This window comes from Uranotaenia lowii, chromosome 2, assembly GCF_029784155.1.
Source record: "Uranotaenia lowii strain MFRU-FL chromosome 2, ASM2978415v1, whole genome shotgun sequence".
In the NCBI taxonomy this organism is placed as follows: Eukaryota; Metazoa; Arthropoda; class Insecta; order Diptera; family Culicidae; genus Uranotaenia; species Uranotaenia lowii.
In genome coordinates, this window is record NC_073692.1 from 185,540,263 (window position 1) to 185,601,210 (window position 60,948).

General features: G+C 35.5%; 2 protein-coding genes across 2 annotated transcripts; both read left to right on the plus strand.

Moving 5' to 3' along the window:
• Positions 1–5,150: 5,150 nt before the first annotated feature.
• Positions 5,151–28,445, plus strand: LOC129742157 (E3 ubiquitin-protein ligase MIB2; the record flags this gene model as incomplete). The annotated part of the gene is made up of 5 exons (XM_055733998.1): positions 5,151–5,542; positions 15,885–16,186; positions 24,586–25,240; positions 25,311–26,500; positions 26,566–28,445. Coding segments are annotated over 5 exons (3,336 nt in total), but the record flags the coding sequence as incomplete, so codon positions are not given.
• Positions 28,446–32,600: 4,155 nt separating this feature from the next.
• LOC129748784 (D-3-phosphoglycerate dehydrogenase) lies at positions 32,601–56,420 on the plus strand. Its single transcript, XM_055743528.1, has 6 exons — positions 32,601–32,863; positions 32,925–32,975; positions 42,353–42,507; positions 43,061–43,413; positions 55,753–55,971; positions 56,144–56,420. Exons 1-6 carry the CDS (start codon positions 32,780–32,782, stop codon positions 56,278–56,280), a joined length of 999 nt encoding a protein of 332 aa, XP_055599503.1. The 5' UTR covers positions 32,601–32,779; the 3' UTR covers positions 56,281–56,420.
• The last annotated feature ends 4,528 nt before the right edge of the window (positions 56,421–60,948 follow it).

Below are 60,948 nucleotides of genomic sequence, written 5' to 3' on the forward strand. Positions count from 1 at the left end.
ACAAGGTTTCTTTTGATGTAAGTTTTGTTTGAATCGGTCTAACACGCCAAAAGTTATAACGATTTGAGCTTATGGTGTCAAATTGACACCACAAGTGCTGATTAGGGTAATGAAATCTAATGCGGATGAGGGTTAAGCCGACACAACGGAATTCAGAGCTTTTTTTTATAGTCCACGAACTCTGTAGGTTTATCTAAATAAAGGTCAATTTCTTCAAAACACGTTCTATGCTTTTTATAGAATAAAAATCTGCCTAGAAATAAAGGAATTACATCGGGATAAATGTAATGATGTGATACACCGAGAACTGTGTTGTGTTGCAATTTTTTGTTCATTTTACGTATTCGTAGTGGCTTTGCGTCTTTCAGGCGCACATTCTAGTAGTGTTAAACACATTGTATACTTTTCATGAGTAGGGTAACGGACTTATTTTGGACCAGCGGACGAATTTTAGACCACCTTGTCTAGCTCTCTTATAAAACAAATAATCATGAAATTTTTTAGCCAATTTTGTTGAAGCTCGGGGACTTAATGTAACGCACTATTTTTTTCTTTAGTAGTTGCTTTATAAGAGAGCTGGACAAGGTGGTCTAAAATTGGTCCACTGGTCCAAAATAAGTCCGTTACCCTAGATACTGGCAATTTCGGAAAGCTTGCATAACGCAAATCGCGGTGTAGTTTCAGGTGAAACGTTTGTCTTAATATTATTTTTAACAAATGGGGTTTTTATTATTATATGAAGGGTTTGCGCCGCCGGTCTTTGGATCTTCCCCAAAGTTGATAATTTGGTTCATTTTTACGACTTAAAAACATATGTTTTTCAGATTTCTGAAATTTTCATTTTTGGAAATAGATTTGGTTAGATTTAGAATTAGAACCATATTTAAAAGCTACATAACTCTGTTATACTTCAACCGGGAAAACCCGGGAATTGAAAATGGAACCGGGAAACCGGGAAAACCGGGAAAAAGCCGGGGATTTGGAATCAAAACAGGGAAAATTCTTATGGATTGCTTTCTCCGTACACAAAACTGTTAGAATTTAAAAGTTCATTCATTTCATCAAGACTTATTTTTTCTCTCAAAAGCGCGGAAATTTATGGATTTAAATTTCATGGGGAAAATGCAGAGAAACTTCGGGATTTCTTTCAAAACCCGGGAGGTTTGAGCTCAGCGCCTACTTTTCAGTCCTCTGAAATGTTCCAGTTCCAAAATGTTTTATATGTATAGATAATAACGTCGTTGAAAAATTTTCTCTAGCATAAACTATTGCACGGATATTGTGCAGTGAATAGTAAAGAGAATAATCAAAATGAATAAACTTTAAAGAAATGTAATTCATTTTTTTCTATTTATCTATCCTTACGAAATCTCAGAAAAATATACCTTAACATCTGGATGAAGAAATAAGTGATAAAATTAATAGTTTAGATGATATTTCGACTTTTAAGATGTGTTCTGAATTAATGCGTTGAAGTCGGATAGTTTTTTTTTTTTTTTACTGAATTCACACCTTGAAACCCAAGGTTGGTGCAAAACATCCTATTTATGACTGGAATCATTATACACTACTGATCCAGAATTAATGATATTCAAAACTTCATCAGATACTCTTTCTTTCAAGCAAAATATGCTGAATCGAAACTTGAAAATAAATAGATATGAAATGTTCTCGAAGTTTTTCTGATAAACAAATTGAACACTAAATTGAAAATTAGTTTTTTTTAAAGAGAATTCCTTCATTTTCGACTTTTTTTTAAATTAGTTTTAGCAAAGGTACCTTTTATAAAAAAAAACACAATATTTAGTACACGTTATTATCATCTCCAAGTTTTCATTTTATTTAGACAATATCCCACAAAACTTATCTTATATGGTTTCGAATATGGTTTTTACAGTTTAAAAGAATCTTGCAGGGAAAAATGTGGGAAAAAATAAGTTTAGTGGCCCCCATATTATGTGGTTTAGGCTCTCAGGCTCTTCAAAAATCATTCTGAAAAAATAATTTAAAATTTATCCAACAAAAATTCCGATTCAGTAGCTGATAAAGTTTAAGAATGCTTTAGATTCAGCGAATATCAGAATTGCAGAGGAAAAATTAAATTTAAAATATCAATCAGAAAATTCGAATTATGAATCCAAATCGAAAAAAAAGTTTTGATTTTTGATTAGTAATTCAACCCAAAATTTATCGTTTATGCTTACGTTTATGCATTATATTTCAGTATGAGAGCAGGAAAAATAAACTAACTTTTAATCGAAACTTCAACTTAAAATTTTTAAAGTATCACATGGCATAATATAAAACCCATCTTTTATCAAACCCAAATCATCATCACACTATTATATTCTTTTTTTAATAAAATTGTCTCCTTTTCTGAAAAAAAAAAATGTATATTCTAAAACCAGGGAAGTAATAAAATCTCAATCGGGAGAACCGGGAAAAAACAGGAAATTGGAAATGAAAAATCGCTGCCACCCTGGCGTATATAAAAGTACCGTTTGCATCACCGAGTATATCGAAAACAAACAATAGTCGAACAAGTGCACTCACATATGCAGGTAGCGTGCGTTTCGAAAAACGTGGGAACAAAAGTACTTATCAAAGCAGGTAAAAATATTATTTCACCTGCTTTGATAAGAATTTTTATATTTTTTGTTTACAAAAAAAATTATTCTAATCAAACTCGTAATGTAAAAATGTTAGATACCTGAAAAAATACATGTGTTTTAAGTCGTAAAAATGAACCAAATTTTCAATTTTGGGGAAGATCTAAAAACCTCTGCGCAAATTTTCCCCTGCGCCGACCGCGGCCTAGAGGATAGCGTTCAAATCTTCTAAGCTAGAAGTCATGAGATCGAGTCCCGGTCACGGCATACATAGTACTCTTTCTGCAAGCTGATGGTGTTAGCATTAGTAAAATGCTAGCCATTATATCCTTGCAAGATGTACGCTTTAGTCTTAAGTAGAATTTAGATCTCTTCAAAGAAACATGAACTTTCACTGAGATCCTATATGTGTGTGTTCGTTTAAAAAAAAAATCACCAAACTTCAGCTTGAGCTTGAGCTTGCTGTACCAACTAGGGTCCACCTGCGGCCCCTCCTGGCCAATGGCGTAATGGTTGCACTCCGTGATTGGCTCGAGATAATCAACGTTACAAAATGAACCAAACGAAAGATCGCTGTGAGTAAGCAATTTGAAGAATTTGAAGATTTCGGGTTGAGCGAATGTGTAATATGACTTACTACAGAGCATACTTACATAAATTTTCAAATATCAACTCACAAAAGATGTAGATAAATATGACGGGTTCATATCAGAAACATGGTTGGATAAAAAAAATCCCCAAACCTCAGTTAAAAAAATGATCTCTATTGTAAAAAAAGCTGTTATCAAAAAACCAGTAGATACCTGCTTTTGTGTTGCGTCACATCAGGAACAAACTCATGTTGCAGAAAAATGTCGTTTGACAATGAAAGTAAATCCCTCACAAAATTCAAAATCGTACATTGATATTGAAAACCAAAAACTAGCTACATACCAAGTTGGTTAAAACCCTCTGTAAAAAAAAAACAAAATAGAATAGAATAGAACTACCTACATCTTTTTTTTTTATTCACAATAAACCTTTTCAAATTTTTTCATTGAATTTCGTCATCAAACAGAGCAGAAATTTTCGATGATGTAAGAAATTCTGAAAATGATGAAAAATGGCATGATGTGACGTAACGAAGAAAATAGCCTTTATCTTGAAAACAACTGCTTAGAAACAAACTGATCGGTTCCGAATTGTGCAAGTTACTATGAATAAAGAACGGAGATATAAAGTTTTTCTAATTAATTTTTAATTATTACTGATATTAATAATTTTTAAAACTTCGAGGAATGCGCAAAGTAACTGGAAAAAAAATTCAAAAGATGTGACTCCACGCTTCTAATAAACAATATGAAAATACAATTACAAAATCTAAGAGTTAGAAAGTACATAAAAGTCTATCAGTGAACGTGTTGCACTTAACCATTTTGTTTCGTTACATTCAATTAACTAATTTAGGAACCATTTTACGTGCATCATCACGGATTTTAATCAGCTAGGACGGTGTGGGTATGTGTTTTTTGAAGCTACCTAAATAATTTACAAAATATTATATTGAGGTGGTCAGGCAATGTCAGGCTGAAAATACTCACAAAAAATGCTAGTAAACAGGTTATTACATTTTTGTGATACTGTGCTTCGGAACATTCATTCGGAAAACAGCTTACAGATAAATAATCTTCAAAACAGAGTGAAATCTTGTCGATTTTTTTGAAAAAATATTAAACTCTTGGAGGACTTTGTAAGCTTCAATGACTTCTAGTCTTCATCATGGAAAAAGTAAAAAAAAAACATTGAAAATGGACGATTAGCTAAACAGAAAGTTGGACGTTATCATGAATTTAAGGAGTTATGATTAATTTTTGGTGATATGTTTTATAACATTTAAAAAATCGATAAAATCCTTGGACTCATAAAGCTTTCAACAAGTCTGTGCAACAAACGCTGATTCTACGGCGAAAACTTTGGAAACTTGTGATGTCGTTTCTGCCGAAAGGTTCATCATTTCAGAACGTTCTTTTAATGTTTGTTCTGAAGGTAAATATTTTTTGCGTGTTGATCTAATGAGTCGCAGCATCACATCTAAAGAGCCGCGTGGTTTGCCGACCCCTGTCCTATGGGCTTAGTTTGAGCATCGTCTGTAGAATGTCGGGCTTGATGTGGTGCCGTATACTTATGTATTTACGTTTCCGTCGGCCATAGGTTGGTTGGGTTAGATGATCAGAACGCTACGAGACGGGTTCGTTCACTCGTAAACGCAACGACTGGCCCGAGATTGTTCTCTGTTTTGCTGCTGCGGCGGCGTTCTCGTGGCTTAAGAAGATATTAATCTAGTTTGTGCTTCGGAGCGCATCGGATGCGCATCGCGTTGTAGGCGTCGTCGGTCGGTCGCGTTTTTTAAACTCGGGGTGCCGTCGTTGTGCGGTTTTTCCGATTGAGGTTTTTTCCGAACAACTTTCCTGGGTGATTTATGCCGCCTGAAACCACAAAACACAATCGAGCTGTGAATCTGCCTTTGGAGAACAAACTATCCCAGTGAATGCGTGTGAATAACGATCTAAATTTCTTTCTTTCAATTTAACCCACCGAAAAACTTGTGCTACAGATGATGGTGAAGGTCACGTCGGAACGCTGTGCGAAATAGGACGTTCCGGATCGACGCACTCGCCGGAGAAAACTGTGGTGGTGAATTGGGATTCGGGTCACAGGACCAATTATCGGGTGGGCTACCAGAAGCAGTACGATCTGATCGTGGTCGATAACGCTCAGATCGGCGTTAAGCATCCGAACATCATCTGCGACGGGTGTAACAAGCCCGGGATTGCTGGGATCCGGTTCCGGTGTGCCGATTGTCCCAACTATGATCTTTGTGCGGCGTGTTATGGCAACGATGTGCACGATCTAGAGCACGCCTTCGTCCGGTACCAGACGGCGAACTCGGTTGGGTGAGTACGAACATAAAGTTTAATCTTAACGAGTGAATGTGACTCAAATTTAATTTTCAATCATCGTTTTCAAAGCCTAATAACTGGAAATAAGTATTTTTCGAAACAGCTACAGTACCGTTCATAATTGTATAGAATTGGGAAGCACGCTCGCTGTCACTTCGACTATGAACTTCCATAACTTCTATACCTCAAATATTGTGAAATAATAGTGTTGATGTATCTTTCGCAGAAAAATAAAAAAAAAAATAAATAAAATAGGTCATTAGTTATGGAAGCTCAAAGTCGAAGTGACAGTGCGCGGAAAATAACAACGTGTTTTTTTGTTGATCGATAGAACTTGCGTTTATCATTTTGTTTTCGTTTAAAATTATAAGCGCCCAAATATCAAACGGTTACAACAAACAATTACAAATTGAAAACATTAAATCTCAACGATCAAATAAAAGTTTCAAAAAGTTTTATTTTTATAGGTACACTAGCAGACCCGATGAGCTTTGCTACACCTTCCAAAATTTAATGAAATGTGTTAAAACAATTGAAATTCAGTTTTATTTGCTAGACAGCATTTCAAACCAAATTTCAACATAATTTAGAAGCAAATATAAAAAAGAGCAGCAATTGAAGTTTCTTACATCAGTACAAATATATTTTAATAGTATTTTCTTGGAATTGATCTCTTTCCAAGATCTAAAACTAACTTTGTTCATAAGCTTCATAGAGTTTCTAATTATTTCAATTTTTGTTTTCAATGATATGGACTTTCAGTCCTTTTTCTCTTGCAATGCAAGAAGTGCTCACAGACTAAATACTATAAAATTTTATTATCTAAATGGCGTAACATGTCGCTTTATTTGTCTGATATATTTTCGGATTAAGCCAAATATAATTTGAATAAAGACTTGCCTTTTATTTTCCGACTCCACTCAGAAATGAAGGAGGATCTCAAATTCTGCGTACCAAAATAACTTTGCTTACTTTTACTTGATAAAATCTCGATTATTGCCACAAACTTTTATGGAAGCTCTGATAAGTTGAAAAGTTTTCAAACTATACAACGCAATTTATATGGAACTCCGTTTGTCGCTCCCTTCTTCACACTGCAATGCAGAAAGGTTTTCTCGCCATGTACTAAACTTGTAGACATGACACATCACAACTTGAAGTGATACCAAACAGCACTTGTCAAGGCATGAAATCTGGCGACTTTTTATTCTGCAAATTATTATATTCTTATTAATTTGCAAAAAGTGTAAATTAAATTCATATGGATAAACCACGATAAACTGTAACTCAATCAATCATGGAAAAGAATGATATTTAAAGGAGAAAAAATATGTTTAAATTTTGTTTTTCGGCTGAATCGCAGCATTTTTTTTGTGTGCAGAGGCTCCTTTTAAGACTTTTCACGATTTAAACTTACTGACTTTATCTGTTCATTGACAATCGATTGAAATGTAGATTTTCAAAAATTGAATGGATCCAAAAAAAATTATGCATGCTTCGACGGTGGTATGAATATGTATGATGTATGAACATCATCAAAATCGGTTAACATTTACAGCCAGGAGAACGAAATCAAACTACAACCATGGACCATGAAGACGAAAAACAAACCGAGCAAAGGAAAGAAAATCTCTAAAAACTGGATGCCAGAACTTTGATTTGATTAAAAAACTAAAAATTTAGTTATTACGGACATGGGACAATTGATGCGACTTTTTGCTTTTTTTATTCAATATAAACCGATTCGCATGCCTACAGAATATTTTTAAAATAATTTCATTAGCATCAGTTTAGTCATTTCGGAGGAGTAGTACTACAAACACCGTTACAAGAGAATTTTATATAATAGATATCATCATGGGTGGCCAGCGAACCGGGAAATTGAAACGAACTAGGAAAACCGGGAAAAACCTGGAATTTCGAATCTAAACTGGAAAAATTCTTAAAGGTTCGTTTTTTCCATAAACAAACCTATTAAATTCTAAAGTTTATTCATTCCTTCATGATCAGATCATTGTATAGTTCAATGCAAAGTCAGCCTATCGACTTTGCTTCTTCTAGACAATAATACGGTGTGGGACAAATTGTCTTGTGCGGCAAGAAGAATATTAGAATGTATAGTTCACCGAAATGGCATTAATCATTCAATTAAATCATAAAAACCAGCGGTGATAATCTGTTAACACAACTCAAAGATAGGAAAATACTCCCGGCACATAAAAACTTTTTAAGTAAAATACCTTAATAAAACCATTTTTAAATAAAAAAAAATTAAATCTGGTATAAATGGGATTTAAATTTCATCGAATAATGTAAGAAAAAATAGAAAATTTCTTAAAATATTGGGTTTTCTGAGCTCCGCACATACCTTTTCCAGTTCCAATTTTTTTTCTATGTATTTTAAAATTACGAAACGGATATTGTGCAGTAAATGGTTGAGCAAATGTCTTAACTATGAATAAACTTTAATAGAACGCGAAGTTAAGATCCTATGAGAAAACTATGCTGTGAATTTCGATTCAGCTTTCTGATTTCTAATTTTGATTTCTGGAAAATGTCCCTCTTAATTCTTTCTTGAACATTTTCCAAATACCATATTCTAATACTATTTCAAAATGATCTTTCATCTTTAAATCTGAAATCTATGCTACACTTCGGATCACTCGGATTTCAGCTTGGCAAGCTCTATTATGAGTTTTGATAGCATTGCACAATGGGGAAAAAGTGTACAAACCGCGAAGAAATTCAATATCTTTCGCCGTACATGACCCAAATCTATAAAATTATACTTTCCTTTTGTGAAAATTTCCGGAGAATCGATTGGACATAGTTTCAAACGCCGCACAAGCTTACGAACGGAGATATAGTGCCTTTTTAACCCGTTATTCCCCTATATTTTGTAAACATTCTAGAAAAACACTGATTTGAACCAGAGAATTTTGAACGAAAACAGACCTATCGTGTGTAATTTTTTCTGAGAAATCGAATGAAGGCTGTTTTGGCCACCACACGCTTCGGAAAATGAAGTTATGGCTGTTTTGCCTTCAATTCCCCTACATTTTCAAATTGTTAAGAAAACGCATGTTCGGACTTGAACATTTTGAACCCAACGAGACTCATCTTATGCAAGTTTTTCCGAGGAATCTAATGAAGGCTGTTTGAGCCACCACACGCTTTGAAATATGGAGTTATGGCTGTTTTTACCCTCAATTCCCCTACATTTTTTCTGAAATCATAAAAAAAATGTTGGGGAATTGAGGATAAAACAGCCATAACTCCATATTTCAAAGCGTGCGGTGGCTCAAACAGCCTTCATTGGATTCCTCGGAAAAAATTGCATAATATAAGTCTCGACTGATCAAGTCCGAACATGCTTTTCTGAGCTATTTGAAAAATGTAGGGAAATTGAGCGTAAAATAGCCATAACTTCTGTTTCCAATCCGTGCGGTGGCTCCAACAGCCTTCGTGGGATTGCTCGGAAAAAATTACATAGGATACATTCCATTTGGTTCAAAGTTTTCCACTCCGAACATGCTTTTTTCTGAAATCATTGAAAAATGTAGGGGAATTGAGGGTGAAAAAGGCCATAACTCCATTTTCCAAAGCGTGCGGTGGCTCAAACAGCCTTCATTGGATTCCTCGAAAAAAAAAAACACACAAGATACGTCCCAATAGGTTCACAATTTTCAAGTCCGAACATGCGTTTTCTTAACAATTTGAAAATGTAGCGGAATTGAAGGCAAAACAGCCATAACTCCATTTTCTGAAGCGTGCGGCGGCTCAAACAGCCTTCATTCGATTCCTCGGAAAAAACTCACCCACAACCCACAAAATACAATCCATTTAGTTCAAAATGATCAAGTCCGAACATGCTTTTTCTGAGCTATTTGAAAAATGTTGGGCAATTGAGGGTAAAACAGCTATAACTCCTGTTCCCAATCCGTGCGGTGGCTCAAACAGCCTTCGTTGGGTTCCTCGAAAAAAAAAAAATAGGATCCAACCCATTTGGTTCTAAATTTTCAAGTCCGAACAAGCTTTCTTTCTGAAATAATTGAAAAATATAGGGGAATTGAGGGTAAAAACAACCATAACTCCATTTTCTGAAGCGTGTGGTGGCCAAAACAGCCTTCATTCGATTCCTCAGAAAAAATTACACACAATAAGTCTGTTTTCGTTCAAAATTCTCTGGTTCAAATCAGTGTTTTTCTGGAATGTTTACAAAATATAGGGGAATTAGGGGTTAAAAAGACACTATATCTCCGTTCGTAAGCTTGTGCGGCATTTGAATCTATGTCCAATCGATTCTCCGGAAATTTTCACAAAAGGAAAGTATAATTTCTTAGATTTGGGTCATGTAGGACGAAAAATATTGAATTTCTTCGCGGTTTGTACAATTTTTTCCCCATTGTGCATTGCCTGTCTTTTAACTCAACAAAAATCCTCAATATCTGATGATAATCATCCTCAGTTCTAGTAAACGCTCAATAAATTTTATTGTCAACGAATTTCCTTGGAGATTTATTGTTTAAGCCTTATTGTTTAACCATATATTATTTTGATTGACACGGCACGAGTAAAAAAAACCTCTTCAAGAGCTTTAAATAGGTGGAGGTTACTCTCAATGTGTTTATTAGAATAATCAGAATCAGCCATGTTGATTGCTTCGTTGCGTTTGTTTACCTTTAACACGTTCGTCGCCATGCTCATTTTGGTAGTTTTACTAGCCGGGCCCAAAGAAATTTTCAGAGAGAGAAAGCAAAGAAAGAGAACTCCCATATTTAAAACGTGTGGCGAAGCTGAGCCGTAAATTCAAGTAAGAGAGCGGCACACGCTTTTTGATGTGACGGGGCCCCCCAGGAAATACACCCGTCACCCGAATATGGGTGCCGTGGCGACGAACGTGTTAATCCATAAAAAAGCTGAGATCTAAGCTTGCCTTTTCATTTAAGCGTGAGGCTTTAACTCTGCTTATTTCACCGCGCTCTTCCTACTTCCACTTACTATAAAAGTAAAAAAACCTAGATTTCACTTTTTCGGACTTTTCTGAACTGTTGTCATTCTAGAAGTCAACCAATTCACTGATGAATTGAAAAATAGTAGCAAATTTAATTTCCATTCAAATGAGTATGACTTGGTCTCTAAAAAAAATTAGGGGAGATGGGGGCATAATGGCCACCTTAAGGAAAACGCTTATTTGACCATAGAGAACAGCTGTAATATGTGAATTACATCATTGTTTCGTGTTCAGACACTCAAATAGTCTATTGCCTAATTGGATGAAACTTGAAAAAGTAGATAAAAACGTTTAAAAATGCATTTGTAAAAATTTTGCCGGAAGCTGAAAACCAGTCACTGTAGAGGCATAATGAGAAACCCCCCGAGGCAGTATGAGCACCATTAATGAAGGCATATTGAGCGTTTTCTGCCGGGGATTCTAGCAGCAAATTCGACTCGATGAAGTTAACTGAGTAAAAGAGCTACAGCTTGACTTGTATCGTCTGACGATTTGGCCTATTGGTAAGATGTCGGTGAGGTAATCAGTAGGCTCGAGTTCGATTCCTGGTCGATGTGATTTTTTTTTTCATTTATTATTCATGATAATGATTGCACTAAACGGTGAAGCGTAGATTTATCAAACAAAGCAATAACAAAATAATCTAGGTCTGTTTGTAGAATTCAAAGAATTAACATATGCTCATACATTATGTTTCTGGTGTTTTGTTTGACGGATGATGCTTTGATGCTATTAGCCGTATAATGTAACAATAAAAAAAATCAATCATGAATGGTATGTGCAAAACAAAATCCCCTCGAACAGGAATCGAACTCGAGTCTACTGATTACCTCTCCGACACCTTACCAATAGGCCAAATCGACAGACGAAACAAGTCAAGCTGTAGCTATATTATTCAGTTGACTTCATCGAGTTGAATTCGCTGCTAGATTCCCCGGTAGAAAATGCTCATTATGCCTTCATTGAAAGTGCTCTGTTCGCCTCTAGTGAACAAATTAAAGTAAAAAAGTGTTTTAAAATTGATTGAAGTGAAAAATCAAAAAATTTATGATGTTGAAAATTGAGAAACAATGTGTAGATCATGTTGCAGTGCGTACATTTCAGATCAAGATGATTTAAAGGTCATAAAAGCTTATTTGGTGGTGCTCAAAAATTATAATATTTTCGTCACTTGAGAAACTAGCTGGTTATTATTTAATATTTCTGTAAAGATGAAAAGGATATTTCTTTTTTGGTGAAAAATTAATACTAGAGGTAAAACGAAACAAGTCCTCATGAAAATTTGTTTAAGAAAATACGTACTTATGTAGAAAAAAGGAGTGCTCATTATGCCCTGGGTGCTCGTTATGCCCTCATCTCCCCTAATATGTTTGTGTTGTGCTCGATTACTTTTGAGACATGAATTCACGCAAGAATTGATCATTTTTGACTTCTGTACATATCAATTTAATTTTGTTTTCTCTGATCAAAAAAGAATTTCAATGTTTTTGAGCAAGAAGCCCACAATTTGATAGACGTATTTTTTTTTGATTGAACAACAACAAACAGAGTTATGATGAGTTCTACAATTTCTCGTTTTTTTTTTGTTTTTGAATAGGGTTACAAGAGTCACTCAGCAAAAAAAGAAGGACAAATAGCCGGTTAAAGTCATATAGACCCGGATTATTGTTTTGGTTATGAAATCAAAACAACTGAACCGATTTTCATAAATTATACCATTTTGAAATCGTCCAAATGTCTGCTATCAGATGCTCCTTAAAAATGGGTGTTTCAAACATAACTAATTTGGTTGAAGTCGTATTTAAAAACTCTTAATCGATATGAATTTTTTTAATTTTTATTTTTATTTTTTTTTGTTTTTCTTTTATTCAGATAGATTGAGAGCTCATATTGAAATAATAAAAATGCCAGGTTTTACAGACCACAGCAAGTTATTTGGAAAGTTCATAAATTTTTGTTTATGATTTCATAACTATATTATTATCAGGATCAAGGAATTTTGATGAAAAAAATTGTAGTTCTTTCAATTGCATTGAGTTTCAACTCATAGTGATGAATTGGTAATGAAGAGACTGATAGGGTGACCAATTCTAGTATTAAATCATATTAAGGACCTAATCTGAGGCACATCGACATTTACTTTATGCTTTTTGTTATCCTGAGCACAACTGCTCCGAAGTGTTGAATTTCATTTTCAGTGTTGAATGTACATTTAATCTCTCACTCGTTGAATGATTTTTGCGGTTCTCAGTGTGATAAAAATATAACAAAAAAAAATTTGCTAGTTTTCATTGGTTTTCATGTTTTATAGATTGAATAATTTAATTTTAATTATCTTATTCAATCTTTCTGTTTGTTGTTTCTTCTTATTTTAATATGAAACATTTGAAAACAGCCTACAACTCCATTTTTCCCAAGATCAGAACACTGACAGATGGATGTAAATTAAGTAAGTTAATTAATTTTGTGAAATGGAAAAAAATAAATTTTATTTGAGGTCCACTGAGGAGGAGTGAACAAACAAAAGTAGCTCGAAACGTTTGGACCAACTGGCAAGTAATTTGTTTTATTTCTCGCCGAAAAAAGTCGTTGAAAGCAACAATCAGTTCATCGCAGCGATTAACCATTTTTTTAATATGTGAATTATTCAGAAAAATGTACCAAATTATGTTCGATTTGTATATATCCGACCATCTGGAGATTCAAGGCAGCTTTCAAGCGCATTTTCCTTAGCAATTTTTACAAAAAATCAAATGGTGCCATCAATCCTCATTCGCGCTTATGTAACTCAGCTGGATTTCAACCGATTTCTATAATATTTAGTGTTTCAGAATAGCTTCGTCATTTTCAAAGAAAATCTTTATTCTTTTTGAAACATTTAAAGTTACGTAAAATTAGAAATGTTTTTTTTTGTGATGTGAACTCATTCATTTGCGACTGTTTGATCGCTTTTTTTAAACAACTTCATAGAAAATAAACAAATTCGCTTTCTACACTGAATCAGTATTTTTCGGCTTCAAAACGTTTTATTCAAATTGCGAAAAAAAACTTATATACTTGTAGTTAATTATTTTGTAAAAGTTATCAAAATTTAGACTTTATCCATCAATAACTTGATTTTCATAACTGTATAAAACATGTTGAAACATTCTTTTTTCTTTTTTTCCGATGGTTTTTCGTTAAAGCGTTTCTCACCGAAGAGATTGGGTTCCTGTGAAATCTGGCACAAAACGTACCGAAACAGGTGCCAAGAAAATTTAAAATTCCTATTTGATTTTGAATTAGATAAAGGTCGAATTTGTGCAAAATATCCTCAAAATATTTGTCAAAAACAACGATGATCTTTACCTTCAAGCATACTATACTTTCTACCACACGGTTGGGCTATTAAAAACGTTTTTAAAAATCGACAAATTTGAAAAAGGGCTAATCTGAACAAAATCTGGGCATTTAATATTACAAAACATACAACAAGAACATAAAGATTTTTTTTTTTGAAATTCAAAGTGTTCATTGAAGAAGCTGCAGTTTTAAAATCGTATCTAAGGATTATACAAAAATTTAAGTTCTTCTTGAAATTATTAAAACATTTTTTTTGAACACATAATCTAAAAATTATAATGAGAAATTTGAGTGTTTTGTTTGATTTAGCATAAAATCTGAATTAAGTCCGGTCCGTCCGTGATGTTTTAAACAATAACTGGGCAACCCGGCCAGATTTGGCTTATCTTGAATTCTTTATAGGATTAATGGGCAAGCCTGGATATATAAAAAAAATCTGGAATGAACGATAATAATCAAAGTATAAAGCGATATTACTCAGCATTCTCCTGTACGATCTACAGTGAAAGATACACAGATACACCTTAGATGTTTTACTTGAACCATAAGTTTAAGATGATTGTGTAACTTTCAACATTACTTTTGGATATTGTGTAAATCTTCCAATATCATTTGAAAAATTAGACAAATCTGCTATTGTATACATTTTAAAATTAATTATTCGGCCGAATACTTAGCTTAGCTCAACTGTTCGGTGAGCCGAATTTTGTTCGTTCCATTCCGAAGTTTGAGGTTTGCGACTTCTCATCGGGTTGAATTTCCAAACCTTGAGAAACAACGATCATTGAAATGATAAGTGGGGAATAAACATACAAAATTTACTGTTTTTATTGGGGCACAATGTTTATTTGAATACGAAACCTAAATTCCTAGATATAGCATAGAAGGTTCGGAAATTTCGATTGCATGTTTCAAATGTCGCTTCAAGAATACTTAAACAACTGTTCTGAACAAATTCAAATTTGTGACAGACGTTCGTCACACTTTGACGATGATAGGAAAACCCCCTATGGGTCGTTTCTTAATTTAGTCGTTTTGGTTGGGAATTTGATACTGTTCCTTGAAATGAGCTAAAAACTTTGGAAAACCAGCAAAAAAATATCAAACAGTGCACAATCGCTTATCCTGTTATGTTTTGACATACATCCTCCATATCATCCCATCTTTCGAACACAGGCGGCCTTCGATCTGCCGGGTGCGCTATTAAACATTCGGGAATTTCCACTTACGCCTTCGAAGCCGGTTTTTTTTTTCGTTCGGACAGACAAATTCGAATCATCAGGAAAGACGCTGTTCTCAGACTATAGTCAGAGCCAGTCAGTCATTCCACAGACTGTTGTTATGGTTGTTACGATTGATGTTTTGCGAGGAGGTGATGCTGCGCTAAATTTTTTGCGCATCACCAGTGCCAGCCAGGCGTTCGGTCGATTGGACTGATCCAACAGACGAACCGCGATAAACATCCGGTTTGGAAGTGTTTTACACATTTTGAGTTGGGCTACAATCTAAGACTTGTTTCAATCGAATTGGCGCAAAAGAAAGTTGCCCGTCGTACCTATCTTTGGTTTAAAACAGTACACCTACAACGTGTGTGATTAATGTTCAAGCATTTGTTTTAAGTTAAAAGCTGGTCCTGCTATTTTTTGTTGCCGTTGTTGAAGCCAATGTGTATCGGCTAATTTGCGAGTTTTGTTTAGCTTGTACCTCGTTACGCATCGTCGCACATTTTGGGTAACTTTCGTTTTCAAAGATATTATACAAGATATGAGATGCTTTTCCATTGTGTGTGGATACCTTTACTTAATTGAATAGCTTTTTGCTGTCTTACTATTAGGACTTGCACTTTCGTCAAAAGGGTTTTCTCCGCTCGAAGTCATTACCGTTAGCTTGAAGAGAGTGCCATTATCCAGTAACTAACTAAGATTTTAAATCGATAAACTTATTTACATCTAAAATTTCTCCTTTTCTTCTCCTTACCAGTGTTCGCGTTCCGCCACGAAAAGGTGCCGTGAAGATACAGTTGAAGGGAATCTTTGTCGGAGCACGTGTCGTCCGTGGGCCGGACTGGGAGTGGAACAACCAGGACGGGGGCCCAAATAAAACCGGGCGGGTTATGGAAATCCGTGGCTGGGACAACGAATCCTGTCGAAGTGTAGCGAACGTGTCCTGGGCTTCCGGATCGACCAACGTCTACCGGTTGGGGCACAAGGGAAACGTGGATCTGCGCTACGTGCAACCGGCCGTCGGTGGTTACTTCTACAAGGACCACATGCCAGTGTTGGGTGAGTCGGGAATTTTGTCAATCGATTCAATCAAGCTACACTATACTATTTTTTTACTATCCTTTGAGCAATTTATCTCTTATGCTTGAAATTTGGGATAAAGCATTCATATATTTTTTTAAAAATATTTCTCTAAAACCCCACATTTCAATTAAAACTTTTTTTGGTAGTATTTGAGAGCCAACAAAAGTAGCGTTTTTTACCCAATTTGATAAATAAAATTTTCAAAACACATTTATCAAGGCCGTGCGAACGGGGGGGTTTTTAGGGGTTTAACCCCCCCCATGGAGATTTTTTCCAAGTAAAATTTTCAACGTAGTAAAGGGAAATTACTTGATTTTAAAAGGTGTTAAATAAGTGTAAACAAGAAAGTCAGAATTTTTTCTCGCCTCCGGCGGAAATTAGTCTTAACTCATCATAGACTTGAGACATTTCATTTTACGAAATTACTTACATGCCATTTACGAATTCTAACTAATTTTTAACTATTCATTTCTATTTGCAATTCAATCAACATATTGTATTGAGACTCTAAACTTGACATTCAAAAACACTATCTAGTCGTTTTGCAGGTTTAAACAAATTTGTTTAATTAATTCAATTTTATTTAAACTTTATTTAGTAGTGTCAGAAATACTTGCAATGTTATATTTCCAATTTTTTATAACTGTAGAATTCAAATTTTTAGATCATGTATCATCGTTTTCAAAATATTATTCCTTAATTCCCTAAATAAATAATAAACAAACTCAAAATCAGATTTTCTTTAACGTAGATTTGTTTTTTCATCAGTTATCAATGATTGATTTCACTTAAAACTGATACATTTTAAAGCTTTTAAACTCCATATAACCAAATCGCAAGGTGACAAACTAAATTTTCCAATAAAACGAGTTCAGCGCGCTTAAATCTACCAAATAAATCATTCAATCAAAGGTACCAAAATGCTGTTCCTTTGAGTTATCAATTAAATTCTATTAAAAAGTTTTTAAAATGGTAAGACGAGTTTATTGAAAAAAAAAACTTCTTAAACGTTCAAAAACTAATCATTTTATTCTTCATATTTTGTTTAAAATTTCAAATAAACATACCGAATTTTAAAGTTGTACTATTAAAATTTTATGAAATATTTTTTAAAAGTGTGTTATTTTTTAATTCTGATTTTTTGTGTTCTAGAAACATAATTTGTTTGAAAGTCTTTGAAACTAGGTTTTTAATACGAAAATTGTAGTTTCCACATTCTATCCTTTCCAGGACCAAATATTCCAATTAAATCTGACAAAATATTCAGAGCTTAAAATCTTAAATTCTTAAAGCTTCGATTGAAATTTATAAATTTATAAATTTTGTTTCTTTTATTTTCATTATATTTATTATTTTTATAATCGATAAGGATTTTTAATTTACCATAATTTATCTGAAATTTTTATCAATAATCAACATTTTTGGTGCAAATTTTTGTATTTGTGAAGAAAAATCTCAAAAACCATTGATTACGATATTTTCCATACAAACATCTGTCCAAAAAGAGAATAAAATTGCCTGTAAGGTGATAATAAACCTAATTTTTAATCCGGTCCATTTTTGACCGCGTCTAATGATTTTTATCCATTTTTACATCTGTTGGACAAATTTCAAGTATTTTCAATGAAAATTGTCAAAAATACAGCGAATTTTGTGAAGCAATCTCAACTTCCTCTTTATCACAAGAATAGCTGTATCTTTTTTTTTTTCATTTATAGTACAGTCTTCTAATTTTGTGGAATGTTAGCAAGATAGTTGAACAAGTTTTTGAAGAAATTTCATGAAAAAATATCAACCCAGACAGAAATGGCAGCTGGTCAAAGTGGGAAGCGAGTGCGCTGCTTCACGATTTCATTTTTTTCAACGCAATTGTAGATAATGTTTTTACTTTGAACTTCAGATTTTTTCAGTTTGTGTGATTATCATAAGTATGAAAATTGTTGTATGTATTTTTGGTATTGTTGTTATTTTTGGCTGAATTTGAATTTTGAAAACCCCCCTCATGGACGGGTCCTTCGCACGGGCCTGACATTTATCATACTTTATCATGATGCATTGTGGTCAGCGAACCGGGAAAAACGAGAATTGAAAATGGTATGCGAAAACCGTGTAAAAACCAGGAATTTTCTTATAGATTGTTTATTTTCTCTATAGATTGTCTTTTTTTTATACAAAAACCTTGTATCCTAACTTTTTCAAAAAAATTCAACCCATAGTCAATTATTTCAAAATGGGAAATCATTCGGGGATAGCGATAAAAAATCGGAATTCTAATCTCATGAGCATAGTGTGGAGAAAAGTTGAGAATTTTTCAGGGCTCTGAGCTGTTTCTGTTCAAAAATGTTTTGTGTATGTGTTTGTTTTGAATCAACGAAACGTCGTAGGAAAATAAACTATGTTTAAGCTTCTGGATATTATTCAATATAAAAAAGCATTGAAATTAATTAACTTGAATACGCTTGAATACGTTAAGTTTTGGTAAATAAGTTTTAAAGCGGTAATTGATAGAAGAATTTAATATTTTGTGCCATAGTGCCCTTTCTTTACTAATCTCTGGAGAAAAAAGACCTTAAATATGGATGAAGGGATAAGTTTTTTTTTTATTTACAAATAATTTTATTAAGGCAATTTTAACTCATTTTTTGTGCCGAGTACTCATTTCAATTGTATTGTTTTAGTAAGAAAGGGAGCCAAAACCGTCACGGCGGCTCAACGGCTCCGTTGAAATAAGATAGTTTTTTTACTTACCTAACATCTCGAAAACTAGGATGTTCGAAACTTCAACAGGAGCTCATTTTTTTTTCTTAAAAAAGGTTGTGCTGAATCGAAACTTAAAAAAAATGAGCAGCTATGTAACAAACATATTAGAAATAGGGGCACATTGTTGAAGAGTCCGACCTTTTGAATACGTTTGAACAAATAAAGATTAAATATTAATAGAACGGAAAACTGACAGACATTTCGTCTTAGTCTAGCTTAGGGGTGAGCAACCATTTGAAGCATCGGGCCACTTTTAATTTGAAATGCTTTTGGCGAGCGGCAATCAAATAAAGTTTTGGTAATGATATTAGTATGCAGAGCTTTATGTAATTTATTATAGCGACAAATTTATGACAAACACAAAACTGGAAAAGGACAAATAAAACGAATTCACGTACCTACTTTCATAAACTTTTTTTTAAATTTAAGGTAATTAAACCAGCTGAAATTGAAGTTTTCACTAAATCTTGTTCATTCTTCAATAACTTAAATGTTTTAATTGATTGTATTAGAGATGTTTAGAGAGTATTTTTTTTTAGATGTGGAGCAAGGTTTCGAAATTATGAAAAATTCATAATTTAACAGATTTTGAACCTGATTTGTCAATTTTACAGTTCACATTTTTTATTCTAGAATTTTTTTACAGATTTCATAATTTTAATAATTTAATTTTGATACCTCTGGGATAGGCTTTTATAGACTAAATCCTGAAAATCTTGTAATGTTATTTTTTATTTACATAGTATTCCGTCTCACGACATAACTGAAAATCCTGTAATGTTATTTTTTATTTACATAGTATTCCGTCTCACGACATAACTTGACGGACATAATTCCTAAAATTCACTCGGCCATGTTAACCGTTCTCCAATTTCTCGGACACCCCACGTTCGGCAGATCACGCTCCACTTGGTCTAACCACCTCGCTCGTTGCGCCCCCGCTCGTCTTGTTCCTACCGGATTCGTAGCGAACACCTGTTTTGCAGGACAGTCGTTCGGCATTCTCGCAACATGTCCCGCCCAGCGTATCCGGCCAGCCTTAACCACCTTCTGGATACTGGGTTCGCCGTAGAGTCGCGCGAGCTCGTGGTTCATCCTTCGCCTCCACACTCCGTCCTCCTGTACGCCGCCAAAGATGGTTCTTAACACTCTTGAGTCTCGTGTCCGTGGAGAACAACCGGTCTAATAAGCGTCATATACAGGTTACACTTCGTGCAAGGGCTAAGTCTTCTCGACCCCAGTTGCTTGTGGAGTCCATAGTAGGCACGACTTCCGCTGATAATTCGCTGCCGGATCTCACGGCTAGTGTCATTGTCTGCGGTTACCAGTGAGCCGAGATAGACAAAGTCTTCGGCTATCTCCAGCTCGTCGCCGTCGTCTGTGACCTTGTCATTGCTGGACAAGCGGGTTCGTTCGGTCTCGAATCCGCAGGCCAGCATGTACTTTGTCTTAGACGTATTAATCATCAACCCAATCCTTCCTGCTACGCGTTTCAGTTTGCGGTAGATCTCCTCCACCGCCGCAGATGATCTGCCGACTATATCAATGTCATCGGCAAAGCAGATAAGTTGACTGGATCTGCTCGGCGCTCGTCGAATAACACCTTCTAGCGCCACGTTGAACATCATGCAGTATAGACCATCACCTTGTCGAAGCCCCCTGCGCGATTCGAATGAACTCGACAATTCACCCTAAATCCGCACACAGCACTGCGTTCCATCTATCGTAGCCTTGATCAGTCTGATCAGCTTCCCGGAAAAGCCGTTCTAGTCCATGATTTTCCATAGCTCGTTACGGTCGATCGTGTCGTATGCGGTTTTGAAGTCAATGAATAGATGGTGCGTAGGGACTTGGTGTTCCCGGCATTTTTGGGGGATTTGCCGTAATGTGAATATCTGGTCCGTCGTTGACCGTCCCTCCATGAAGCCGGCCTGATGACTTCCCACGAATCTGTTTGCTTGTGGCGTTAGGCGGCGGAGTAGGATTCGGAACAGTAGGATTCTTTGTAGGCGGCATTGAGGACAGTGATCGCTCGGTAGTTCTCACAGTCCAATTTGTTGCCCTTCTTGTAGATGGGGCATATTACCCCCTCCTTCCACTCCTCCGGTAGCTGTTCTTTGTTCCAGATCCGGACTATCAACCGGTGTAGGCAATCGGCCAACTTGTCCGGGCCCATTTTGTTGAGTTCAGCCGCGATGCCATCCTTCCCAGTCGACTTGTTTCTATTCAGCTGGCGAATGGCTTCCTTAACTTCACTCATCGATGGCTCTTCTACGTCGTTGGCTACGCCGGCGATGTACCTTCCTTCCCTCACCGTCTTGATCTCCTGCATGTGCGCCGTTCAGATGTTCATCACCTTTTGATCACCTCACGATTGTCCGTCAGGATGCCCCCGTCCTTATCCCGGCACATTTCGGCTTGCGACACGAAGCCTTTGCGGGATGCGTTGAGTTTCTGATAGAACTTTCGTGTTTCTTGGGAACGATGCAGCTGCTCCAGCTCCTCGAGCTTCTCCTCCTCCAGGCGGCGCTTTTTCTCCTGGAAAATTCGGGCTCGCTGCCTCATCCGTTGTCGCTGATTTTCCACATTTCGACGGGTGCCTCTTTGCACTACTGCCGTCCGCGCGGCATTCTCTTCGTCCATCACCCTCCTACACTCCTCGTCGAACCAGTCGTTCCGTCGAGTTCGCTCCACAAATCCGATGACCCTCTCCGCAGCACTGTTGATGGCTGTCTTGATGATATCCAAACAGTCCTCGAGAGGGGCTCCGTCAAGCTCGCCCTCTGCCGGCAGCGCTGCTTCGACCGATTGCACATAGTCTGCCGCGACCTCAGGTTGCTTCAGTCGTGCGATATTTAACCGAGGCGGGCGCCGCTTTCATGTGTTATTGACTACGGAGAGTTTTGGGCGCATCTTCACCATAACCATATAATGGTCTGACTTGATGTTGGCGCCTCGACAGGATCTGACGTCGATGATGTCCGAGAAGTCCCGGCTGTCTATCAACGCGTGGTCGATCTGTGATTGCGTTTGGTACGGTGATCTCCAGGTGTACTTGTGTGGAAAGCGGTGCTGGAAAAAGGTACTACTTAGGGCCATTCGTTTGGAGGCGGCGAAGTCTATAAGTCTGAGGCCGTTTTCGTTGTTCAGCTGGTGCGTACTGAACCTTCAAATTGTCGGTTTGAATTCCTCCTCCTGGTCGTCCTAAGCATTAAAATCCCCGATGACGATCTTGATATCATGTTTTGGGCAACGGTCGTATTCACGCTCTAGCTGCGCGTAAAATTCGTCTTTGTCGTCACCGGTACTTCCTAGGTGAGAGCTGTGTACGTTGATGATGCTGATGTTGTAGAACCGGCCCTTGATTCTCAACCGGCACATTTGTGAGTTGATCGGCCACCACCCGATCACGCGCTTTTGCATCTTTCCCATCACTATAAAAGCTGTTCCAAGCTCGTGTGTGTTGCCGCAGCTCTGCTAGATGGCACGACCATCTGGATACGTTCGTACCGTGGAGCCCTTCCAGCTTACCTCCTGCAGCGCTATGATGTCGAATTTGCGGCTCTTCAATTCGTTGGAGAGCACGTGGGTACTGCCCACAAAATTTAGAGATCGGCAGTTCCATGTTCCAAGTTTCCAATCGCTAGTCCCTTTTCGTCGCGTGGGTCTTTGCCGATTTCCATCCGAAATTTGTTGTTCGTTGTTCGTTGCTTATGTTTTTTGTAGTCACAGGCTCGCAAGGCCCGCAGCTAACCCCACTATCTCGCAGGAGGACCGTCGTGATGTGGCTGTTTTGGGTCCCGAACACCACCAGGACGTTGTTGCACTCCGCACGTTGCCCCTGACATGGAGAACAGACGCGTACGAAGCCCCCTAACTCAGTTTGCATGCGACCAAAGCATCCACCGAGGTTGGGTACCCGATCTCCGCTAAGGTTGCTCGCACTCCAGCTAGCACCACGGGGAGGTAGAGAATCGGAGTTGCAGACAAGAGGTGATATGACCACTACCCGAAGGTTGCACATTGTCTACCGTTCGCTAGCCAACTTTTGTAATGTGTATTACTAATTTTGAAAATCACTCAATTTAATCAATGTTTAGCAAGATTTGCTTATGAAATTTGTGAAAATAGCATCACACAAAACACAAGACAACATAATTCACATTTTTCCGAGGTGCAAGGAGGTGCAGGACTGATTTTGACTTATTCAGGGGCGCTAAATCCGAATGTTCAGTTTGTTTTTTTTTCTGTTCTAGTTTTTGAGATAACCTTTAAAAATAGGTAAAAATAAACTATTCAAATTGGTTACTTTTTTGACAAAAGTGAAACATAATAATACTTATTGATTCAAGGATCAACTTTCTCAAAGACCGCGAGTAATTTTGAATTATGAGAAAAAAGTTTTCTTTCTATAATTTTTTTTGCAAACCTGCAAAAAACGTAAAGTTTGCCAAAAACTTAATTGAATCATCTTTGATATTTTTAAAACCGTGAGTCAAATCATTTCGCAGTCTTAAGCAAAGTTGTACAACTTTTTGGGTTGAATCACGGGAATAAGGATAAAGTTTTTGTCGACAAAAAGAAATTTGTCGCTGAGTTATGTCTGTGGTAGATAGATGCACGAAAATGAAAACAATGAACAGACTTTATATTCCTTTTTATAAAAAGGATGTGTATGTTTGAAAATTCGCATACTGTGATGGCAGATACATGTTTTAATGAACTGTGGCAATTTAAATACTGTGATGGAGCGCAACGTTCAATTTATGATTGGTTGGAATGTATATTGCTTGTAGTGGTGAGCTTGGACAAAAAGCGGAAAGGAATCACTACTACATTTGTAAATCGTGGTTAAGAAAATTTGGTGGGAGTTGGATGTTGGATGACGGTTGGTCAAATCAGAGTCTTTAAACGAGTTTTGGACCGACGTGACGTGTTTCTCCATTCGGGAGATTCCATAGCGAGGTTTTGGTTTGAAGCTACGACAATGTCGACAAGAAATCAATAATCGTTCACCCAGTTTTCATTATAAAACATTCCTTATTTCCGTCATTTATTGGGAATAAAAATATTTTACTTCACGTGCAAAATATGTTAATATTTAACGAAATAGTTTTTCGGTTTAGTAAGGACTGTTATTTTATGATAATTAACAATCTAGAAAAAAAATCAAGAAAATAATTAAATTTAAAAGTCGCGGGCCGCACAAACATGTCTCCAGGGGTCGCATGGGCCGCTGGTTGCTCATCCCTGGTCTGGCTACCTCGTTCGATCTCCCCTCATGGAAATTCAAGGTCCATTCTTCAGCCCATCGGGTGCCGATTTAGTACAGTTTATTCTTAACTTGCGCTTGACCCTCATCACACACTCGGGGCCGAATGCTACTCCTTTTCTCATAATCTCCTCTATTTAATAAGAAGATCATGCATTTTCCCTTAGTTTCACTCGTAGGGAATGGCACAACTCGGATTACTCGGACTTACCCCGAGATCCACTACGGGTCGTAAACAATTAAATACTTAATAATTAAATATAAAATTCTCGTTTCGGTTGAATTAGGTAGTTTTTTCTTAATAGACAAAAGAACCAAACTTAACAAAAATTCTCTCTTCCAGGTCAACCGGAGGAGCAGCAACCGGTATCGCCACCGGTGCGATCCTGCTTTAACGTCGGCGATCGAGTGCAGTGTTGCGTTAGCGATGATAGGCTGATGGCACTGCAACAGGGGCACGGTGGATGGAACCCTCGGATGGCCGAGTACCTGAACAAAGTCGGCATCGTTCATCGGATCACCGACAAAGGTGACATCCGGGTGCAGTACGAGGGCTGCGCAAACCGGTGGACGTTCCACCCGGCCGCCCTAATTAGGATCTATACCTTCAATGTGGGCGATATTGTTACCTTCATCACGGATGCTGCCAAAATGCAACTGCTCCAGAAAGGCCACGGCGAGTGGGTGGAAACGATGCACAATGTACTGGGCAAGTCGGGCAAAGTTATCAAGATCTACTGCGACGGAGACTTGCGGGTGCAACAGCTGGATGAAGATCTGGCCTGGACTGTGAATCCCAAATGTGTCAAATTGGAGCGGGCTCTAGTGTCACAAGCATCGGCCACGGAGCGATCCAACAGTATGATGGATCTAAGCAATCAGCGGACCAACGAACATCACATGACACCACTTTCCGGACTGTCCGGAACGTCTGCCGCTGATCGGTTGGTTCGGGAGGCTGCGCAGGGCAACATGGAGTTTGTGCAGAATTATCTGAGGTGAGTGACGTGGCTTTAAATAGGTAAGTTGGGAAAACGGAGTTTATTGTTTAATTTTCAAACTTTTTAGTGCCAACACCGGAGAAGTGGACTGCGTGAGTGGAGGCAAAACCTGTCTGCAAGTGGCGGCACATCAGGGTCATCTAGAGTTGGTGAAGTATCTTCTGACGTTGGGCGCAAACGTAAACGTGGTCGATAAGGAGGGAGATTCTACACTGCACTACGCCGCTTTCGGGAACCAACCGGATATTATGCGGTTGCTGTTGCAGCGCAATGCAAACATTGATGTGCTAAACTCTTCGCACTGTTCGGCTTTGCACATTTCCGCCCACAAGAAGCCTCCACATTGTGTGAAGGTGTTACTGGAGTTTGGGGCAAATGTGAACGTGCAGGATGCGTACGGAGATACGGCGTTGCACGATGCTATCGGAAAAGAAAACACCGAAGTAGTGGAACTGTTGTGCAACTGTTCAACGCTGGATTTGACTATACGGAACAAGCGAGGTTTCAATGCTCTGCATCATGCGTCGCTGAAGGGTAACGTACAGGCTGCAAGGAATATCATACGGTTGGCTAGGCAATTGGTTAATGTGCGTAAGGACGATGGTTTCAGTGCGTTACACCTGGCGGCGTTGAACGGACATTCGAAGGTGGTCGAGGTGCTGGTGAAGGAAGGCCAAGCTGATATTAATATTAGGAATAATAGGAGACAGACACCGTTTTTGCTAGCGGTTTCTCAGGGGCACATGGCAGTGATTGAGAAATTGGTTGAATTGAAATGCGACATTGCTGCGAAGGATGAAGATGGTGATAATGCGATGCACCTGTGCATCATCAAAAAAGCAAACTTGGTGCAGGAAGTTTCGGAAACCGATTCACCAAAGATCTTTGAAATGTTCCGAGCGATATCATCAATTACCAACGAAAATCGGATGATGTACGCACTGTTATGTTTCCTGTCGCAAGAAGGTTGTCCGCTAGATGTGAATTACAAAGGAGCACGAGTTTTGGATTGGATTCCTAGTCAACACATAAAAGATTTTGTAATCGGACTCGAAAGGAATAGAATAGCGAGGGAAAAAGCTTCCGCTCCTCCGGCTTCAGATCGATCGCTAAACAACTCGAGAGAGGAAGATGATGAACAGCAGCCAATGAATCAGTTGCATTCTAATTTGGAAGCGATGAGTATTGCTGGTAATAATCTAGACGAGAGCGAAGGCAATAACTCGGCTGTACTGCCCGAAGGAGCCTCAAGTCCAGGTGATATTCTCAAATATTGTCATAAAATGAGAAAATATAATAACATATTAACGTTTTATTTACAGGTACAAGTGGTCTAGGTCAATCTAATCCGCCCACGCCAGCCCGAAGAAATCGAGGACACAATCGGGACGGTGTGACAGCAACTCCACCTCCAATTCCGAGTCACCATCCGAATGTCGTTGGGGCTGCCCACGATGATGATTCAAAACGAATAAATATCGAAACCAACAACAGCAGTAGTCATGAAGCAGCCTCATCTGGTCCCAGTGTACCGTTAGATAGTCCAGCACGTTTTCAATCACCAAATAGAGCCTTATCGCCACCTACTGTTATTCCGGCAGCGGGTACTCCTGAAGGAGGAAGTTCATCCAAGCATATCAGCAGGAGACAGTATTCGGATAAAAATCCTCCTGGATCTCCTCCGATTGCTGGGTTGAATAGTGGCAGCAGTAGTCCACCGGTCATCTGCCATCTGCCTCAGGAGTGTATTGTGTGTAACGAAACCTTACTGTTGATCATATTTGAGCCCTGTCAGCATCAGATATCTTGCGAAGAGTGTGGAGTTCGTATGAAGAAATGCCTGTCCTGCGGTGTTTTCATCGAGCGTCGTCTGACTGTAACCGGAAAATCACTGATGAATGCGGTTAAAGACAATCGACAACCATCGGCCGACCGATTACGCTATCTCGAGAGCAAAATAATAGAAATTGAAGAAACACACTGCTGCAGTATCTGCATGGAACGCCGTCGCAATGTGGCATTCTTGTGTGGACATGGCGCTTGCTCTAAATGTGCCGAAACGCTAAAAATCTGTCACATGTGTCGGAAAACAATTACGAAGAAGATCAATCTCTATTAAAAGCAGAGAAAACTGAAAATCCGGGGCAGTGAAGTTACCAAAAACTTGATCTTTACTCTCAAAACTATTCGATTTTCTTCTCGGCATCCTTTCGCTACTCAAGGAACCCTTTCTTAATGCACCTTTGCCGTTTTCACATTAGATAGTGTTTTCTTAACAAATGTTTCCTTTCTATCTACCAAAAATCGACAAACCAATCATTACTACCAGACTAAGTGTAAATAAGCAAATCTATTACCACAGATAAGTGATTTTATGTGCATGTTCTTCCAAGAAATCCCGAAAACTGCAAAAAAGTGTTTCAAAGACTCTAACGTAAAAAAAGATAATTTGTATGGAAACTAGGAAAAAAAATCATGAATATCATCGTTTTATATACAGCCAGCTTGCTAGCTTATTGTCTTGGATATACACATTTATGAAACGGTGTGTTGTTGACTCACTCGCCGTTAAAGCAACAGTAACAAGCACTCGCTTTTTCACCTTCTCACTTTGAAATTCCATACTTGAATTGTGGCCATTGAGAAACGCGCACCCCAGCACTCGCATTATACGCACTTTTCACGCAAGCACGTTTCTTCACTGTATTTTGTATAGTCAATTATCTATAACCTTTAAATTATTTAATTTTATGTTCGCTGATCGCTTATAAGCTTTGAAATAAATTATATTGTTTTGTTTTTTCGCTTCTGTTTTACTACAGCTCAATTGTATTATTATTTCCTTTCAAATTTCTCTCGAAAAAAAGATATTGTTGTTATTCTAAAATAATATTTAAAAAAAAAAACCAATCGAACAAACAAGTCTATGGACACATACACACAAACCATTTGAATATTGGCAAACTTTAAGATTCAGAGAAGATCTATAGCAAATATTGTAAACACTGAAGACGAAATAAAAACTGAAAGTAAGCTACGCCGCGAAAAAAGCAAAGCAAAATTACACGTATTCGATTGTTATTTGATGCATAATCTAAGCTGAAACAGATGTGAATGACGTTGTTTGTACGCACAGAAGGCAAAAGAAACATACACACACCCATTAATAAACTGATATTTATTTCATTGTATCAAAAAATAATTTGTACCGTACTTTTTTACTGTGTCCGAAAATCCGTATATCCCTAATAGAATTTTCAAATAATTAGTTCTAGATGTGTCTTATGTTTTCATTGGTTTTAATCGTTTGTGTAGTGAGTGTTATAAAAACGATACCTAATTTAAAACTAATTCTTAGCTTGCCTGAAAAGGGCTGTAAGCGAGGCTTGCGTGGGATTTTGATTTGACGTGTAAGAATCCCAACCGGAGCAATTTATAGCATTTTTTATAGCTTAAGCCATAGCCATAGACATTTATTGCTGTTGAGATGTTATTTTTTATTTTTTCCATTTTTATAATGCATCTTCTCAAAAACTATGTGTAAAATCATTGAAACTTATTTTCTTTAAAGCACTCTAATTTTTAAACGATATTTTTATAGAGCTAACTTTATTTTTTTCTTGAGGGATTTTAAGTGTCGTTATGACTTATTCATCCCGACTAAAAATATTTAATGAGTTCAAAGCGTATAGTCGGTAAATATTATTCTCCAAATTTCATTCCTTAGACATATACATTCTCTAAATTTTCGGAAGCCATTATGAGTGGGACGCATAAATGACTCAGCTGATAATTAGCTCATAATTATCATCGACGCCGTAGGCGATATGCGAAAGCATAAACAAGCAAAGTCTGATTAGCCACATTCTTTTCGGTTTGTAAGTTATTTGCACAAAGTATAAATACTCGGACCGTTAATCGAAGAGATATTTGATTACGCCTGGGGTATAAAAGTAAGCCCGCACTCTCTTCAATCTGCAGGGTAAAAATAAGGCATTAATGACTGATAAAGCCGTTCAAAGTCATCGAAACGATCGCTCGGCCCTTGGAAACCAAGCACTTGAGCTTTTCATCATGAATGGATTAACACTGCACTGGTGTACATACCCCTTCTCGAAGAGATAGTGCAATCAGCTCAGCTTCGAGCGGCGTGCCAGCAAGAGATGAGCAGCTTAGCAATAAACAAGTTCTAGGATGTGTAGGAAAACAGGAAAAGCGAGTCTCATCGATAGTTGAGTTGAGAGATTGAAGTGGTGTTACTAGGGTCACCTGACACGCGCTTAATATTAGAGTAAATTTTTATTTCTCCGTTCATTTAGGATGTTATTTAGATGATTATTTTCAAATTGTGTGTTTTACAGGACATTGCACAGCCAATCTTAGTTTGACTTAATAATAAAAATAAAGACTGAATAATTCGGGATGAATAAGCCATATAAAGCATGGATCATTACAAATCTGGACGCATTGAAACGGGTCTATCTCGGAGCTATGTAAACGAAATAAAAATGTTTTGTAATCAAAATTTAGGGTTTTTATTGCACTTTAAAGGAAAAATAATAAAAAAAATATTCCGATGTTGTTTTGATGAATTTTTGAACTTTTCGTCGAGTACCACTCATTATAGTTTGGACACCCTATTCGCTGACCTCAGCAGCCATTTTTTTCCACAATCTCTTCATCTCTGTTCCATCCAGAGTCGTCCTACCATTCTTCTTCATCTTCTGCTTGACAATTACCCAAAAATTTTTCGATAGGGCGGAATTGAGGGCAGTTGGGTGGGTTGATGTTTTTTTAGACAAAATCCACCCGTTGGCCCGATACCACTGTAGTACCTCTTCGCTGTAGTGGCAGCTTGCCAAATCTGGCGAAAACTTAACTGGTCCTTTGTGAGATCTAATGTACGAAAAAAAAAAAAGTTTTTCAGGCATTCCTCCTTGTACATTTCGGAATCCATGGTCTTGTTTTTCACAAAAATCGGAGTTTTTCGTCCGCAGCTGCAAATACCTTGCCAGATCAAACACTTTCTTGTAAAAAAAACAGCAAAAACGAATTCGAACTTGCCGGGGACATCACCATGACCAGTGCAGTGCACCACTGCAGTGGTTTTATAAAATTTTTGGCCAAGAAGCTGCCCAAAATCCATCTTTACGTACGTTTCGTCATCCATGAGGGTGCATCCGTCGTACTTCGCTGGAATCTTGTTGTATAACTTCCTGGCACGTCCTTTGGCTACTAAATTCTGCTTCAATGTCCAGTTTGGTTGCTTACTGGCCCGATAGGATCGTATTCCTTCGCGGAGACTAATCCTTCTGACGGTGTACCGGTCGACGTTGAATTTCTTGGCGATGTCGTAGTCCGACTACCTTGTGTTTGCCTTGATCGTTCTCAACACCTTCAAATGCAGTTTCCGATCCTTAACTCCACTATGACGCTTGGTATGTGTAGTATCCTTCCGATGTTCCAAGCGGATTTTTCGCCTTTCCAAGGTTCACAGATATTTTCTCCTACACTTCTTTATTCCGCAACAATCACGGATAGAATGAATTAACCCGACCACGTCGGTTTTTAACGTGAGTGTCCAAAATTTATTTTCGTCTCGCGGCTTCCATCACGTGTAACTTTTTTGGAACAAAACGAATCATAATGAAATTTTCAGCACTGATAGAGGAAACATTTCCAAACAAAGCACTGTCAAAAAATTCTAGATCCGACAACTAGGAGCGCTATGGTATAATAAACAGTGCGTCCAGATTTGTAGTGATCCATGCTTCAGATGCCTAAAATCCCTCGAGAAAAAAAAATACTGAATAATATAAAATCAGTTTCATAGATACATTCTTGAAAATTATCTCAAGATCTGCATTTGTACCTACAAAATTTTAAAGATTTATTCGTTGTTAAATTCAGAAATTTTCAATTGCCTTATCAGATATCTCTGTTTGGGGTTATTTTTAAATTCCTCAAAACCTTGGAGCTTGGAAAAAGCTTAGTTTTGGTTCAAAACTCATCCATGAGATTTTGCAGAATTTTTAAGCAACGTTTACATGAGTAAATTTGAACTCTAATGTTTGTGTGGGAAATTTGAATATTTTATTCTAAAAAATCAACAGAATTTTTGTTTATATTGTGCCAATTTATTAAATCTTTGAAGGAAATTTCCTACTGAACAACTTTGTCGGACATTGTAACTCCGTATCTTATTAGACAAAAGAGTTATTACTTGTTGAACAGGGGTGTGTCTTTTGGCATTGAAAAACAATCAATTCAATTAACATCACTGCAAAACATGATTACGTGATATTTAATTTTTAGTGTACAACTTTACAGGACATTTGCTGTAATAATAAATTAATCTTCGTTAACTTTCAAGGAAAACAATTTAAAATTACAGGTTTTGTTAAGTACAGGTGATTTTTTTTAAAGGTTGCAGTTTTCAGTAACACGTAATAGTCAAATATTTATTCTGTGCATGTTTTATTTCTCTTGTCTTAAGTCCTAAGATCCAGGTCTCATGTCTAAGAACTCAGGCCTCATGTCTAATCTCTCATGTCTAAATTCTAAAGTCCCATTTTTCAAGGCTCATGTCTCAGCTTTCATGACTCAGAGCTCAAGTTTCTAGTCTCAAGCCTTATAGCTTAAATATTTAGGGACGAATCATCCGACAGGATGAAAATCCCAGAAAAAAAACTTATAGCTTATTCCCGGAAACCGTGAACCCAAAAACTCTTGTATCAGTATTTTTTTAAAATGTTATGACTTTAAAACTAAAATATGTTTGTATGTCAATTTTATATACACAAACTATAAACACCTCTCTAGCGACTTTCTTAATCTATCTATCAGACACAGCCTTTCTTTACTCCACTTCTACGATCGTAATTGTCAACCTACACGCTGCATGTTTTGATAAAGCGTTCCAGGGTCAATGTCTAGCTCAAATTACATTCTGCAATTGAGACCGGTTTCGAAAATGCAAATTCTTCCTCTCTGAGTACCTACCCACTTCCGACTACCTACTGTCTTCCTGGCCTACGATAGATTCCTATCTCCTTCATTTCTTCTATCTGTCCGTATCCGTAGGCTGATTGCTAATATGTCGTCACATTTGTTGTAGTTGTTTTTCAGTTATTCGGCGGCTTCTTCTCCTTTTTCTCCGGCAGATGATGTTGGGTGTAAAATAGTTACACCACAGATAGGTGGACCTAATATTCGTCAAGAGTGGGGGGTCAATTAGAGTCGTCTGGTGATAGTTCTGTCTTCTAGACTGTCTGCGTCTTCTCGTCTGTGATTACAGGCTTAGGTTGATAGCCGGTTTAGTAGATAACCAGGGAGCTGTCCAGTCGGGCGGAGGTTCAAGAACACTGACTGCCGAGTCAGTAGTTGAGCAGCAGTGCATCAGTGCAGTTTTGTTGAATTGTTGCAAACTTGGCCGATTTTTCCGTTACATGTCCTAGACCAGTACCTAGTTAATATATAAATTGATCTCAATTATTTGTTCGGCCGCAGAAAGTGTAGAAATAGTTCCCAACAAAAATGCCGCTGAAAATCAAGAACGTCCTTGTGTGTGATGCAGTTGATAATGCATGCGTGAAATTGTTACAAGATAATGGGATCAATGTTAGTTAGACTAAATTATACAAATAAATTGTGCAAATTATAACTTGTGCTTGCGTTTTAGGTGGATTATAAATTAAAACTCACACAAGATCAGTTGATAAAAGAAGTTAAGGTAAGAATCCATCTCAAAGAACAAATATGTTGATATTACTACATTAAAAATGTACAAGCCGTGGAATTTCAAAAATAGTTGAACAGAATTTGTATTCGGATTTAAAATTTAGATTGAAAACTTAGAAATCTAGGATAGAACAAATTCAATTTATATTTCTCGATTATCCAGACTTTGCTATTAGAATTTACTCTGATGGGAAATAATGCTCCTGCTTACTCTGATGGGTGAGTGCTCCTACTTTGGTCCTAGAGCCTACTTTAGTCCTAAAATGCCGAAAATTGTAAATAATTCATTTTGCTTGTAAAGGATAAAAATGCTGCTATGTGCACATTGAACTCTTATTCTTCCTGAATCCTTACATGCCGCTTTTTGTCATAAAAAGTCTTTCTCATAAAATTTTCAACGTTTTAAAAAATGTGCCTCCTATTCAGTGGTAAATTAGACAGCTCAATTAGTGGGGGGCGTTTTGAGAAATGAGAGGAAATAAGGAAAAATCACGTTTTTTCAGTGTCCAAGCCAATATTTAAAGGGTTATTACTTTCACTATGGAGAATATGAACCAGATTACATATTTTTCCTAAAATAAATGAAAATCAATGGAAAGCCCGGAAAATTTTTAAAGGGTCCAAATATAGGAGACTTTAACTTTGATGTTCCATTTTTAGACCTAACATCACAAAAACTTTGTGTGAATACCAACCAAATCAACAAAATTGCGAATTTTTAATTGGGGCATAATTCAGAACCAATATTGAACATATCTTACATTTTTTGTTAGCTTTACGCAAATAAACTATAAGTTAGTAGACATATAAAAATTTGAGCTATTTTTCTGCTGATAGAGCTGACGGGGAGTAAAAGTGTTTAAAATATTCATGACAGAAATGTAAGTTTTTTTAGTCGTTAAAAAGCTGTAGTATTTTTTATGGTAATATTGCCACCTGTAAAAATAGTTTTGATTAGTATCTTTTATGGAATATTTACCTGTACAACAAAAACTCACCCTTGACTTGATACCTGGTTGCTAGAATATAGAGGATAAAAAAATAATTATATTAATCTAACCAAAATTCGTTAAATAGAGTCTCACCTTGCTTCAGCGTACGAAAACAAACTAACTCCAATGTGACAACTCGATTGCTGATTTTCCAGCAAACTAGATCAATTGCTGGAAAGTCCAGCAATTTAAAAACCGATTGCTGATTTTTCAGCAAAAATGACAAGAACACAGCCGATTGCTGAAAAATCCAGCAATTCGAAAACTGATTGCTGGTTTCCAGCAAAAATTTGGATTGCTGAACGTTTCCAGCAATTTTTTTTGCTGGAAATCGAATCAAAAATTTACTGTGTACATTAATTGTTGCAAATTAGTTACTTTATGAAACGAAGGGTTAAGGAGTTTTCGAACAATTTGAAGTCTGAATCAATTACTAACATCTTTATGCATCTATTGAATAATGTTAGGTGGAACTTTCCAAACCCGTATAAAAAAATCAACAATTTGAAAAATTATTTTTGAATTTTGATGAGTAAGAACATTTATAATACTCAGGATAGCGGATTTAAAAAAAAATGATTGAATTTAGTACAAATTTCAAGATTAAAAGAAGTACATATTTCCAGATAACATTTGGAAAAAAAAACTTTACAAGATTGCTAAATAGTTTCTAGAATAATGAACTCTAATCGCTGTGTGGAACAATGGATTCGCATGAATATTTATGGGTGGTTTGTTAATTATAACTTTTAAGAACATCCAGTTCAGCAAATGATTCAATTTGAATTTCCATTGAATAAAGATTCCATTGCTTGAAAATTTTCGAAGAAATCTTACAATAGATCTGTTCTAGTTTTGAGTTGGAGTAGTTTCTGTTTTTTTTAAACCATGGCTTTTTTTCAAACCATGGCTGCAGCTGCTTATATGAATGTCAATTAGGGTTCCAAATTTCCTTGAAAAATATCCTATCGGCTTCCCTGAAATTTTGAAGACGTCACACTAGCGTCAACTAAGGGTAAACGAGTTGGGGTTCAACCTCTAGTTTAAACTTTTTTCACGCACACTTGTGCATCAGTGTAATTTACGTTACCGTAAACAATATAAAAACAAACCCTCTCCATGAGGATCCAAAAACAGCAAGCGAGGTATTCTACTCTACACTCAAAATTTAAAATTCAGAACCAAATTATAATAATAGAGAAATCAAGAGTAACAATCTAGACTAAAAACTAATGCCAAAACTTCACAAATCCATCCCAAAACCAAAATTCTGCTACCCTTTTTTCAAAATTTTCTCACTTGTTTCCGAAATTCAGGTCTAAATATTAAATTTTGAATTAAATTAAACCCATTTCGGAGGTTCTGATTCCATAATTCCCAAAAACAAAAATTGTATTCCTGTGTATCCAGTTCAGGATTCTTGATTTTCAGTTTGTATAGTCATAAGAAATTAGAAATGAAAGCTGATTTGAAATCCTGAAAAGAGAAATTTTGTATTATATTCAAATTCGTAGTTCTTAAACTTAATTCTTGCACAATATTTAAAAATTTAAAGCTTCGAAATGCCAATCCAACATTGAAAATTCAGATTCAGATCTTTGTAAATTCATATTTTAATTCTGATTCGCAATACAGATTAAAGATACATAATTTTAATAGTGAATTGAGATTAAACCTGAACTTCAGAATTTAAATAATAGATTCATGAATGAGGGAAATTACACTAGGCTCATAAAATTCAGATATGGAATAGGATTTGGGAATCGTATTTTTTGTACATTTCAGATATCGTAAGGAAATTTGGATACAGATTCAAAGCGCAATTTTCAGTGTTCGGCATCGCTAACTGAAAAGTTAGCGGCGCTAATTAGATCGCTAACTCGGTCAAAGTTAGCGATCGCTAATTAAAACCGCTAAATGTTGCGTAAAAGTTATCGATCTATAATAAAGCGCTAATCGCTAATCGATAGTAGACAGTTTTGAAAAAGATACGCAAAACACAAATTTTGCAGCCTTTTTTAATTATAATATTGACTAGAAAAGTGGTTAAAGGATATCTATAGGGGCAGTTTTCGAACTTATTTTGTTATAATTCTGTCCAGTTTTAGGGGCAGTTTTCGAACTTATTTTGTTATACTTCTGTCCATATCAGTCGTCCACTTTTAGTTTTTTTAGCGTATTTGGTGGAATGTAAAAGGAAAAACTTTTGAAACAAAATTTTCAAATTATTCACCTGTTTTTCTTTTTTTTTTTACATCAGTTAATGCAAATATTCTCTTTAGGTAGATGTTTTGTTTTGTCCGAAATAGTTTTTCATCTTTTTTTACATTAATACTCAAAAGATTGATTGATTTATTGACTTTTTTGTTCTGGAAATTTAATTTTTTCACAACTTTTTCATCTCTTTTATATTCAAAGAAGGCTTATGATTTAAATTCAAGGGAAGACAATTCAAAAAGACGCTTTTTCCTATGATTCCAGTCAAAATCGAAATCGAATAGCTTCTAAAATCAATCTATAAGGAAAATTTAAATACCTCATCGGATTCAAAATTTTTAATCTGAATTATGCCGAATTTATGATCTTGGCCAAATTCACACTTCAAAGAGGTAGCGTTCTTCAGTTAGCGGATCTAAAAACTAGCGGAACTTTCTTATCCGCTAGCTGAAGAAAAATTTAGAGAGAAAATAAATTCGCTAACCGAAAGTTAGCGGACTAATTAGCGATTAGCGGATTAGCGTTTTTGTGCCGGACACTGGCAATTTTTCTAATTTAGGTTCAGAATTCAGATTTAGAATGCAGGTTCAAAACTCAGAAAAAGGTTGAACTTGTAAATAAATTTTACAGTCAACATAAATTGTTGAGGAACTCAAGAGATCGTGACCTTAACATATTACAAATCAATTACGAGATATCTGTTTTTTTTTTGCTTGCCAACAGTGTGCTACACTTCGAAGTATGTATAAACCGAATGGACTGAATTTGAGTGTCAAACATTATTCTAAAAAATTGAAAATAACATTTGCGGTAACTTAAAATTCTAAATTTGTGAAATTTATAGGGGTTTCTGAGATATAGAATGCCGAATTTCGGTGTACAAACACAATTCGATTGAAAATCACAAATAAAAGGTTTGAGCTCTTTGTTATATCCAAAAAAACCCAATAACCTATATTTCAAAACATCACCCAAGGGATTTTTATGATGGAATTTATTCTTTATGAAGAATACTGTGAAAGAAAAATCTTCATTAATGTGGTTCAAGTTAGTTTAAAAAAAAAATATTAAAAAAAAATTAATTTATTTTCATCAAAGGTTAAAATCTTTGAATTTGCAAAATAGTTTTGAATATTATTTGATTTCAGTATGAATAAATTTTTTTCAAGAAAATAAAGAATCTCTTAAAAAAGCTTATTTTATGCCCAAATCAACTAAGTTTGATTTACCAGACTCTTAAATAAATTCAAAGATATTAACAATCGATGAAAGTGACTTTAGCTCACCTTTTAGGTTGAGGACCAATTTTCAAAAGTTACGATTTATCAATACGAAAACTATAAATGTCAAAGTACTTAAAAATGATTAATCATATAGTTACAAACATAATTTGTTTTAATTTTTGTTTGTATTCGTGAATTGTTGGGCAAAAAAGTCGTAGGTAAGGTCCCCCATGAGTCAATTCTTCCTACGACCCTGACTATTAATATTCTTGAATTTATGATCAACAAAACGATGAAAAACTATTTTTTTCAGGAAAAATTTCAATTTCAGCGACGGGTTTAGATCAGATTTATGCATTTAATTTTTTTTATGGTTTTCTATGGTTAATTCAAACCAATGATTTGTAGAGGTTTTTACCACAATTGGTATAAAATTGTAGAAGTTATTGCTATCGATCATTTGCAATTCACTTTTGCCAACAATACTGTTGATTTTTGTAAAATTAAAATCGACAAAAAGATAGAAATGCATTTAACTTAAATAATTTCAAATTTATCACAGTTTTAGACTACGTTTATCTATTAAAAAAAATATATCCTAAAAACTTTAAAATTTTATTGAATACAAAGAATTCAAGAGGTTATTATAATAATACAGTGTGTTGTAAACTGTAGAAGCTATGATAATTTAACCTTAACAGTGATGCTAGCTCTTTCAATAAAATTGAAGAATCGTAGTGTATAGCAGGGTTACTGAAATTGGACTAGAAAACATAAAAATAAAACGTTTAATAAAAGACTCCTGGCGTAAAATGATCATTGTATCAAGAGGAAGTAACATGTAAAATTTGAGCTAGATTGAACTGCTGTAGCTACTGGAATTGAATCTGGCGAGCGAATGTGATTTTAAACATTTTACTCAGGAGAAGTATAAAAACTGATTTCTCAACAAAAATTGTTTAAAAATCGTTTACTTTTGAATATTGATTTTTTTAATTTTTTCAAAGCCTCAATTAAGACAAAGACAAACGTTTCTAATCAAGATCGTACTACGATAAGCGTTATCACAAAAAAGTTATAGGGGTTTTTTGTATTAAATAATGTTCATAAACATTTAGCTATTTTAATAAAAATTCCCTCCAGTGTTTCTACAATCAGAAAATCTAAAGATAATGGATTCAAATGGACTCATATATGGATTTATATGATTCCAGATAATTCTAATAGTTTCAGATAATTCGACCTCTACAGACTGCTGACAGGATTTTCCAGCCGATTTTTTAATTTTAGGATTCGAATATACAGTACCGCTCATAATTGTATAGAAATTGGAAGCTCGCGATGTACCATTTTGACTTTGAACTTCCATAAGATAGATCAATTATCACACTATCATATTACGAAATTTGAGCTTTCTAAAGATATTTTGGTCAGATATACAGTAATTCTACAAAAATCGGACTTTTAGGACTTTTACTATTCAAACTGCAATATCTCAAAAACTACGCAACGCTTTTTATTGAAATTTTGCAGAGTGATTGTTGAAATATAAAATTAAATAACATTGCTGAAGTTTTTGAAAAGTTCTATCAAAAAGTTACGCGATGTACAATATTTCAGGCATGAACCAAGAAATGAGATTTCTATAGAAATTTGGACGAATGTTTCCATAGGAAAATCATACTTTATGTATAACAACCAGTAAATCTGTTTCTATCAAAAACCTAAAACAATTTTATGACAATCTTATTTCAAAACACAAATGGATCATTTATTCATGTTTTTCTTTTTTTCATTGCTTCCGTCAGACATTATTTGACTGACTTGTGGATGGAAAAGATATTGTTCTCATGAATCGTCCAAAATTCTATAGAAATCACATTTTAAGGTTCATGCCTGAAATATTTTACATTGCATAACTTTTGATCCCATTGATAGAACTTTTCAAAAACTTCAAACTTGATAACTTTATATTTCAACAATCACTTGCGTAGTTTCTGAGATATTGCAGTTTGAATGGAAAAAGTCCCAAAAGTCCGATTTTCGTAGAATTACTGTATCTCTGGCCATAAAATGTTAAGAAAGCTCAAATTTTGTAATACAATAGTGTGTTAGTTGATCTGTCTCACGCAGAAAATTTGAACAAAAAATATCATCAGAGTAAAAAGTTATAGAAGTTCAAAGTCAAAGTGACAGTGTGCGTGCTTCCAATTTCTATACAATTATGAACGGTACTGTATTTTTAAGCAATTTTCTTTGTCTTAATAGCTCTGTAGCTCGTTTGAAATAATTTTTAAAAATTTTCAAAGTTTCTGAAGATATTGTTGAGTTACCAGTTCAATTTACAAATATTTAAAATAAAAACTAAGAAAATTAGCACCTCAAAAATCGCAAAATACTAAAAATATATATATATATATATTTTTTTTTGAAGATTTGAAATGGAAAATTTCCAAAAAAAAAAAAATGTGTGTCACGGACCAAATATTTTAGTTTTTGGTGGAAATGCCCAGCTTTTCTTTTTTTTTTTCTTAAAGTTCTTCTAAGAAACACATCGTGTATATTGTTTTTTTTTGTCGTATTTGCTATTTTTTTCATTCTCATAATCACTTTTAATTAGTTTTTTGGTTAGTTTAGTTTTTTTTTGTCATTTTTAGGCTTTTGTTTGTATGTGTTTTCAATTTTCATGAAATATTCATCTTTTTCTTCATTTTTTGAGTACTAAATAATTTTATATTAAGTTTTTGAAAATTTTTATTTGGAAGAACCCAAACGATCAAGATTTAAGAAGCCAATTTTTGTTTTTGTTGTTGTAAATATTTTATCATCCTCAAAAAACGCTAAAACATGCATCGATCATGAACGGTAAATGAAAAAAAATGATTTTCGAATAGAAATCGAACTCAAGTCTACTGATTACCTCTCCGACAATGGAGTCCGACATCTAACCAATAGGCCAAATCGTCTGATGTAAACAAGGCAAGCTGAAGCTTTATAATTCAGTTGACTACATCGAGTTGAATTTGCTGCTAGATTATACGGCAGAAAATGCTCATCGTGCCCGATTACAAGTGCTCTTTTCGCCCCGAGTCAACAAATTTAAGTAAAAACGTGTTTTAAAATTGATTTAAGTGAAACATCAAAAATTGCATGATGGTGAAAATTGAGGAACAATGTGTACATTATAGATCAAGATGATTTAAAGATTAAAAGAGCTTATTTCGTGGTGCTAAAAAATAATATTTTCGTCACTTGAGAACCTAGCTGTTTTTTTTCTCAATAATTTTGTAAAGATGATAAAGAGATTGTTTTTTTTGTGAAAATTTAATACTATAGGAAGTACGATACAAATCCTCATGAAAATTTATTTAAGAAAATACGTAGGTACTTTTGTATAAAAAGAGAATTGCTTATTATGCCCCGGGTGCATATTATGCTCTTATCTTTCCTACTTAACAATTAAACAATAATTTAAATATTTAATGAGGCATTTTAAAGAAGCTCTTTTGCTTTCCGTCTTGTATCAATCATAAACATGTATGTCGTGGTAAGGCTTAAATAAGCCTTAGTCAATTCATTGACTATGTAATTTTTTCTCTAAATTTTCAAGAACGAAGAAATCATTCTTTATGAAATAAATTCAACATTCCTCAAAACAATTTCAGGAATTTCTGAATGTTCCATTTTCAAGATTTTTAGTCCAGGAGAAAGTTTTTCTAATAAGAAAATAGTATTCAAACTAGATAAGCGAACAGTGCAGATAAGATACTTTAAATTAATTTTGGATTTCCCATCCCCTATATCCCCATACAAAATGTTTGGAAAATATGAACAAAATGGTCTATAACTTTTTTCTATTAGTCCAAAACTGCTTGTTGCCTTGTCGAAAGTTATTCCTACGTTTAAAATATTCACTTCATTTAAGTTTAAGGATTTTTATAGTGTTGCCAGAATTAATTACGATTTTTATAATGGAAATTACACCTTTTCTTCATAATTTTTCTTTAACTTTAAGGCGTTTGAGGGTCGCCTTAGAGTTGTCTAATAAAAGTGAAATTTTTCACAGTGTGTTATCTTGATAAAAGAATCAATATTAGGGGGTGGGAGCAGTGAAATTATGGCTATTAAAAGCTTTCATATAGCTTAGAGTTATAAACAATACGAGTACAATATATGGTTTTGGGAATTTCCAAGAAACAGATCACCAGACTTCCCGACTCCCGAGAACTCTATACACCCGGTAAAGGACACTCTGAATTTAAGGTATAAAAGCTACTTCCAAGGACGCACTTTTTGAAGTTTTCATGTTGCGCAATTTTCCTAATATTTTTCGAAAATTCATGGTTTTTATTGGACTTTTTTTGCACTCTTTGGTTGCCTCAATCTAGATTGAAGCAGTGAAAAAAAATCAAGCTATTTAAAATTATTTTAAATAAATCGAAAATATTGAAATTGATACCTACTAAGCACAAGGATTTGGTTTGCTGGATAACTTTAATTTTGGTTTTAATTTCAATTCCCTTTGAGAAACTGAACAAACGATATAACTGTTCAAATAATTTTAAATTCGCTGTTCAGAATAAAGAGGAAGTTTTCTGATTAAAGGTCCTTTTTTTTCATGATGCTGGCTAAGGTTTGAGTTCATTGCTCCCGCTTCGGAGCAATCAATATCAATCAGACAGGAAAATCAACAACAATCATATTGATCTGTTCGTTGTAATTCATGAGACAATAAAAAGGAAAGCTGGTAAATTGCCTTTGCCTGGGACAGACAGATGATTCCGGAAAATTCGGCGAGCAATCTTTCAAGTCGAAAAACGATTTATTCTTCCAAGGGGTACAATTCAACCGCCATCGAGAAGGGATTACGCTGTCGTCTACCCATTCATGGAGTCTTAATATAATATTGTCTTATTTTTTTTCCTTTCCGCCCCAAGGGTTACGATGCACTCATCGTACGGTCCGACACCAAAATTACCCCCGAAATTCTGGACGCCGGAGCCGGTCAGCTGAAGGCCGTTGGAAGGGCAGGTGCCGGAGTGGACAATATCAACATCGAAGCGGCCACCCGCAATAATGTGCTGGTGTTAAAGTGAGTATTCATGAATCATTTTTGGAAAATGTGTTATTATGTGAAATTTTCAAAAGTCTCGATTAGCGTTTCAAAGTTTTAATCATCTCAATAAAAAGCCTAAATGCCTACTTAAACTATTTGAAAAGAGCATCACAAGTAAAGTACCTTAAACAAAGATGTTGGCATAAAGTTAAAATATCAATTTTCAGTATACAGATAAGTGCGTTTTTGAGAGAATTGTATTTATGAACAATGTACAGAAGGAAGTTGATTTTTCAGGGCTTATCAATACCCTGTAATTTCGTCCCTCAATTTCACAATGTTCGATGTTGAAAATAATGTGGAGTCATTAACCTTTTCTCTAATTTCAACAAATGGCTTGGAAAGGAAAAGGTTAATTGATGCAAATTATTGGCGACGAAGCGATAGACAATCCTTCTACGTGTAGAAATAAATGAGGTGGGAAATTCGTTAGATACCTGTTATCATGTTATCAAAATGATATAATCCATCAATGCTGTTGCCACCCGCAAACTCATCGCCACTTCGCATCTGTTTCTGTCTTTGACAGCACCCCCGGGGGAAATTCCATCTCAGCCTGTGAGCTGACGTGTTTGCTGATCGGCGCCCTGGCTAGACCGATTTGTCCGGCCGCCACCAGCATGAAGGAGGGACGCTGGGACCGGAAACTGTACTCCGGTTCGGAACTTTTCGGCAAAACGCTAGCCATCTTGGGTCTGGGAAGGATTGGTCGGGAGGTGGCCATCCGGATGCGGGCTTTCGGGATGCGTGTCATCGGTTTCGATCCGATTACCACTGACGAGGAGGCCGCAGCAGCCGGTATCGAGAAAATGGAGCTGGAACAAATTTGGCCCCAGGCCGATTATATCACCGTGCACACTCCGCTCATCCCTGCCACCAAGAGTAAGTTTGTTTCTGAATAGTATTACAATCTGATTTGCGTTTTTAAATTCTGAGTTTTGAATAAGTTCACAGGTTTAGATCTATTAAATTGACAAAAAAAAGCAATTTTCGAATAAATTAGGGTTTTAATTCAAAACTTAGTAATACTACGTACCAGATTCGAAAAAAATAGATTTCAAGATTGAATACTAAAACCAAGATCAACTAGGTAATTTTGTTCATTTTAGTCAAAGTCTTTGATTGCTGCCATACAGCCCGAGTATTTCAATTAACTTATGTTTAAATTAAAACTATGTCAAAGCTAGGGAACGTCATGCAAATTCAGCCTGGAGCAATTGTAGACAGTCAACAGTGCTTACAGTGTACAGTGTATACTAAGGTTGCCAGAATTTTTTCAGTACCTATCCAGGCCCGACAAATCCGGGCAATTTTTTATAAGAACCGCGCAAAATCCGGGCATTAGATTTCAAAATTGACAACCGAAATCCGGGCAATATCCGAGCAAATTTTGTCAAAACCCAAAAATTATTCAACAAATATCAAGAAAAAAATATTGAAAAAAAAGTTTTTTCACTAAAGTACATCTACAGGTTTTAAATCGTATTAGAGGCTTCCCGATCAGGAGGGAAAAACTAAATTATATCAAGATGAGATATTTTGATACTAATATTTTTCCTATCTAAATGAGTTATTATTCAGTACTCGTAGGATGTTAAAATATCTCAAATTATATCAAAAAGTCTATGCGATCATAGGTGAATTATATCAATTTAAGATATGCTTCTTACAAGATTATATCTCGTTCAGATAGCATAGTTTGATATTGGGCAGAACAAAACCTATCAAAATTATAACTTATCAAGATATGAGTGCTTCGAGAAAATTTTCTAGTGGAATGTCAATAAACCACATTATTTGCTAAAACCATGCCCCATTTTTGGTTTCCCAAAACTTGGATTCAATTTTATGAATCTGTTGAGCGAAACTCATAGACGTACGGTTTGGGCCGTTAACTTCGATGTCCGTGTTTCAGAAAAAGTTGTACGTATATCAAAATAAGATATAATCATTTTGTTTTAGGACAATCCGAAAAAAATCTTGATCATTGAAAATGAGCTCAACCCCATTCAAGTCTGTGAATCAGAATAAGATATAATTCAGATTGGAAAAACTTAAAATCGAAAATTTAGAGTACTTAATTATAACTGAATCAGATGTAAATATCTTAATGAGATACGTTTGAGTTATTATTTTGATATGCTCTCCTGATCGGGTTCCAAAAAACCTTATTTTTTATAAGTCTTGCTAAAAAATATCTTTTGGAGGCATAAATTATCAATTTTTACAACACAATTTGTTTTTTTTTTGTTTTATTAGCCAAACAAAGTGAATAAACTCGGGCAACATCCGGGCATTTTCCAATGAAATCCGGGCAACCGCGCTGGGCGGGACTGTTCCCAAATTTTGTATGAAATATCCGGGCAAACCCGGATAAAACCGGGCAATCTGGCAACCTTAGTGTATACACATCTTCGTTGCAACTTTGTACAGTATGTTCCATAAACTTTCGTCAGATCCCTAAAATTGAATCCAATTTTTGGGAAACCAAAAATTAGTCATGGTTTTAGCAAATAATGTGGTTTATTGACATTCCACTAGAAAATTTTCTCGAAGCGCTCATATCTTGATGAGTTATAATTTTGATAGGTTTTGTTCTGCCCAAAATCAAACTATGCTATCTGAACGAGATATAATCTTGAAAGGAGCATATCTAAAATTGATATAATTTAGCTATGATCGTATAGATTTTTTGATATAATTTGAGATATTTTAACATACAACGAGTACTGAATAATAACTCATTTAGATAGGAAAAAAATAGTATCAAAATATCTCATCTTGATATAATTTAGTTTTTCCCTCCTGATCGGGATTCGCTTGAACATACGCCCAAATAAAATAGTCGAGGGGGTTCAAATTCAGGCTGCTAGGAGCCCAAAGATCCTTCGATCGAAACATCATATTCTGGCTCCACTCAGCTTTGGGTTTTATCAACAATTGTTCGCTTTGTGGCATGGTATCAGACGCGATCCTATGGGAGGGGGGGGGGGGAGGGGTGATCGGGGTGATCAACCCCCCCCCCCCCAGCGGCAAAAAACCGTTACAAAATACTCGCAAACGCTGGAATTTCTATAAAAGTTTCGAACTTTTCCTAGTGGGTGTTCTTTCGAATTTTCAAAATTTTCCACTCCGTGGGGGTGGTTGTTAAATAAAAGAATTTATTAATTTCTTAAATTCTTAAAATTGGAAAACATTGGGTACGCCAAACGCTGTAACTTGCAATTCCCTTAGACCGATTTTCACCAAATTACTTTTGCCATGGCACTTACAGTGATTAATTTAATTTGCTGACCATATATGTTTCTTTTATACATTTTTTATACATTCATATCTAAAAAATTTTCTAAAAATATCAAAAATTCTACTTCTAAAATTAGAGGTAATGAACAAAATCTGATTAAAATTGAGTTGAAGAATAAACCTCCAAAAAAAGTGTTTAAAACATAGGCTCCAAAAACATGCGTATGTATTAATATTTCCCAGATGAGATTAAACCAGTGATAATAATATCCCGTCATCACTCGACTGTTTTCTCGGGAACGAGGTAATCGCTCTACATATCAAATTTCTGACCAACACGGCTGGAGTTCCAAATTCACACCAATTATATCGCCGATACTGCAGCTCATCAACACAATAATAATTAAAATTTTAAGTAGAAATCTAGCTTAATAATTTAAGTTGAAAATCCAAGCTGAATCTGAAAGTTCCGTTATTTCATTAGGACTTTTTCATTGAAAAATAGTATAAGCTTTAAGAAATGAACCCTTTATTATTTTTTTTAATGTTAAATTGTACAATAAGTTTGAAAATATTGAGTACATGATAATATTCATATTGAGTGTACGAAGCAAAAATACAATTTTTCACTTTTTTACTAAATCATTCGTTTCAAATTTGTAACTATTTCTTTTGATTCAGTTCCAATAAATTTTAAAATCTATGAGAGCTTGAAATTTAAGAGAAAACAAATAAAAATAAAGTACCGAAAGCTGCATACCTAAGAATTTGATTTGAATGATTTGGTTTTAGAAATAAATTTATCGAAACAAGAGTTTATATTAATTCGTTTGTTCGAATCACGATTCAGCAATATACTTCAGAAAAATAATAAAATATTCAGTTTTAAATTTAAAGCAATTGTTAACACTTTTTCTAATAAATGTTTGGATTTCCAAAGGTATTATTGCTAAACGAGAATCACTTAAGTTTTGGTGAGAGTTTTGCGGTTATATATAGATACTCAAGAAAAATATTGTAGATAACTTGAGGTTTCTTTCATATTTTCTTCTATAAAAATGTGTGTATTTTTTCATTTGTAAAATTACATTTATATCGGAAGATTCTTTAAAAAGTTCTTAAATTGATAATTTTTAAACTGCTCAATATACAAATGACGAAAATGATCTTTTTAATCAACAATTGTTCGCAGTGAATATTAAAGATTCGCAGATTGTTTTACAAAAGGATGTATAAGTTGTTTAAAAGGATATCATAATATGTATGTAGAAAAAGTTTGTTAAACTTTTCTAATTTCAAATTTTTTTGAATACGAACTTCTAATTTAGTTGACTGAAATTTGAAGGGAAGAGGAGAAGCAGTGTGCATCATGGTCGTGTAATATTGCTTTAAGGAAAAAATACATAAAAATCATTCGTCAGCTTTTCGGATGAATTTTTAACTTTTTTTGTGATACCACCCATCATTTTCTGCACCGTACTGCTGGTATCCTCATTCGTAATCTTGTTCCACCACTTTTCCATTTGAGCGGGTTTTTTCATGATTCTGCCACATTTCTTCAGTTTGTCCTTATCTATTTCCCAATATTTCTCGATGGGACGAAAATCCGGACAGTTTGGTGGATTGATACTTTTTTCAACAAAATCGATCCTGTTCTCCTTATACCACTTAACGACATCCCGGCTGTAGTGGCAGCTTGCCAGGTCCGGCCAGAACTTCACCGGACCTTTGTGGGACCGAATGAATGGCAAAACCCTCTTCTGGAGACATTCTTCTTTGTAAAAATTTCCATTCATTGTGTCCCCAGTGATGAAAATTTTAGTCTTCTTCCCACAACTATAGATCCCTTGCCAAATCATCAACTTACGAGCAAATTTATCTGCGAAAACAAACTTGAATCTAACCGCAACATTCCCTTTACGCTTCGCAAGAGTAAATTTGTTACCGGGTATTTGTCCTAAGTCCATTTTGACGTATGTTTCGTCGTCCATCAAAATGCATCCGTTGTACTTGGTCAACACTTTCTCGTACAACTTCCTTGCCCTGGTTTTGGCAACCAGGTTTTGTTTCAGCGTCTTGTTGTGGTATTTGCTTGCACGATACGACCGCAAGCCTTCTCGCAAACAAATTCGTCGAGCTGTACTGTGGTTCGTCTTGAACTTTTTCGCCAAATCACGCAAGGAGATTCCAGGATTATTGTGAACTGAACTGAACCTTTGCTCGCAGCTTCCGGTCATATGTTCCACTTTTACGCATGGTTTGTTTTGCTCGATCCACCGTAAAGGCAGCCACACAATACAGCGTCGTCCGTCGCGTCACGTCAGCTGTCAACGCCGTCGTTGTGTACTAAAACGCTGACGCGACGCACTCTACAATTTTTTCACCACAATATAGCGTCCACTGACAGGGCTGACAGGGAAATATTGAGAGAAAACTCGCAAACTCCAACGCAAAATGTTTCATTTATTTTTATTTAAAAAAAAACGGGAACATACAAATCAAGTTAATATTTCTAAAAAACGCTTTATATGTAATTTCATCATTATCATTATAATGTTAAAAATAAATTTCAATGGAGTTTTTCAACAAATGTGTATCATCGAAGAGATAAAATGACGATGATATGAATTTTGAATCTGTTTGTGTCAATCTTTGACGAAAAATATCAAATACGAATAGTTCAAACCCATGCTGACGCGCTTAAATTTTGATATTTTTCAAAACCAAAACGTCGACGCTCGAAAACGCTGCCGTTTAGAACAAGTTTTTCGTTTTAGTACAATGCCTTCGCTGACGCGACGCACCATTGTGGCGACTCAAACGGAAAATCAGTGGTTTTCAATCTTTTTTCACTCACCGCCCACTTTTGGAAAAATTTCGAGCTCAACGCCCCCCTGGGCAAATTTTCAAAAAAAGCTATTGAAAAAAATGAGAATCTGGATCGTTGAAAAACCATTAGCTTTTGGCTTGATGCTCCCTTCCAAATAAACAAATTTCAAATCGAATCAAATTCATATGAGGCCTTCAGATTTTAATTAAATGATGTCAAAAGTTTCTTTATATTTCATGATTTTTCAGATTTTTAGAACTTTATTGTTCGAAAGAAAATTGCGAAATTTTTGAAATATATATGGAAAACGACGTTTAGCTCGAAATTAGTTTTTATGCACTTATATCCTTTTAGCTCCAAGGGCCTCATATTGCTTCAAACCTCCAGTAAATTCTATTTAAAGTTTCCTGGACACTTAAACTGATTAATTAGTTTGTTTTGATATCAAATCATACATCTTAAATTTTGGTAAACAAAATTTTCTATTTACCATTAATTTTCATTAATGTTAAAGGCATTGCAATATTGAATACAAATTAAATACTGTCAAGTCAGTAAAATAACGTAAGAATAGTATTACTTCTTGATATCTGAATTTGAGTTCTGTTCAAAGTTATGCAGCATTCACGGGTCTTAAAGTTTAAATTAGATTCTAATAACTGAGTCCAGGCAATGTTAGTGATAACCGAATAAATTTGAAGCTTATTCATGACAAATGGCACAATTGATTTTTTGAATCGATTGAAATAGAGATAAACAAATAAGAACTTAAAAAAATTCCATTATATAAAATAAGTGTAACATATTTTCTTTCAAGAAAATCTATCACTATATTTAGCAGATTTTTGAGAAAATACAATTTAAAGATTAACAAGCATTGCCATCAAAAATTATTCTTGTTTTAGTATAACCCAAAATAATATTACAAAACATGACCAACATGTAGAACGTATGCAAAATCAGCGACAATTTAGAAAAAAAAGTCTTTTAGTTACATTTAAATATACTGATTGAAATACTGGAACAAAAATTAGTTTGCAGCTCTGTGAAATTACAGATATTTTAGTCTTCAACATGATTTCTAGTTTTGTAACGCAATTTTATTTATTGCGTCGAACTTACTCTTTGTTATTTCAAATTCACGTTGTTTCGTGATTGGTGAAAATGTGAATGACCTCACCGCCCCCCTGAGCCCTTCCAACGCCCCCCAAATTTCAACATTGAGCTCACCGCCCCCTTGGAAGCTCTCAACGCCCCCAAGGGGGCGGTAGGGACCACTTTGAAAACCACTGCGGAAAATGGCATCCTCAAAATTAAATGTCAACGCGACGCGACGATCGACGCTGTATTGTGTGGCAGCCTTAAGGGTCTCCCGGTAACGTTGCTGACCACGTCGGTTTCTCTACGTGAGTGTGCAGAATTTTCTCTCGCCTTTCGCGTTCCATCGTCGATAACTTTTGACTGACTGTTTGAATCTTGATGAAATTTTCACCACTAAATAAACAAACCATCCGGATCAAAACACTGTCAAAAGATTCACGATGTGACAACTAGGGGCGCTGCAGTAAATGAAAAGATGCGACCAGATTCTATGTGAAACAGACTTTAGTAACGATTCTAAGTGAAGTACGTAGGTATTTACCAAATGATGCAGCCTCATTTGATCTTTTCAGTTCTTGACACGTAGAGAAGTGCACAAGGTTTTCTTTGGAAATTAGGTTAATCCATAACCGTAAATTCGATTGAAAGTTTTTTACATCATCACAAGCAGTTATGATATTTTTTTCTGTTCCTTGAAGCTTTAAGTTCAAATCTTGTAGGTGGCCAGTGAGATCAACGTCAAACGCCAAATCCTGATCCCTGTCGTCTGCTTGAAAATGTTCAACAGGTTCACCTTTCATTTCCAAAAATAATATTATTTCCTCTCGAAACAAAAAAAGTCTTTTTAATATTTTGTGGCAGGAAAGCCAGCGTACTTCTGTGTAGTAGGGAATTTTGTTTAAATTTAAGACGGGGCTATGCGGGCCGCATCGACCAAGGCCGCGGGCCGCATACGGCCCTCAAACCCTCAGTTTGACATGCCTGCTCTAGAACATAATTACCGTTCAGGGATGAAATACAGCACAGTACTCGCTTGCTAATCGGACGTTAATGGAATCAAGCGATCCGTTCGACTATCGAAAACGTCCGATTATTAAAGGTGGGCTTAAATATCAATATTTGAGATTTGAAGAAGCATTACAGGGGGCACCAGATCAATCAAAACAAACTTCTCAAATGAGAACACGACGATCAGCTGCTTCTTCTTCAACTTAGACAGAATTCGCTTCGAGCGCTCAAGTCCCAGTGCTTGAATTCGTTCTGTTATTAAGCGGCGCTGTGCAATTGCCTTTATGATACAACTCAAGTCACCTCTGACCAATCTTTGCATGAAAGAACTCGAGGTATTCCCTTGCTTAGCCAGCCTCCGGATTGATCTTACTGGATTCTTCTTACCTTTAGCCTTGACCGATTTTAACACTTTTACAGGGCGTGAGAATCGTAGCATTCCACTACCGGGATCCACCTAAGGGTTCTTTATGTACATTGAAAGATCAAATGTTTGCATAAATTCGGAGGTTCTCAACAGTCAAAACCGCGCGTCATAAGGTTTTTGGAACTTAAAGATCCATGAATGTATGCAAACATTTTTTATTCCAATATACATAAAGAGTCCACGCGCAGATCCATGATGCGCAATTTTCTCAAAGAAATTCATTTTCTTTATCTATCCCAATTTATGTTAACAGTTTTGCCCACGATGCAAGAACACTTAGCCAATTTACCAATATTTGAATTGAAAAATTGATAATTCTTCACAACTGATCAATTAACCTTAGAATTTTTGTGTGCGTTTTAATGATTTCTATATAATGCAGATCATGGCCGTAGGAACCCCCCCCTCCCATGAGGTTCAAAAAAAGAAAGCGAGGCATTCTACTTTGCACTGAAAATTTTGAATTTATATACAAATTATTATAATAGAGTAAGGTTTTTTAAGAGTGACAATCTAGACTAAAAACTAATGCCGAAACCTCAAAAACCCCATTCCAAGTTAAAAATTCTGCTACAGTTTTTCAAAATTTTCTCACTTGCTCATAGAATACTTAATTTTAAATGAAATTAAACCCATTTCTCAGGTTTTGGTTTCATATTCCCATAAACAAAATTGTATTTATTATTTGGTATTAATATTTTCCTATTCTATTCGTATATTCTTGATTTTCAATTCGAATAATCATAAGGAATTATGAATGAAAAGCTCCTTCGAAATCCTGCTCCAAATTTGGTTTGGCAATTCAAATCAAATTTGAAGCATATTTTTCTAAAATATTATGCAAATTATATGCATTTTCAATATTTTGATAATAGTTTTCCGAATAGGAAAAAAAAAAGAAAAAAATTATTTTATATTCAAATTCGAGTTTCTTAAACTTATTTCTTACACAAAATTCCAATATTTAAAGCTTTAAATTGAAGCCAAAATTGAAAACTCAGGTTCAGATCCACTATTTAAAATTCATATTTTAATTCAGACACACAATACCGATTAAAAATAAACATTTTTAACCATGAATTGTGATTAACCCAGAATTACAGAATTTAAATTACAGATTTATGAATAAAGGCTCTAAATCTAGGCTCATTTTTTCGGAAAAAGATTCAAAGTTCAATTTTTGAACTCAGGTTCAGAATACAGATTCAGAAAGCAGATTCAAAATTTAGAAATAGATTTAGCTTGTAAATGAGTTTACAATCAGCAAAATTTTTTTAAGGAATTCAAGAGATCATGAACTTAAAAAAATGCTTGTCAATTCAATTCTCTTGTCAATCCAATTTCAAGATTAAAATTTTTAATCAAAATAAGCCTGAACTGTGCACATAATTCAGCTGAAAATCACAAATATAAATAAGAGTTGAAGTTATTTTTCTATGCTTTGTTTTTCGAAAAAAAATCCAAATTTTATATTTAAAAAATCATTCATAGGATTTAATTATGCATTTGATTCTTTATGAAAAAAATGCTGTTAAAAAACACATACGCATTATTAATATTGCAGTTTTTAAAAGCCAAATATCAAACTAAAATCAAAAATTTGGTTCAAGATTGCATCAAGCTAATTTGGCTTTTTATCTCTTTCTTTAATTTTCGAAAATTTTATTGTTTCTCATCGATGGAAAAATCTTTGCGTGTACAGGAGTTTAGAATATTGGACTTATTTGATTTAAGCATAGAATAAATTTTTCTTAAGCAGCTGAAGGCTCTCCTAAGAAAAATTTTATGCTCAAATCAAGTAAGTTTGATCTAAAAACTACATACATAATTTGTTTGGATTTTTTCAATTCGTACATTATTGGACAAAAACTCATAGATAAAAATCAGTCATCAAAACCCCCCCTATGAGTCAGTTCTTCTTACGGCCCTGATGCAGATTGTATGTACTGAAAAGTATTGAAAATTAGCTAACAGTTTACAGTACGCTGGCTTTATAGGTATCTATAAAAAGAAATTTTAGTTACTATATGAAGTTTATGCTGTGCGTGATACAGTCTCAATAACCACTTTCATAAACGTTAAGCTTTTTATTATGTTTAAAATATCTAACAGGCTTTTCAAAATTATAAACTACTAGCTGACCCGTTTTACTCGTTATTTAATAAATCATTAGTAAATATTTACAGTTTTTTAATATCTTCGTGCTCGTGAATCAGTTTCCATGAAAATCGTCTTCAAGTTGTTCGAGTTTTGTCCCGTTTCTAGTTGATTTTGTATAGGAGCCCCCTTCCATAAAATCTCGAAACTTTATACAAAATATCTCTGGCCCGAAAAACCCTCGGATACCAAATTTCACTTCATTTCGACCGACCATTCATACGTGATGGTGTTCAAGGAAAACGTCTCCATTTTTATATATAAGAAGATGAAAAAGAGATAATTTTGCATGGGGACCCCTCTTCCTTAAAAGGTGAGATTCTTGAAACTAAACTAAACTCTTTTAAATTTTCTCATCCATGTCTTCAGCAATTTGTTGAATCTAGATAAAATACACAATTTGTTCAACAAACAAAGTTATATTCACTTCATTTTTTGGTTTAAACCACCATAATAGAATGTCAAAAAAATAAACGACAAATTATGCGTTTTGAGACTATTTGTAATTTTGAGATCTAGGATGATGTTTTTTTTTTTAATTAGTTTATGCTACATTTTAATAGTGGTTACTTTATTCACAACTTTGCTGAAGATATGGAGGAAAAATTCTGAATAGTTTACTGTCTATGAACCATATAAAAAATAATTTATTTCCGAAACATCAACATTTTTTAGTCCTTTAAAGGACACAATTGTGTATTACTTCCGAAGAATCGAAAAGCAACTTTTGGATGAGATCGGAAAAGCCCTCTGGAGGGATGAATGTACACACAAATACATGTGAACTTCAAAACTAGCAAAGAGTGGATTCGTTTCCACCAAATGACCCCAAAAATGTTCAGCAGTGTTATTTATTTAGCGATAAGCGATTAGCGCTTTGAATCGGAGATCGCCCACTTTCAAAGGAATTTTAGCAGTTTCAATCAACAACCGCTAATTTTGACCAAGTTTGAAAAGCGTTCATAACTTTTCAGTTTGCGATGTCTGAACACAATTTTGATCGCTATTTTTTTAATTACAAAATTACTTAGGTATTTCACTTGTACTTACATCAGATTCAAGAATTCTTTTTTTCAGTTTTCAAAACAGAAAGTAAAAATCTTTAAAATCAGTGGAAAATTTTGAGCACAATCTTTAAGGATTTCATTCGTATTTTCTTACACCGTTGAATCATTTAAACTTTATTTATTATTTTATTGATTTAAAGGATGCTTGTGTTAATTTGTCATCTTTCATAGCAGATTTTACGATATGATACATTCTAGCGTACCTTGATAATTCCATTTTTTCCACAAATTTTCTTTCTTTTGTATGGTTTTCCAATTGAATTCAAACCAACTTAATAAATGCTTGATAGCGTATTGAAATTTTGTTATCGAAAATGTTAGTTTTAAACCCAACACTTCCATTAAAAAAAATCTCAGGATATAAATATCTTTAAATGTACAAACCAAGAAGGTCTTTAAATTACTAGGTGCTCTGACTTTTACAGTAAGTAGGCGTGGAGAGCACGGTTAAGTGGGGTGATGCTCGTTATCTTTGTTTCTAGATTAGCAGTGAGCTTAAATGAAAAGGCAAGCTTAGGTATCAACTGTTCTATGGACTCGAAGTAAACAAACGCTACAAAGCAATCCACATGGTTGATTCTGAAATTTGAGAGATCGTATCACCTCCTATTTACCCTCCTTGGTACAAACTGTAAAAATGGTTTCGTTTGCTTGGAAGTCTATACCTAAAGAACCAACTATAAACATTGGTCGCTGCAGGAAAAATTGGTGGTCCAAAAGTATTAATGGCCTACTTGAAGCACAAGTTTAATTAATAACGAAGTAAAATCGAGAAAATTGTTGTACCTTCCAAACAAACTTGCTCATTCTAGGGTAAACGTTCTCAGATAGATTTTCGGAAAATTTCATGATTTTTTTTATCTTTAATTTATGTACTTTTATTTTTTTTGCTTTAATCTCTTATTAATTTTTTTCTGATTTCCTAATTTCAACCAGTTTTGAAGCAAAGTTAAAATATGTTATTAATAGCAATTGTGTGGAAAATCAGGCTCTGCATATTATATACGCCTATTTCAAACAATTGTTTAAATCTAATTGAATTTTACATAATTATTTGGAATAGGGATTTTGGTATGCAATCCTGAGATGAACTTTGACCGCATTAAGTCAATGAAACTTTTTTTTGAGTAGTGATGAAAATTAACGTTGGAAAAACCTTTTATTCAAAAGCCCCGAATTTTCAAGCGAGTATAACAAATTTCAACCCTTTAACAGTACTTATTATAAATCTATTGACGCAAGGTATTCTGAGAAAATATCCTTCTGATAGCAGGTGTTTCACCATCGCATGATAAGCAAATCCATCAACTTTAGAGCATCATTTTTCAAACCGGGAAACAAGATTAAGAACACCATTATTATCCTCTTTCGTTAAATTCTATTTTTAGATCTGATCTCCGCCGCGACCCTCGCCAAATGTCCCAAGGGCGTCCGTGTTGTGAATGTGGCCCGCGGAGGAATCGTCGATGAGGCCGCCCTGCTGGCAGCCCTCGAAAGCGGCCAATGTGGCGGAGCTGCCGTCGATGTGTACCCGGAAGAGCCCCCGAAATCGGAAACCACCAAAAAGCTCATCAATCACCCGAAGGTTGTGGCTACACCGCACCTGGGTAAGTGATACCTATTTGCTGCGTTAAAGTTCGCACCACGCTCCAGCTGATTGAGAGACCTATTCCGAAAAACTAATTCTATTTGTATCGTTCTTGTTTCCATTTTTTCCTGTCATCGGGTTTCGATTTTCCCAATTTACACGAATGGATCGCATCACATCACACCGAATAGGTGCCAGTACGTCAGAGGCTCAGGTACGAGTGGCCGTCGAAGTTGCCGAACAGTTTATCGCATTAACAGGGACATCCAAGGTTTACACCCAATATGCCGGTGTTGTCAATCGAGAGATTTTAAAGAATGTATTCTAAAGTGTCTGTTTAATCTTTGTTCTTCTATACTGTTTAAGTATAAACTGTTTGTTCTGTCAAATTGAAATGTTCATTTAAATGATTTGAATGTAGATAATAAGCACTATCAGCACACAGATTGTGGCTGCACCTAAAAGTAAGCAATTTGTTTTAATCAATTCATATCACATCTCCAATCACCTTATACAAGTTTTATAAGTTTTAACCATAACATTTTTCACCAAATTGCCTACACATTCTCTTATATTTATCACTTCACACTCTTATAGGAAATTTATCTGACACACCAAACCAGGACGGAGTGACGTCAAAAGATGACGATTTTTTCTAAAAAAAAATGCCAATGGGCGGGATTTTCCTCTTCCACTCGCCGACCAAACAAGACTGTGCCCCAAAATTTTTCCATGGTTTTTTAAGGTAATAAGGAGGCTTCTTTCCTGGAGAATAGAAATGGATCCTTATTTTTAAACAACACCAGACAAAAATCATATAAAATATGTTGAAATGTAAAATTAATCATCATAGAGGTGATAATCGTTCTAATGTACAAATTTCGGTTGTACATATATTTCACGATTCAAATGGCAGTCGTTTTAAAGGGTGATACGGTCAAAATTTGGTCAAGGGAAACGCGTGTAAATCGATGAAATAGTTTATTTGAAAAATCAAATTAAATTTCTTTTTCAAGTTTAATTAGTATAAAGTTCAAGAAAAATATTCAGTTAGGCTTCCGCTTTTCCAAATCCGAATTGCCGGGCCTTACGCTTAACCCCTGCCATCAGATTTTGTACAGCCACCTTGTCCACCTTCTTCGCCGCAAAAAGCCAGTTTGCCTTGAACTGCTGCTCGTCCTTAGCAGTTTGTTGGTCTTCTTTAGGTTCCGCTTGACAATAGTCCAGTATTTTTCAATTGGGCGGAGTTCTGGCGTGTTGGGAGGGTTCTTGTCTTTGGGAACCACCTGCACGTTGATGGCGGCGTACCACTCCATGACCTTTTTACCGCAATGGCAAGATGCCAAATCCGGCCAAAACAGTACGGAACAATCGTGTTTCTTCAGGAAAGGTAGCAGACGTTTATTCAAACACTTTTTCACGTTAATTTCTTGGTTGACAGTCCCGGAAGCTAGAAAATGCGGCTTTACAAGCCACAGGTACAGATGGCTTGCCAAACCAGATACTTCTTCGCGAACTTTGACAGTTCCATGTGCTTGAAAATATCTGCTACCTTTCTCCTTCCTTTTGCCGTATAAAACTCCTGTCCCGGAAGCTGCTTGTAGTCGGCTTTGACGTAGGATTCGCAGGTTTTGGAGTCACTACCTTCTTGTAAGTCGTTTTTTGGCTCTATGCACGGTTGTAGACGATACACCCGGCTTATTTACGGCATCTCGGAGAGAGAGGTTAGGGTTTCGCTTGAAACTACCGGCAACTCTCTTTGTCGTCTCAGTGGCTTCCGGTTTTCGATTTCCCCCCAATCCAGACTTCCTGGCTGTCGACAAGCGTTCGCCAAACACTTTAATTACATTTGTAATGGATGATTTGACAACTTTTAGCAATTTTGCCAGCTTTGCGTGCGAGTAGCTCAGATTTTCGCGATGCGCGTGCAAAATTTTGATACGCTGCTCTTCTTCCTTGGACGGCATTTTGACAACTGCAGCCAACAATTTGGTAGGTATATCAAAAGATATACGTACGTCTATGTCGACACAAATCATCGTATATGACGTTAGAAAAAAGCATATACCTACCAAAAGTGGAGGCAACATACGTACATGTTTTCGTTATTTTCTGGTTTACGACATCGACAACATCATATGTGATGTCATTTACGATGTTAAAAATACTTTGGTACTTTATGCCGCATTGGCGTCGTTTTGTACGTTACATTAAAGGATTCGATTCATGCGCATTTACGATGATGGGAGGATTGACAGTTCCATCCACACTTTATGCGATGTGTGTTTCACCCTTTTACGACTTGAAGCGATATGATGATAAATTCGCGATTTAATTCACCCTTAATGCGAGGTGTGTTGAACTCTTGTACGACTAGAAGCAATCTGACGATGAATTGGCGATCTAAGTCACCCTTTATGCGAGGTGTGCCGAACCCTTGTACGACTTGAAGTAATCTGACGATGGATTGGCGATTCAAGTCACCCTTTATGCGAGATGTTTTGTACTCTTGTATGACTCGAAGTAATCTGACGATGGAATGTCGATTTATGTCACTCTTTATGCGAGATGTGTTGCAGTCTTATACGAAGTTCAGAGATTCTAACATCGATTGACAACTTAAGTCACATTTTATAAGATGTGTGTTGTAAGCTTGTACGATATGATGCAAGTTGACATTTGAAGGATTCTTTAAACGATATTTTATGTGAGTTGGGATGTACTCATGTACGATTTGTATCATAAAACGATTTTGCGGACCATTTTATGTAGCATGTTATGTGTAATATTGTGATTGAAATACGACGCTAGGAAGAAATAAAATTAGTTGATGATTTTAACTGATTTTTATTATAACTAACATTGAAATGCACTACATATATTTTCGTAGGAACTGCAACCGGGCATTGTCCCGCTCGCCACTTTCCTAACTGCCACCGCCTCCATGCCTCCCTCAGGATCTTTGACGCCTCTTTCTTCCGGGTTTACAGCGGAAATTGCCCGGCAACAATTCTGTTCGTGAACATTTCATGATACTCGTAGTATGCACATGCAAATCGTCGGGTTATTATCCGACGGGTTTTTTTAATCTGAGCCTAGTAGGGGAGAGTAATCCTGTTATTTTTGAAAGGAAAATGTTAGTGAGGTTTCTGTCCAACGTTGTTTTTCCTAAACCTACCTTTATTATTTTATTTCATCCGTTTGCTTGTCAACTTCCACAAAATTCAAATGCTGATACAAAATTTCAAGCACGATCGCAAAATTGCACAACCACTGAACACGATTTATCACGATGAAGTTTTAATATCATTATGAGATGTGGGCTAAGTATCTGTTAATACGAATCTGATTTGATCGCATTGAATATATTTATATCGTGGGTAAAGTGACCGATTATACGATTATAATTATACTTGTTATAATATTTGTAGCTATATCGGAAAGACACGGTGTTAATTTGCCTACTAATGTGACATTCTAGTAAACATACAACGTGATACGAAAGATGATGCTTACGTAGTATTCTTTACGAATTTATTCGAAGTCATTTACGATTTCAATTCGAAAGTAATTTGTGTACCAATAAAATGCTGCTTTAGAAATCTTATGCGATCGTTATAAGATTTCATTTGATATCGGTGGAACTAAATACGACTTCATCCAACATATCGTAACTAAGTCGTATTTCATTGGGATGTTGCATCTTCTACGATAAATAAACAATTTGGTCGAATGGTAAGTGTACATATTTACGATTCCGATTTGAGTTGCATCTATATACGAGTTCGACGATGATTTCTTTTATGATTTCATGTTGGCTGGGGAGTGAATTCCAAAATCAAAATAGGAGCAACATTCTACACACACACACTTTCAAAATGCGGGGTGTTCAGGTTTTTAAAATGCAAAATTGAAAGAAATACGTCAAGTTGATATTGACCAAATTTTGACCGTATCACCATTTAGCCTTCGAGGCACGATAGTTCCAGTTCCTTGGGTCGGAGTAGTCCTCGATATAGGCCAAAATGGGTTCCCTTTCGGTGCCTTCTTCCATCATCTTTTAGGCCAAGAATGGAGCTGTGCAAAATGATTTGCCAAACGGTGTCTGTATACGGCAAGAAAACGGCCATATATACACAGCAAATTTTTAATTGCTGGAAACCGGCAAAATTTTGCTGATTTTTGTTCCGCTGGTTTTCCAGCTAAATTTCCAGCAATTTTCATTGCTGGAAACGATCAGCAAACTCAATTGCTGGAAATCAGCAATCTTAATTACTGGAAATCAATCATGTATTCAAAATTGATTTTTAATTTCAATTTCAGCATTAATAATTCTCAAGCCATGATAAATGAAAATAAAGTTTTTAATTCATTTTTACAAAGCGAATTTATTGAAATTTTATTTTATTTACAACGAAACCATATCCGGCGGTGGAGTGGCCGCTGTGCACTAAGTTTCAAACTTCCTTCGCTACCTTCGGTTGGTTTCATGCATTGCTAGAATATGGAGGAAAACAAAGGTTAATATTATATTCATAGAATGGTTTTTCAAATAGAATTTTACCTTAAAAAACCATTATCGTCATTGTTGAAACGACAGTCTTCAGTGAAGACTCTTCACCCAGCAGCAAAAAAAATCTGACTATAACAACAAAAACTCCAAGTTTGACAGATTGATTGCTGGTTTTCCAGCAATGCAGATCAAGTGCTGGAAAAATCAGCAAGACGGGTATAGTGCATGCTGGTTTCCAGCAAAAACTTGGATTGCTGGACGTTTCCAGAACTCTTTTTTTGCTGGAATTCGAGTCAAAAATTTGCTGTATATCCCGAATCGGATTGCACCCGGAAAAACCATGAATTCCATATTCACAAACTATAAATTGTATGGTTTACACAATGATTATTATCGTCCTCGATACCGTGAATGCACAATGGAATTCATAGTTTTCCACCATACATTTCATAGTTTTGACGAAAATAACCATCAAAAAGGGGT

Bases quoted from the DNA above. Each gene is read 5' to 3' on its own strand.
- LOC129748784 (XM_055743528.1), top strand. From the start codon at position 32,780: ATGCCGCTGAAAATCAAGAACGTCCTTGTGTGTGATGCAGTTGATAAT. The intron at 32,864-32,924 runs GTTAGTTAGACT...CTTGCGTTTTAG, and splicing joins TACAAGATAATGGGATCAAT to GTGGATTATAAATTAAAACT. The intron at 32,976-42,352 runs GTAAGAATCCAT...TTCCGCCCCAAG, and splicing joins AGTTGATAAAAGAAGTTAAG to GGTTACGATGCACTCATCGT.